At 35.7% G+C, this 61,656-nt stretch overlaps 1 protein-coding gene across 1 annotated transcript; it reads left to right on the top strand.

Annotated features, from left to right (window-relative positions):
- Positions 1-14,226: 14,226 nt before the first annotated feature.
- On the top strand, positions 14,227-24,011 carry LOC104226633 (uncharacterized). Its single transcript, XM_070155737.1, has 10 exons — positions 14,227-14,375; positions 14,469-14,721; positions 14,819-14,890; positions 16,013-16,192; positions 17,075-17,451; positions 20,225-20,275; positions 20,420-20,681; positions 22,366-22,467; positions 22,609-22,797; positions 23,439-24,011. Exons 1-10 carry the CDS (start codon positions 14,344-14,346, stop codon positions 23,814-23,816), a joined length of 1,896 nt encoding a protein of 631 aa, XP_070011838.1. The 5' UTR covers positions 14,227-14,343; the 3' UTR covers positions 23,817-24,011.
- Positions 24,012-61,656: the final 37,645 nt, after the last annotated feature.

Genomic DNA, 61,656 nt, shown 5'->3' with positions numbered 1-61,656 from the left:
ATCTTGTACGCTAGTTCCTTGAAGGTTGATGTCCAGTAGAGATTTGGTGAACAAATCAACCATATTATCACTTGAACGAATCTGTTGCACATTTATATCACCATTCTTTTGAAGATTATGTGTGAAAAATAACTTTGGTGAAATGTGCTTTGTCTTATCTCCTTTTTTGAATCATCCCTTCAATTAGGCTATGTTTGCTGCATTGTCTTCATACAAAATTATGGGTAGTTTGTCACACTTCAAACCATATTTGTCTCGGATAAGATATATTATAGACCTAAACCAAATACATTCTCGACTTGCTTCATGAATAACAATTATCTTAGCATGGTTAGAAGAAGTAGCCACGATTGATTGCTTAGTCGATCGCCAAGATATGACAGTGCCTCCACATATAAACACATTGAGATCAAGCCTTGTGTGTCTCAGATAAATACTCTATATCGGCATAACCAACAAGATCGGGATTGCATTCATTGCCATAAAATAAGCCCACATTGGTAGTCCCTTTTAGATAACACAGTTTGTATTTGATTTCACTCCAATGTCTCCTTGTAGGAGCAGAGTTATATCTTGCTTACAGTTAATGTTATGTCACACCTTGTAGTGTTAGCAAGATGCATTAGTGCATCAATTGCACTAAGATATGGTACTTCAGGACCAACAAGTTCTTCATTATTTTTATGAGGTCGGAATGAATCTTTATTTATATCGAGTGATCTCACAACTATCGGGGTACTAAATGGATGTGCTTTATCCATATAAAATCGCTTTAAAATCTTTTCAGTGTATGCTAATTGATTGATAAAAATTTCATCTTTCATATACTCAATTTGTAGACCAAGACAAAATTTTGTCTTTCCAAGATCTTTCATTTCAAATTCTTTCTTTAAATAGTCTACTGCTTTAGAAAGCTGCCTGAGAGTTGTAATGATATTTGAATCATCAACATACACAGAGATTATAACAAATTCAAATCCAGATCTTTTTATAAAGATACAAGGACAAATTGAATCATTCTTGTACCTTTCTTTCAATAGATACTCACACAGGCGATTATACCACATGCGCCCTGATTGTTTCAATTCGTATAATGATTTTTGAAGCTTTATTTAATAAATTTCTTGGAAACATTAATATTCTTCAAAACAATTTTAATTCTTCAACGATTTCTATTATACACGTATCAAGTTTTCATGTATTTCCAGATTAAAACCTGAAATGATTATATCCACCATAAGAGAACATGTCTCCATATAATCAATATGAGGATATTTGCTAATTTCTTGTGTCACAAGTCGTCTTTATGTCTATCGACTTGTACTTTTTTTTTCACAAGAACACATTTATACCTCCATTGGCTTTATACTTTCAGGTGTTGGGACTATCCGCCCAACTTCACATTTTTCAAGTGAAGTCAATTTTCATTGCTTATTTTTTATTTGGCCAATCATTTATTTGTCCAAATTTCATAACAGATTTGAGCTCAAGATCCTCGTCAATATTAATAATATTGAGCGCTACACTATGTTAACAATATCGTCGACGATCATTTTATATCGGTTCAATTATTACACAATAAATACATAACTTATTGAGATCTCTTCATCTCATTATTTTCAGGTATCTGAGCCTCTCACATGAGATCTTACGAAGTGTTATGTCGTGGTGCTCTTCTAGAACAATTGCCTCATTATGACCATCTTGAACATTTGCCCCTCTCCTTCTTCAAGGAGTTTTATCTTTGGAACCGATTGGTCTGTTACGCTTTATGTGTGCCATAGACTCTGTCCCTCATGGACTTTATTCTATTTGGAGCATTAACAGCTGAAATATGATATTTAGCTTTGGGTCAGCAAATGCGTCTAGCAATAATTTATAAATTAATTATCACTTGAACTTCAAGTTCATATTTTCTTGTACGAGGATCTATATGTATTCATAATAATTTATTTCACGTATCACTTTCTCATCTATCCATTTTCTCCCCCTAATGTTGGGATCACCACCACATTTCCCAACCTTCTTTGAGAACCCATCTTTGTGCATTGTGGTGACATAATTAAATCATATAGCACATTAATATTTCTATATAGAAATTATTTGGTTCCTGACCCTGAACCGATTGTGATAGGGAGAAATTTTCATAACTTGGCTAGATGCGTACAAGTGCTGGTGTATATTAAATAATACATCCCATACCAAATTTTATTTTTGGGAGTTTTGTTATCATAACCAATGATTTGGCTATAATTGGAGGCATACAATTTCCGCTAAACCAACTTGGATTTAAACAAGTATTATCAAGATAAATCATCATAATTTATATTCTGGAACTATGCTCTAATAACTTGAGCAAGCAATCTTGCAAAAGCCAAACTGCAAGTTGATAACAAATGCAAATGTGACCATATAATAGATGCATCTATTAAAATCATATTGTAACGACCCGACCGGTCGTTTTAAGCTCTAGCGCGTCGTTCAGTAGTTGGAAGTCATGAACAACTTCATTTTAGGTATATTGACTTGTACGTATGGTCAGAATTGAATTTCAAGAAATTCGGAGTCAAATTGGAAAGAAACTTTTCATTGCGGCAACCTTAAGTTGAAGAATATGGCTAAGATTGGAATTTTGAGTAAACAACCTCGGAATTGGGATCTGGAAGTTCCAGCATGTTCGAATGATGATTTCGGACTTGGACGTATGTCCGGATTTGGTTTTGGATAACCGGTGAGCATTTCGGCGTATATTGTGGAAGTTAGTATTTTAGAAGAATTTCATAAACTTGGGTTGGAAGGCATTTCAGAGTTATAGATGTCCGTTTGGGATTTCGAGTCTGGGAATAGCTCTGTATGGTGATTCTGGAGTTGGGAGCGCAATCGGAAGTGAATTCGGATGTCCGGAGGTCATTTTGAAGTCATTTGGCTAAATATAGGAATTTGAAGGTTTTTGAGAAATTCGACCGGAAGTGAAAATTTTGATATCGGGGTCGGAATACGATTCTGAAAGTTGGTGCAAGTCCGTAATATCGAATGTGACTTGTGTGCAAAATTTGAAGTCATTCGGACTAGTTTTGGTAAGGTTTGAGACACTTAGTCTCTCTTAAGGAAGCATAAGTTGGAAAAGTCAACCGGATATTGACTTATGTGTTAGAGGGCTCGAAATGCAAATTTTATGGTTCGGATAGCTTCGTTAGGTGATTTGGGACTTAGGAGTGTGTCCGGAATATTTTTGTGATGACCGGGGTAGAATTAAGCTTGAATTGGCAAAGTTAGTATTTTGGCGAATTCGGGTTGATAGGTGAGATTTTTATCCGGGTGTCGGAATGGAATTTTGAGAGTTACTGTAGCTTTGTTATGTCATTTGTGATGTGTGTACAAAATTTCAGGTTATTCGGACATCGTTTGGTCGGGTTTTTGATTGAAAGTGTATGTTCGGAAATTTTTGGAAACTTAGGCTTGAATTCGGTGAGTTTTGGATAATTTGATAGTGTTTGAGGTGTTTTGATGATTGGATCAGGTCTTAATGATGTTATGAATTATGTGGGAATGATTGGTTGAGGTCCCACTGGCCTCGGGTGTGTTTCGGATGCCCAACGGGTCATTTTTGGAAGATTTTTGCCGTTTTGAGCATAAATGTAATGATCTAAAGGTTCATTTTTAGTTCTAGAGATCCAAATTTGATTTCGAGACTTCCAGAATTTAAATCATGAATTATAGGACTGATCTGGAAATTTTGGTTTAATTTCATCAAGTCGCGATTGGGTTTTTGACGTGAAATGTGAGTTAATTGTTTAACGAGCGAAATGGGTATTGAACTGGGCAAACGAGCTCCGAATTGAGTTTCGATTGAAGGGTTGTGTTCGTATTATTATTTGTGACTCATAGGAACAAGAATCGTCTAATTACGAGTTCGTATGATGGAGTTAGAGCCATTTTAGTAAAAAATGGTTGTGCTGCAAATTTCATAAAAAGCTGCTGTATTTTCTGCAGCAGTGAATAGTAACCGCGCGGGTGAACAGTAACCAGTGAACAGTGTCGTGCAAAGTGACCCGTGAACAGTGACCCGTGAACAGTATCGTGAATAGTGACCCGTGAACAGTACTTCCGAAATATTAACATTTCATCCGCGAACCCAACCCATTTTTCCACCATTTTTGAGCAACCTTGAGATCTTTTGGACGGGAATTGAAGGGGTTTTGACGGAAAGTGATTGGAGGTAAGTCCTATGAAATAAATACAAGATTATATTGTGCAATCATCCTTGAAATTCATGAAAATATAGCCAAATTGTAAGAAAATAGGGCTTGAAATTGAAATTCTAAATTTGGGATTTGAGGGGCCAAATGGACTCCGATTCTTGTGAATTTTGTATGTATAGACTCGTGGCGATATAAGGAACATTTTGATGTAAAAATTTCTGGATTTTGAGAAGTGGGCCCGGGGCTCGGGTTTTGCAAATTTCGTGAATTTCGATATTTTTTGATTGCTTTCGATTGGGTATTGTCCCTTTAGCATAATGCGACATATTCGTTGCGATTTTGGGAAGATTGACGCACGTTGAGGCCAATTCGAGGGGCAAAGGCGTCGCGAGCTAAAGAAGTAGCCGGTTCGAGGTGAGTAATTGATGCAACTGTTGTTCTGAGGGTTTGAAACCCCGGACTTTCACATCGTAACGCTATATTGAGGCGTGACATACATCCCATGGAAGGTGCGGGGTCGTATATGATTGGGGATTATGACTTGGTCCATCCCGAGTGATAATTATAGTATATTGGCGACTGATTCGCACATTGTATTGATACTTATATTATGTTGGCAACTGATACGCACATGTATTGATGATATTTGGGCTTAATGCCACGTTTGGGGGCCTTGTGCCGACTTGTAGAATCCTTCGGGGATTAATATCATTTAATTTCAGTCCAAGGTTTTAATTACTGTTTTGCAAACTTAGCCGTAATTCTAAGTGTTGAAAACTCAAATGACATTTTAAATGTATTTCGGGCTGGAAACTTCTATTTTGTAAATGCCCAAGGGGCTTATTATATTATTTTCTGGACTGATTATAAAGTGACTTGAAACAGTGGTAACAATGACACTGTATGATATACTTGAAACAGTGGTAACAATGACACTGTATGATATACTTGAAACAGTGGTAACAATAACACTAGATGATATACTTGAACAGTGGTAACAATGGCACTGTATGATATAAATTGGTCAGGTAACAATGGCTGACCAGTCAGGTAACAATGTGCTTGGGCTGTAGGAGCCCCTCTGGAGTCTGTACACACCCCCAGTGAGCGCCGTCGACGATAAATAAATATGGATGGCTCGGGCTGCACGCCGCAGTGGGTACTGGAATGTACCATCATATGCATTGCATTGCATTCACGTATTTGTATTTATACTGTTGTTTAGCTGCTCAGTTCCATATGTTGCTGTATATTTGGATTTTAACTTACTTTGTGTATTTAATGGATTTTCTTATCTTCGAACTGTAGTTACTTTTATTACTCACTGGGTCGGAGTACTCACTTTACTCCCTGCACCTCGCGTGCAGCTGCAAGTATTGATCACCCGGTAGCGGGATATTAGGTCATTGAAGGTATTACTATTGTAGCTGAGCAAGGTTACCGCCAGCGTTCGCGGCACCAGACATTGTCTTTAGAATTTTAGAATTTAATTTTGTATATTATTGGCCCTGTAGTTGTGTTCAGGATTTCTTTAGATGCTCGTGACTTGTGACACCCCGGTCGGATTATGTTGGGCTTTAAACACTGGTTATTATTGTTGTTAAGCTGTATTTATTTATTCATTTATGTTTAATAATTGTTAAAGATACGATTTGGGTTAGTTGGCTGACCTTTTCTTCACGAGAGGCGCCATCACGACCGGGTTAGAAAATTGGGTCGTGACACATATAATAGCAAACGGTCCACATGGCATGTGACTGAGCCCATATATTTATCACCTTTTATTTGTTCCAGAAATCAAGGGATTTAATCCTAACCTTGACTGATATATCATGAGAATAAGCAGCACAAGATAATTCTTGAAGAATCTTCTATTCTTCAATATATGCCAATGTAATTCTTAATTAATTTTTCGCATTATAATTGAACCAGGATGGTCAACTGGTTATGCCAACTAATATTTGTTTTAGTAAACATCTAGTTTACTTGTGGCATATGATTTCATCATCATTCTTATATTTGTGTAGTACAAATAGAAAGAAAATCGAGTAACCTTTCATATTTACCCGGTATAATTATAGAAATATGAAGATATTCAATCTTTCTTTCATTTATAGTCTCAATATGCCAACTACTTTGATTTATACATTTGAAACTCAAAAAGTTTCTTTTGAGACTTTACAATATCAATATCATGAATAATTTTATTCATCCGCCTAGTAACAAATTAGTTTTCCGGAGCTCTTAACAACTTTTGTACTACAAGATCTTTTATCATACCATTCATATGGTAAATGTCTCATTCACAGAGAAACTTATATCATAATAAATTGTCATGGCCAGAATCATCATAAGCAAAATCATTTCTTGCTTTAATTTTGCCTTTAATAACTTATATAAGGCATGACAAAATAATATTTGGCGTATCACATGTACGCGACCAATGACATATTTATGTAACCACACAATAATATTTATTCTCTTTATTTCGCTTAGACCTCCCTTAGAGGTGAGTTGTGTGGTATTCATATAATCATGAATTGCATGTCTTTAGTTATTGTTTTTATCACATATTGTCACATTCAACTTTAGGAATGAGTTTGCATTTATAATGCTTATCACAAGTCACATTCTCTTCAAGGAATGGATCATAATCAGTGACGTGCTTTATTATTTTCATACCAATTTAATGGTAAACATTGTCTTCATATATTGAAGGACTATTTTGAGAACCCTTATTGTTCTCCTTTTATAATCATAGTGATCATTATTATTATTTTGGTCTTTGGAACGCCCACGTTCGTTGTTCAACCACTTGTCTTCATTTAAACTTATTATGTACTGCTACCACATTCACTTCAAGAATTGAGCAAATCAAGTGGGACAATCTTCATGCCTTTAATGAAAAATATATTATTTTTCTTTAGTCATCATTATATCATCAATATGGTATAGTGAGACTCAAACCCAATGTCTTACCAATATAAAGACATGTTAGGCCATACTAAATTGAGACTCAAACCCAACTCTTATGATTATGGAGCAACCTGATGTCTTACACTCAATCAATGACATAATAGGCTAAACAATATTGAGATTCATTCTCAAGCCTTAATTTCAATCACATGCCAAGAAAGTTATACACAACTAATTTGCAACTTAGCAAATCAAATTTGTTTTCTTAAATAAGTGTACAAATCTCAAATCAGCGTAAAGCTTTATTAATTATTTGTAGCATCTATATGAAATACAACTGTTTGTAGTCAGAATATTTCTTCTAAATTTTATTAGAGTTTAAATGGATTATAAAACCATAGTCATAATATTTATTGAGTCTCTCTCAAAAATATTGTTATTTTCGGGGTATACCCTACCTATAGGATTTGATTTAACTCCATGACTTTCCTTCACTCAATTCAACCAAGTAATTAGTGAATAAATTTATCAAAAGTACAACATGTAAGTAACAACATATATATAGTACTAATACATAAATTCAACATTTATATTACCTGAAAAGTGACATTATAGGTAACGACTTACCAGTTGTAGTTTATGCATCATTCATATAAAATACTTGAAAATGGTAAGTCAGTAGCAAGCATCAAGTAGATCATGGATACTCGAAAATACTTCTTATAGTAGTCATACAAATCACTGTTTGCTTTCAAATGATATGACCATAAATTATGAAGTATACTTTCTCCGTAGCTGATTTGTTTTCCAAACTTCAAAGAAGTAATTAATCAACCTAGATAAAGATTTGAAGTATTTCTTGTTTTCTTCAAGATGATTTATGCTTCTAATCAGTATGACATTTTTTTTATTCTCCTTTTTTTTACTATATGCAAGTGCAAAAGTCCAAAAGGAAAAAATATTCATCCAAGTAAAGAAAATGTTAAAAGCGGTAGGACAGATTTAAGATAGTTAACACACAAATACGCATAAGACAACTTATATAACATATCTTTGGTTACCATGACATGCCTCATATCAACAATTAACTGCTACTATGATTTTCACATATAGAACTTCGAAAATTTATTCCATTCATGTGATACGAAAAATGTCATATTAATATATGCTTATGCAGTACAGTTATGGTATGAAGTTGTGTGCATACGAGACATTAGAGGAGTGACAATTATAAGATAATCATACCTTCTTATGTTTCATTACTTACCATATGTAGTTTCTCTTTATTTTCAACCATGAAATGATATGTATGACTTCTGATTGCAATCTTTCCGGATGTAGAACAATTTTGTAGATATATATAGAATTGGTTAGAGACTCGTGCTGATAACGTGTTATGAAATAAAAGCAATTTAGTAAAGCATGAACAAGAAATAAAAGCAATTTAGTAAAGCATGAACAAGAAATAAAAGCAACTTAGTAAAACATGAACAAGAAATAGAGATAGAGAGAAGGAAACGATTTTCTTCTTCAATTGTGTGTAATTTCCTATCTATTATAAGACTTTTATATAGGCATGAAAAATGAAGAAAATATGTCATTGAACATAGAAAATATGTCATTGAATATGTCATTAAGCATTTGACATGAAGATCATGGAGGAAGAGTAGACATCCACCATAATATGATATTTATCGTAACACTTCATTTGTTATAACTATTTTATATCAATTTTTTGCCTACCATCTTCGCCGATTAAGGTAATAGTAAAAAGTAAGGTGAAGGAGATGAAAGAACCTATTGTTTGAACAAGAAGGGATGAAGGGCGGGTTGGGTAGGTGAGTTTGAACTGGGTAGATGAATTGCGCATGGATCTTTTAATAAGGAGCTGACACGTGGCCTTCTATTAAAAATAAGGTCAAATTTGTTTCATAGTATAACGTTAGGGTTTGAAATGACCAAATAATATACTCAAGGATATGTTTAAATAATTTTCGATAGTAGATGAATATATTTGACCCTTTTTCATTTAAGATTTGTTCCAATTGACCACTTACACTACTCAAAATTTATACCCATTAAACATTTTTTTGTTGATATGGCATAGTGTGTGATACACCTACCTTAAGAGCTTGAGATGTTCTCCCTCCGTTCACTTTTACTTGTCAACTTTGAATTTTTCACGCCCTTAAGAAATAATAATTGTAGTATGTATTTTTCTTTATAATCCCTAATAATAATAGCATTTCAAAAAATCTTAGAGCATAATTTTGGAAATGAGTAATTAATGATAAAGGTAAAATAAAAAAAAATTATATTTGTCTTGATTAAATTGAACAAGTAAATGTGAAAATGTATCTTTAATATAACTAGTCTTAAAGTACGCGCGTTGCGCGTGTATTTGATATCACTGAGTATAAATTTAGTAAAAATTACATAGAGGCTATTCACAAAATTGTCTAACTTATTAAATAAAAAAAAATTCCTAAAAAAATGATGAATGTAATCACATTTATCTACCTCAATAAAAGAAGATCTTTGCTCTACAAACAATTTATTATTATGAAAGAGAGTATGCATGCTAATAAATGTTATTACTTTTTTTTAGCTCAATAATGATGGGTAATATGAGTTAGTCACATATCCCTAATAAATTTATCAACACTATGAGAAACTATGAAACACTATGGCAACAATTTTGGAAAGTGTTTTTTGACATTGTCTTAAATAAGAATAGCTTGAAATAACTAACATTACACCTTAAATCTTTAAAGTTTTGGATGATCTGAAAAATAATTATGAGCTCCTGAGTACAATTTTTGTATAACTTACTTTAAGTTTTCTTCTCTTGGTATCTTGAAGGGGAAGACTTCTAATGTTACCTGGATTATTGTTGTTCCATGTGAAATAACAATTCCTAAAATTATAAATTCTTGTGAAATTAACTTACTCTGCTTATAGTTTTATTGGGTTATATTCTTAAATATTAGGAGTTTTTATTTAGTTCAAATAAGAAAAGATTTAATAGTCAAAATTTTAGTTAATTTTGACGTCTTAAGTAATAATAAAAATACTAATTAAACAGTAATTTGATCCAATATGAATTTATTTTTAAATGATAAAAATATCAATTAATTTTTCGTTGAAGTTTCGTGCTTTTATAATAGTCTAAATAGATTGACTGACGAGGACAAAATTAATAGAAAAGTAAAACATTATGTTTCTACATATTTAGTAGTTTTTAATTTTAGTCTCATATTATTTACGATATAATAAGAATAAGTTAATATAATTTGTTAAAATTTTTAAGTGAAGTAAACCCATTGATGTTAAATAATTATTTTATTGTTATGTCACTTTCCATAAAGAAACTACTTGTACTAATATTGTTCTATTGTAACATCATCAAATAGTCAAAAGAACGTCTACAAAATATTTATTTAAGGTACAAAATCTAATTGATTTTAAAGTCTTATAATTTAGCTATCTATTTTAAATAAGGAAAGATTCCATACTCAAATTTCAACAATTTTAGGTCCTAAATTTTAGGGAAATAACTAAATGATTATTTTATTTAGTGTGAACTCTATTTTTAAAGGGTAAAAAAGGCGTACGACATTTCGCTAATGACCTTTTCGTGCTTTTAATATAAACTAGTCTTAGGATACGCGCGTTGCGCGTGTACACTATCTCAATGATTAAAAGAATTCTAAAAAGTCGTATAGATATTATATTGAAATATTGTGTTTAAGCTATAAAATAAAAGTTTATATTCCAGAAAATGATAAATGTTGATCTTGTGTACTTAACTCAATAAAAAAAGAAACTGCTCCATAGAAGTTCTCAATAATTCGTCAATGTATTCAATTAAAAAGTTGTTCTAATTTTATAATTTCATCACTTAAATTTAAAATTTATCATTCTTCCTTCGTAACTTCAGCAAATAACTCTTTTAAAATCCTAATTTAAGAAGTTATTTTCTATAAAGATATTTTCTAAATATATTACGTTTAAGTTCTCTTCTTGGTCTCTTATTCTTTTTCTCGTTTTGAACCTACGATAATTTTGACTTTCCTTAATAGGAATATTAACTAATTTCTTTTCCCTTTTTAAACCAATGACAATCGCTCATACTTTCGGATTATGTAAGTCCTTTTAGATTTTGTATGACTTTGTTGGACTTTAATTTTTGCTCTAAAATATCGTATGTCAAGATATTATTTTGTTAAGGAATATAATTGTACTCCTAATATTGAAAAATATAAATATACAATAGATAAAGCTTCTTTTGAATAAATATCTTAATTGACTTCAAAGTCTTAATATGAGGATTCGTAAATATAGTTTGTGACAACATACTTTAAATAAGAAAAGAATATTTATAAATTAAAATTTTAATTGATTTTAAAGTCCTAAATTATAAGAAAGGATTTAGAAAAAAATATTAAATGACTTTTATCCGGTGTAAACTCTATATTTAAAGGGAAAAAATGGCGAAACAAATTTAGCTAAGGGTTTCTGTGCTTTTAATATAGTATAGATAGAATAAAAAACTTATAGTTACCTTAAATTTCTTATAAGAAATACGACAATTTATTACGATACATAAATTTTAGTATCTTGTCCATGTTTCACCTATTAAATTGGGTTTGTTGTTTAATATGTATATGTTTACAAGAAAAATTTAAAAAATATTATAATATATATTATAACTGTAAATTATAGTTTAAAATATAGTCCTGTCAGTTGTAAACCTATCTACAGATATTTGTTTTACTCATAAATATTTATAAATATTTGTAAAAAAAAACTTTTGTAAACATAGTGGCAGATATATACTAACTTCAGTATTTTAGATTTAAAATTATAACATATTTTAATTAGTAAATTTCAAATGTACGTGTACACTTTAAGTTGTATGGATATTTTAAGCCTTTAATTTTTTAGGGTTATTTGTTAGAAGGTGAATGGTAAATACCCTTTGAAATATTCACATTAGAAGAGTACTAATGGATCACATTAGAATAAAAACTTAGAAGGAATTCTTATGTTCACGAGACTTTATATGTAGTTTTCTATTTATTCTATGTCGATTAAATTATTTTTACTAAAATAATAAAATTATAAAAAATAATTGGTTATACATCACTACATAGAATAACCTAAAAAGAGTTCTAAGTAGGCGGAACTTTAATTCTTTCGGCGGTTACTTTCCTTCTACAAATATGTTGTCTTGCCTATTTTAAGTGAGGAAGGATTCAATACATAAAGTTTAGTTGATTTCTAAGTATTAAATATTAGTGAAATAATTAAATAATTGTTCCTAAATAATAGAAAATAGTTAAATTACTATTTTGTCTAGTGTAAAATATATTTTTAAAGGGCAAAAAAAATGAATAATATTTTGTTAATGACTTTCGTGCTTTTAATATAGTATAAACATAGATAAATAGATGCACAAGTAAAAATGAATGGTGGAGTACTAATTTTTTGCTTTTTTTTTTTCTCTTTCTTCTTCATTCTTTTTTGCCATAACTTCTCCACCATTAACCACCATTGGCGTCGTCACCATTGCCACCGCCACCATAATACACCTTTCTCTTCTTTCTTCAGCCACCTCACTTCCTCCACCATTACCATCGTTTTATTTCCAGATCTACCATTACCGCCGCCACCATGCCACTTCTTCCTCCTCTTTCGAACCAGCTCCACCACCTTCTGCCATCACTGCCTGCCGACGCTACCACCACTCCAATCATCTTTTTCAAATCTGAAAACCACCACCACTATCTCCTCTTTTTTCGTTAATTCTGACAACCACTACTATCTTGCTCGCCAGAAAAAATGGAGACCCGTCACTGCCATCACTCTCTTTTCTATCCCCCTTACCCTTTTTTTCCAGAAAATATTAAATAAAAAACGAAAAATATCAGACCTAAAATTACAAATAAATTAAACCTATAAACCAAAAGATATATAACGAAAAAAAAGAACATTATTGTTCGAACCGCCACCTTATGGGCTTGGCCATCTCCAACCCACCTCCATTTTTACCTCTAAACTCCTTTCTGGAGTCAAAAATGGAGGAACTTTGCTCTAACCCGGCTGCAAATTTGCCTCCATTTTGGAGGGTGAACAGTATCACTCCAAATTTACAGTGATACTATTCATCCTCTCTATCACTATTGTCTATTGCTTTATTATAATTTAACCTTTTTAATTTATCATATTATATATATCTAATTATATTTATGTAATATCTTTATAATATTAATTTTATATTTTAATTTTGACATATAATTTTGATAAATAAATTTTTGTACATATATTATTTTTATGTAAAATTATAAGTTAATTTTATTATAAGTTATAATTGTATAAATAATATATAACCATCACAAAAATAAAGGTGCAAATATAAAATATAAGATGTTGCTAAAATTGAAAATACATTTAAATAAAACTACATTAAAATTAGAAATACATTAGAATTGAAAATACATTAAATTAAAAATACAGAAAAATTGAAACTACATTAAATAACATATAGTTTAGTAGGGAGGTAAGTCGTTTCTAGATATACCAAAATCATTAAAGAATTGAGTGAATGAGGCAGATGATTGTATTATTTAAGAATTTATGGTATAAAATAATTTTATTTTAAATGGTTATATAAGAAAGAAATATGAATTATATGAGATGAATATGTAAAAATGAAAAAAAGATAGGATTTGCTTAATGAAAATAAAAAAATAAATTAAATAAAAAAAAATAATATAATATAAAAGAGAGAAAAGAATATAAAAAAGAATTTTTTTTAGAGTAATGGTTGGAGTTAGTTTGCTCTATTCTGGAGTAAAGATTCGGAATAAAGGATTGGAGATTAGCAGAAGAATAGGGAAGGGAGGGTCTGGCGGTGTGGGTGGGGTTATTATTTTTCCTTTTGTTTCTTTTAAAATCAATTTTTGTTTTTTTCCTCATAATCTATTTTGTTAATTATTATTTTGGACCCAAATACCAAATGTCATCACGTAATTCCTCAATTTACCACATTATTGGCGAGTGTATTAAGTTTTTTGCTGGTTATCAAAAAAGTGTCTAATTGATTCAAATTTTGAGTAGATAAGGTATCTAAAAGGAAAATCCGTACAAGTTTAGGGGAGAGGGGGTTCGTATGATTTTAATTGGTCTGGCTTTCTTCAAACCACAACTAACGATATTCTAAATGGCAGAAGAAATCAGAGGCGCAGCCACAAAGTACTGAATTTCTTCTTCTAATATTGCAACACTGCAAGTACTTTATATCTTATTATGCTCATACGCTGTATCTATAATTAATTGTTGGTGCAGGTATGCAGTAGTTACGGGGGCAAACAAAGGGATCGGATTTGAAATATGCAGGCAGCTCGCTTCTCAGGGAGTAGTTGTGGTTTTGACTGCTAGAAATGAGACGAGAGGGGTTGAAGCTGTGGAGAAGCTCAAAGGGTTAATCGGTTTGGCTAAAGAGAATGTGGTGTTTCAGCAGCTTGATGTTATGGATCCTTCCACTATTGCTTCTTTGACTGAATTCATTAAGACCCAATTTGGCAGGCTTGATATCTTGGTAAGAAGCATCACAAAAGCAATGTTACGTTGTTGATTGATTTTCTTGTTTATGATCAGAGCAATTTGGGAAATGATAGAGCTGTGGGTATTTTCAGGTGAACAATGCAGGAATTGGTGGAGTCACTGCAGATGCTGATGCCCTAAGAGCTATACAAGAGTCCAGTGGGGTAAGTCCTTTTAACTAGGCTTAAACTATCGATTAATTGTATTAATTGTATCTTAATACAAGACAGTTGGTTACTACTATCCGGTCCATAATAAGTGACTTTTTGGCCTTTGGCACACCACTTAAGAAAAGATATATTGACTAAATTACCCTTAATTATAATTTGCATAATGTTACCTTGACATTTTGGGTTATGAAAATAAGGGCAAATTTTGGAAAAAGAAAATTAATTCCTTCTTGATTACGTAAAAGTACATTTATTTTGGACCAAAATAAAAAGGCCAAAAGGTCACTTATTAGTTATTATGGACCGGAGGGAGTATATGACAAGTATCAGGTTATATATACTGGCACACTGACAATCAATGTATATAGGTTTGTTACCATTTTTACTAGGTCATCAATTAATGTTCATCATAGAGATTAGCTGTTAATTACTATAACTGTGGCCTGATTGTGTAAGTTTCGGATTGATGCTTCAAAAAGATTTACCTATAATTACCTTATAGCATAACTTACATGTATTTATAATTGCCGTTAGTGCATAGAAACGTAAACTCATATCGTTATGTATGTTTTGTAACATGTCTGAGAATTTACAACCCCACAACCCCAGAGGATTTATCATAATTAGACAGCCCTCAAATTAACTACTAGAGCTTTCTTTTATGCTAGATGTTTGATTAGATATTATATGTGCAACTTGATTTGGATATAGAGTTAACCATGAAATAGCTTTATGCTGTAGTCAAGAAACCAGAACAAGTCATGCTTTATCTTGAAATCTTTAGTTAGACTATCAAGCAACACCAGTGGCAAAGTCAGGAATTTCCCCAAAGGTGTTCAAACTTGAAAGAAGTAAAAAAATATCCCAATAAAGGGTGTTCATCATATGTTATATACCTCTAAAACCTAACTTTTTACCTATATATGCAGTGTATTTTTCCGACGAAGGGTGGTCAATTGACCACTCTTACCAGAGTGTAGCTTCGCCCCTGAGCAACACAATCAGTAGCCATAACTCTAACTTCCTGGAAAATTCATCTTTTGACATGTAATCATGAAACCCTTGGCTTTAGACTTCATCTTTTGCATCTTTAATTTGTCATTCTCTCTGCTATAGACAGGAGGGTCTCAAATCAATTGGAATAACATATTGACTCAAACATATGAGTTAGCAGAGGAATGTCTTGAAACAAACTACTATGGTGTGAAGAGAATGACTGAAGCATTTATTCCACTGCTCCAATTATCTAACTCGCCGAGGATTGTGAATGTTTCTTCCTCTATGGGAAGGCTAAAGGTATTAACCTGGCAACTCTTCTCCTCTTGGAATGGAAGGTCTAATCTACTGAAGTATCTCTATAGCCCTACTCTTATCTTTCGGATTTTTTTTTTAAATTTTAATACATCTACATAGCTGCATTTTTCCGTTTAGCAGGATTTAACTTTTTAGGTTTTAGGCTTATACATGCTTGGCCTGTAGGAATGATGAATTCTGAAGTAAAACTATGCTTAAAACGTTTAGAACTACTCAATTCTGCCTTTAATTGTCTTTTTGAGAGAATCTAATGTATATGCCATCTATTCTTTTTAGATTGGAAAAATCATATATTACTAAAATCTTGCCGTTAACCACACCTTTGTTCTCATCAATTTATTGATTTTCTATATAATGTTCTTTGCCTTTAGCTTAAAGACTTATTCTTTTACTCTACTAGAAACAAAAATGAAGAAAATAGACGGAGGAAATCCTAATAGAGGCTGATTTTATTGTATATAAATCATGATCTGACCTTAGTCTTGTTAATTTCCCTTTTCTCTTTAAATGGTAAAGGGGGATCTTTGTCTGCATAATATGTTAACAAACATAGGAAACTTAATGTAATGTAATTAATTAAGCTAGGATATTTATCAGCAGCTTGATAGTTTAAAAGGAGAGTGCGGTGCACTAAGCTCCCGCTATGCGCGGGGACCAGGGAAGGGCCGAACCACATGGGTCTATTGTACGCAGCCTTATCCTGCATTTCTGCAAGAGGCTGTTTCCAAAGCAGCTTGATAGTTTCAATCTTATTTTTCATGTGGTGACAAGTTTGACATGCTTTCCTAAGTCTCAGTAAATCCATGTTGGTAATTGGATAATCCCTATGAGTAGCTGACTGAAATTCTCTAATTGCATTTCCAGAACTTGAAACATGAATGGGCTAAAGGAGTATTAAGTGACAGTGAAAACCTCACAGAGGAGAAAATACAAGAGGTGATAAATCAATATCTGAAGGACTATAAAGAAGATACCCTTCAAGCCAAGGGTTGGCCTTCTTTCATGTCAGCCTATATACTCTCTAAAGCAGCCGTGAACGCTTACACGAGTGTCATGGCAAAGAAGCATCCATCTATCCAGATCAATTGCGTTTGCCCTGGTTTTGTGAAAACAGATATCAATTACAATCGTGGGTTATTGTCAATGGAAGAAGGCGCAGAGAGTCCTGTAAGGCTAGCCATGCAACCGGCTGATGGCCCTTCTGGTTTGTTCTTTGATCGGAAAGAAGTTTCATCGTTCGAATGAAAGTATGTTGTTCATTGTGTCCGTGTTGCTAATGATATACATGTTAGACTAGCATGTAATAATCTTCAGTGACATGCATTAACGTAAGTAATGTATGTTGTATGAAATGCCATTTCATATATATAGCATCTAAAATATAGGGTGAATAGAAGACTCAAAGAATGATTTGCCCTTAAAGTTTGTGAGTTTGCCATTAGCTTATATCTCTTGTAGTTTCCTCCATTGTTTAATACAAGCTTGAGTTGTCTTCTCCAAATCTTGGAACTTCATAAGGCACTAGCAAACTATTCATTTTATTCAAAGAACAGAAGAGCAAATTAATATTTTAACATTATCTTTCAGTCGTTTGATGAGCTAGGTTTTTCTGAAGAACCCCAAAAGAAAGCAAATTATATTTCAAATATTGTACACTAATCTGTTAAACAAATCACAATCAAGAAATTTGAGTCTTCTTTGTTTTATTATTATTTCTTCTCTTTTCATTGATGAAAATATGAACAAGAACTAAGTTTTTTCAAAGGTGGAAAACCCCAAATGCATTTAATGTCGAGATAAAGATAATGACATGGTATTGCGCCCTATATATATATATATATACTAGTCTTACGATACGCGCGTTGCGCGTGTACTCCATCTCAATGAGTATAAAAAATTTAAAAATTACATAAAAATATATTATAAAATAAAACATTAAAGAACTCTGAATTTTTGAAAATGATGATTGTTGACTGTTGATTTTATTTAGCTAACTTAATATAATTAAGAAAAAAACTCTGCCGTAGAACTTCTCAATCTTCACAATACAACATGAAAAGGACAAGAATATGAGAACATAAATTTTTCTACCATCAATGATGCCTTTAACCAAACACCCTAAAGTTGAATACTGGCTATTCCTAAATATATTTGTTACATGAAGGTGTAAGACGCAATAAAAAGTAGATCATATTTTCTCTACACAAAAATGTGGAGAAAGAACAAAGACAGAAGAGGACACATTTGGCTTATTTTATTCTCCATTAAAATAAACACACAGACCCATCTTTTAAAGGTAAAAAAAAAAAAAGATATTTCGCTAAGGCCACTCTATTCAATGGATGTAAAATTTAAAAAATTTATAAATATTACTATCTCCTCAATTTAGATAATATAGTTTGACTTGACATAAAATTCAAAGAAGAAAAAAAGAAGAAGACTTTAGAAACATATGGTTCTAAAAGCTTAAGGGGGAAAACTTTGTGGAGCCATGATATTTGTGTGGTTATAAAAGTTTCTCAATAAGAGTAAAATAGGTAAAATAAAAAGTTCAAAATTGAATTATTTCTAAATATAGAAATGTGTCATTCTTTTTGGTATAGACTAATAAGAAAAATGTGTCATTTGAATTGAAACGAAGGGAGTATTAAATAATTTATTTGACTTATATGATAAAAGTTTAATAATTTTTTTAAATTGTCAAATATTAAAAATAGACAGCAAAGTAGAGAATGATGTTGCTAAGCATGAAAACAATCTAGATAATTTTGAAAGCTCAGAACGTAGTACAAAATGACGTTGAGTATTCTAAACAGGTTAACTATATATAAAAAAAATAGCGACAAACCAAATTTGTAGCTAAATAATACAAATAAGCCGCTAATTATATATTATCAAAAAAATTCTATTTGTTTTGAGATGAGTTTATTTTTAACACAATGAATTAACAACGAGATTCTTTCTACAATAAATAGAACTTCGATTGTGTAGGGTTAAGTTCTTGGAAACGTAAAGTGAAAATTCACAATTAACTTCAAAATTTTAAATATTAGTCTATGTAAGATTTGTGAAAACTTTAGTGTTTAAATATCACGTCACCTTTTGTGATGCTCGAAAGAATACAGTTTATATAAGGAAAGAAAAGGAAATAGTCCTAAATATTAGGTCTTCTAAGTTCTAAGAAAAAAATTTAGGTATCGTGAAAATAAATAAATAAGACTTAAAATAATTCTAAGTAATAGCTAAAACTCAATTTAGCAATCCAATAACTTTGCTATAACTGTCCAAATTAATAAGTGAAATTTCCAAATAATCCCAAGTAGTAATTAGCCTGATGTCTTTTTAGAGTCTTAAATTGTATTCAAATAAGGAAAGAATATAAGCAAAATCTTAAGTCCTAAATACAGGAAATAATTAATGCCCAAAATTTTAGGAAAATAATTTAAATTATAATTTTGTCCAATATAAAATTTATTTTTAAAGGGTAAAAAATACGAATGACACTTAACTTAAGTGAGGGCAGTAGAGGATGATTGCATTATAATTCAGTGACATCCTAAATTGTCGTACTAGTTGAATTATATACCAGAGAAATAAATATTTAATATTTATAAAACACTAAAAACAAAAAACAAGTGGAGACGCAGACTAACATTTTGAAATTCGTAGCTAAGCAAGTTGAATTAATGGCCAAGAAAAGCATAGTACTCGTTTAGCAATTTGCTTCTTCCAACCAAAAGAGAAAAACGTGCTTTCTTCAGTTCTTATCCACACAACCTGCACCAAAAACAGGGGATAAGACTAAAATATAGGAGTAATAAAAAACTAAATAAATTATAGCCTCCTTTAAATAATTTTCTCCATTACAATATTATATAATTCCGTCTTCCTAGATTTCAATAACCACCTTAGACTATTTTAAGCAAACGCAATACACTGATAAGTAACCCTTCTCAGACCCAAAAAACTGAATATAGCAAGAGTCCTTGAATCTAGAGAGGCTACTTATCATTGAAACTCAATTTCAACAATGGCAGAAAAAATCACCAGCCACGAGAACACAAGGTATTTACAAACCTTGTTATGTCTATTAAGTTTTATGTACTGATAGTAAAAAATTATTTACGGAATCAGTACGGTTATTAGGTAATTATAGGTAAATCTCTACTATAAGCATAGTAGTAATATTTAAGTTGTATGATCGATCAGGTATGCAGTGGTGACAGGGGGAAATAAAGGAATAGGATATGAAACATGCAGGCAACTAGCAAAGGAAGGAATAGTGGTAGTGTTGACAGCAAGGGATGAAAGGAGAGGAATTGAAGCTCTCGAAAAGCTCAAGGAAGAGTACTCAAGCAATAAAACTGATGATGATCAGATTTTATTTCATCAACTTGATGTTATGGATCCAGCTAGTATTTCTTCTCTTGTGGACTTCATCAAAACTAAATTTGGAAAGCTCGATATTCTGGTACTATTCACTACTATTATATTTATCACCCCATCACTTAAATCTAGGGCTAAGTTGGTTGGGTTAGTGATTTCCCACGTGAGAGACCTTAGATCCATTTTTTTCCCAGCAGCCTTCTCCTCGCGCTGGGATGTCTAGTGCAATTTATATTTTCTATGTGATTTGCGAACTATTGCACAGTAAATAGGGGCACACATCCGAAGGGTAGCGGCTGCTGAACCTGAGAATTTTCCCCCAAAATATCGTTTAGAAAAAAACAAGAAGTCATCTATTATTACTTTTTTCCAGATCCATTCTTCCTGTTTCAATGGATGAAGTATTAACTAATTAAATGAGCCATTTAAGGAAAGATAAAGGGTGATTAAATAATTACTAGTATTAAATGACTCTCTTAAGGGGTGTGTAAAACCCATAAAAACAATAACATGTGCTGGAGGGAACAGTAATTTTATTGTCAGTATGGTAAAGCTTCGTATATTTTTCTATTTACTTGTACTGAATTCTTGATGTTTTCATGTTGGAGATATATGAAGTTTAACCCTGCAAAATGTTATGCATGTGGTAAATATTATTACAGAACTAGGATATTTTGGCTGATTGGCTTATCCCTCGTTAGAAATGAATACTGCAAAGCTCCATATCTATGTAGTTAATCAAGTCGCAATGCATCTATACCGTAGAGTGCAATTTATCTTACTCCTATATACTCTACTCGCTTCTTCGTGTACGTAATAAGTAATTTTTTAGCTTTTTAGCATATCTCACTCTTAGAAAAAAGTATTTTGATTAAATTACCTTAATTAAACTTGCATATTGTTAACTTGACATCTTGAAATAAGAAAATAAGGAATTTTTTATTTAAAAATAACATTAATACTTGTTGATAATATGAAAACCAAAATAAAAAGATTTGTAGCTCTATTCAGTGATCAGTAGCCAAAGAAAGAAAGGTCGAGGAGGTGAAAAAGGTATAGGGTCCTTGAGATCTACAAAAGTTGGTGAACAGTGACATGCAATCTAATTTATTTAGGATTAACATTTCTTTTCCAAGTGAGGAAGCCCATCAGTTGTTAGATGGCCCCTTGAGATCTACAAAATAGATTCTTTTTGTGCAAAAGATAATATTCATTAATTAAATGTATGCGTACCGAGAGAGTGGTGCGTAGCTTGCACCATATTACAAAGTACTAAACTATTACTTGTATCTTCTACAGAATAGGTAACTTATGGTTATCATAGGAATTACTTGTACTTTTTTTATGATAGTGTAAATATTTCTTTATTATCGATGTATAATTATAAACTCGCTCACAAATTAGTGAAATAAGATATAACTTATGGGTACAGAGTCGTACTTAACATTGAAATTGTAAGATATACGATTAATATTTTATTAAATTTCCTACATCTTTTTTCAGTGCTATAGGTTGTCTTAGCAAGGTAGTCATGAGGGACAAAATATTTTAGTGCTAATTAGTTTTGGTTTTAATCTCTTGGGGTCGTTTGGTAGAGAACAAGTTATCCCGAGATTATAATGATGAAAATTATAATACAGAAATTAAATAATGATAGATTATTTAGTGAATATATTTTTATTGGACTAAAAATGGGGTACATGGGTACATATTTCATATATGCTTTACTTAGAAATAAGAAATTATGAATGCTTCAATTTAATTTGCAGGTTAACAACGCAGGGATTGGTGGATTAATGGTAGAAGGAGATGTTGTTATAATAAAAGATTTAATAGAAGGAGACTTCGTAACCATTTCTGCTGAAAATGGGGTAAGATATATAGCCAATGCTAATATGTTATCCTAAATTAATTAGAAACAGTCAATGGTGATCTCTTTGATAATTTTCAGTTATTTTATGTCACAAATACATTCAAAGAAATAGTAACAAATTGAAGTAATTATTATGCAGGAAGAGGATGGTATTAAGAAATCAATTGAAGGTATTGAGCGTATTGTTACAGATTATGAGTTGACAAAACAATGCCTGGAGACAAACTTCTATGGTGCAAAAAGAATGATTGAAGCATTTATTCCCCTCCTTCAGCTCTCTAACTCCCCAAGAATTGTTAATGTCGCTTCTTTCTTGGGGAAGTTAAAGGTAATGAAATCATAACTGAATACTATTTCATAATATATGGACCCTCTGAATTATGTTGAGTTTAATTTCTACATACTTATAATAGTGGTAGCAAATGGCCTGTTTGGGCTGATCAAGATAGATTGACTCATTGCCCAATTCTGCCTAAATGGTTAAGATAGGCTAAACACAACCCATCCAAATTGACCCAAATCTTTGCAATATTTTCAACTTTTAAACAAGCATTATAAAATATTCTTACATATATAATAATATTTTTCGTAAATATCATTTTGGAATGGTTTACGATGATGATTTTTTTTTTTCTTTTTTTCCTGTTACTTGTCTTATGTTTTGAAAAAATGTTAATTTATGCCTAATGATTTATTTCCTCAATTTCGATTTAAAACTTTATTTGATAGTTCCTTATCGTATAATACTAACAAAAATCAGAATAATAAAAAAAGTAGTAAATCATGGGTTGATCTGGGCTACTGAAAATAAATGGGCTTAGTTGGGTTGTGCCCAAATTTAGCCCATCACTAAAGTAGCTTATGTCCAACCCACTAAAACCTAACGGATTGGGCGGGTCAAATGGGTTTGTGCAACTTTTGCCACCCTAAGTGATAATGTACTCCTAACCGTTTTCCGCTATTCTACAGCTATTGTGCAACCAATGGGCTATAGGAATGCTAAGTGATGCTAAAAGCCTGAGAGAAGAAAGGGTGGATGAAGTGTTGAATGAATTTATAAAAGATTTTAAAGAGAAATCAATAGAAGCCAAAGGATGGCCAACTTATTTCTCAGCTTACAAAGTCTCGAAAGCATCCCTGATTGCTTACACAAGGGTTTTAGCTACGAAATATCCAAATTTTCGGATAAATTCTGTGTGTCCTGGATTTTGCAAAACAGACGTGAACTGCAATACTGGGAGCTTAACTGCTGAAGAAGGTGCTGAAAGCTTGGTGAAGCTTGCTTTGGTGCCAAATGATGGACCCTCTGGTCTCTTCTTTTATAGAAAGGAGGTCACCTCTTTTTGAGCATTGCCATATCCAACTATTGGTTTGGTGTCTGAGTCTTATACATGTAGTGAAAACATGTATAGATAAAGTTAGACATACATTTTTAAAATTCACGATCAAGTTAGAAGTTGCAATGTTTGAATTAAAAATAATGTCTATATTTTGGTATGTGCCAGTACTTTTTAAATTAAAGGATGCATTCCTCCTTCCTTATCTATGGGTTTATTATTTTGTCGTTTTTTCGAGGTGAAAATCAAAAATAGTCAGATTTACAAGTGGTAATTAAAAAATAGCCACAATTTTAAAAGTAAATGAAATTTAGTCACTTTTCATGTAAAGATAAATCTGAACGAAAATACTGCTCAATTCCGAAAAATATTACAACGTAATGTACTGGAGTTCCAATATAATATACTGGACCTCCAGCATAATAGACTGGAGTTCCAGCATAATATGCTAGAAGTTTATACACACGTGCTCCAATCTCCAGTATATTATGCTGGAACTTTACGTGTGTTGGAGTTCCTAGAAGCTCATACACAGGTGCACCAATCTCCAGTATATTATGCTGGAACTTTCCGTGTTGCAGCAAAATAGTGACTATTTTTCAATGACTTTGCAAACACTGGCTATTTTTCAATTACCAGTCGAAAATTGACTAACACGTGCTATTTTCATAATTTTATTAAAATTCACCCGAATTTAATAAATGTAGATTTGAACTCAAAATTTTAATGTGCCCGTCATGTTTTGAACTCTAATCTATGCCATCAGTTTTGAGTTTGTAATTTTTGAATTTTGGGATTTCCATCGAATGAATTTTGGGATCCCAGTGTTCCCATTCTCACAACGTGGGCTATATATAGATTCAACTAGAGATAATGCATACTTTGTTCTTTCCATAAAAATTAAGAGGATAAAAAAACACAATTCCAAGGAAGAGAATTATCATTGAAGGATGATGTTTTTAGTTTTGACCCCAACTATAATGCTTGCAACCAAGTGATGATCAAAATATGAATATACTTATTTCATGCAGTTTAATCATATAAAAGTTACTTCTAGCTTTCTTACCTTTGATATTTTTCGTAAAATAGAATTTAGGAAAGAAAAAGTACTTTTGTTAGGAAAATTTTCAGAAGTAGTCCAATTAGGAAGAGGCAAATGGATGGAATCAATTAAAATCTAATTCTACTCTCGTAATTAAGAAAGTGCTAAATACAACAACTAGATGTGTCATTTATTATAAAATAATAAAAATGTAGAGGATTGAAGCAAAGCTTGCGAGCTTACGCCTCAACAGAGTAGTCCTCATTATTAAAACCTATAAACTGAAATCTTTTCAAACTAGAACATATTATTAGAAGAAGAAAAAGAAAATGCTAAAAAAATAAAAATCAGGAATAATTGATCTAAAGCAAAAACGAAAAGCCGCGGTTTAATTAAGAAAGAAAGAAGTTCAGTTTAGCTGCTAATTAGATTGTGAAACAGCTTATGCCAAACCAACAAATCTTTGTAGCAGATCCAGGAAATAGTATATTCCGTGAAAGACCACGAACCTTTTTAGGATATAAAAGAATTACTTTGAAGGAATTTTCATCCATCACATTGGTGGATCGATGTTAGTGTAGTTTTTATTGCTCCAGATGACTCTAAAGTGTTCCGATCCAATCCGCTGATAGAGATTTTAAGAGTAACGACGGTGGTCCCAAAGTTCACGACCTGGGGAAAATATCTCAACGTATGAGTAATGAACCTATTAAAGCTGGAGAACAGTGTGTAAATGCAAAATGCTGTGCAGGAATTGGTGGATCGGAGTCACTGCAGATGCTGATGACCTTAGAGCTGCACAAGACTCCACTGGGGTAACTCCTTTTAACTAGGCTTAATCTATCGATTAATTGTGTCTTAATACAAGACGAGTTGGTTACTACATGATAATTATCAGGGAAAATGCATAAGTACCCCCTGACCTGTACCCGAATTTCCAACTATATACTTTTTCTTTGGGGAATCCTATTACCCCCTAAACTTATTTTAAAAGGAATTATTTGCAACCTTAACGCTGACGTGGCAAAGTGTGTGTATTTCAAGAAAAAACGATTTTCAGATTATTTTTTATTTTTTTTACCATTTTTTCTTACTTTTTTTCCTTTTCCTTTTCCTTTTCCTTTTTCTTTTATTTTTTTTTGTTTCTCCTCTAATTCCAGCGAATATTCATTCACCGACGACTTTGTCTAACAGTTTTTCTTCCATTTTTTCTTTTCACACATAAATTAAACTCTCAAAAAATCTATTCATAAGCAAAGCAAAATACACTCAGATTTGGGGGAAAAATTCATCATCGGAAAACCTTCCCACGACGGAAAAAAAAATGATGTATTGAAATTTTAACTGGAAAAATTTTTCTCAGCTTATATTCATTTTTATTTCTTTTGTTCTTCCTCCCACTCATAAATTACACTTTCAAGAAATATATATATATATAAAACAAAACACACTTATATCGGGATAAAAATCTGCCGCCAGAAAAAAAATTTCGCCGGAAAAAATGGTGTTTGTGAAATTCCGACAACCACCATTTTATGTCGCCGGTGACCAAAACAAAAAGAAAGAGAATGAAATAACCAAAAAAAAATGAGAATAATAAGAAATAAGAAAAAAGGATAAGAAAAAGAAGAAAGAATAAAAAAAGTACTAAAAATACATGTGGGGACGCATGTAGTTAACACTTGACAAGAGTTTGGTTGTCTAGTTTTAGGGTTCAAATATTTCCATTTAAAATAAGTTTAGGGGGTAATAGGATTCCTGCAAAAAAAGTGTGTAATTGGAAATCCGAGTATAGGTCAGGGGTTACTTATGCATTTTCCCTAATTATCAGGCTATATATATATACTGGCACACTGTCAATCAGTGTAGTATAGGCTTACCCTTTTTACTAGGTCATCAATTAATGTTCATCATAGCATGTCCGAGAGAATTTACAACCCCACAACGCCAGAGGATTTATTATAATTAGACAGCCCTCAAATGAACTACTACACCTTTCTTTTACGCTAGATGTTTGATTAGAAATTATATGTGCAACTTGATTTCCACATAGAGTTAAGCATGAAAATGGCTTGAGGTTTCTGCTGTAGTCAAGAAGCCAGAACAAGTCCTGCTTTATCTTGAAATCTTTAGATTCGACTTTCAGACAACACAATCAGTAGCCATAAGTCCATAACTCTCCCTTTCTGGAAAATTCACCTTTCGACATGTAATCAAGAAACCCTTGGCTTTAGACTTCATCTTTTGCACTCTTTAATTTGTTATTCTCTCTGCTGTAGACAGGAGGATCTCAAATCAATTGGAATAACATATTGACTCAAACATACGAGTTAGCAGAGGTATAGAAGTTTGCAAGGACAATGTATGTTATTTCCATTGATTTCAACAACAATTTATACAAAGGAATGGATAAACAAATCAAGGAAAGGATCAAAACAGATCAAGTAGAAGATTGTACAAATCAGTTTGTGATAGCAGATCAATCTACTCTAATAATAGAAGAGCTAATAAGGAAACTAAATATTTGATCAATCAGAGTGTATCACTGAGATATGATTAATCAGGTTTGACCAATGCCCAATGTGCTGTTGTGGGTGAACTCGTAAATTGGGAGAGCTTATTGACAATGAATGCAACATCTGGCCATGTTAACAGAAGATATTGAAGGTTGCCAACAATGTTTTGATATTCTTTGGGATCATTAAGTGGGTGTCCATCATCCAACCGCGGACATGAACCACTGGCAGTAGGCGTGCGCATTGGTTTGGCATCAATCATATTAGTCCGCTCAAGAATCTCATAAATATATTTCTTCTGATTCAAGAACAACCCAGTGGGTGTACGAACAACCTCAACACCCAGGAAGAAATTTAAACCACCAAGATCTTTAATGGAAAAGCGTCGACCAAGTCTAGTGACATTGTCCTCCACATGGTGAGAATTGTGGCCGGTAATAATAATATCATCAACATACACAATGAGATAAATGATAATACCGAACTTGGCAAAGGTGAACAAGCAATGATCACATTGGGAGTGATAAAAGCGAACAGAAAGAAGATAAGATTTAAGTTGTTCATACCATGCTCTTGGAGCTTGTTTTAAGCCATATATTGCCTTATGAAGACGACAAACATGGTTAGGCAACATTTCATTAACAAAGCCAGGCGGTTGAGACATGTAAACTTCTTCAGTTAATTTCCCATGCAAAAATGCATTGTTAACGTCTAATTGATGTAGAGGCCAATCATTTGAGACAGCAAGAGAAAGAACAACCCGGACAGTATTGTGTTTTGCAACGGAGAATAAGTCGCAACACAGTCCACCCGAAGTCGTTGAAGAAAGCCTTTAGCTACTAGCCGGGCCTTGTACCATCCAACACTGCCATCCGAGTTATATTTAACCCAAAAAACCCATTTAGAGCCAACTGGCATAGTATGAGGAACTGGGGGAACAAGAGTCCAAGCACCTTGCGATTGAAGATCACAGAGCTCTTCATTCATAACTTCTCTCCACCTAGGATCTTTGAGAGCTTGATGAACTGTGCGAGGTTCAATAGGTTTAGGGTTGAGATATGGGACAGGAGGGTTCTTCTTTGATTTGAGTGACTTGACTGGGTATAGGATTAGTTTTTCGGGTTTGATGGAGGGGTCAGTCTTAGAAGATGATATAGATTCAACCTTAGAACTCAGACACAATTTCTGGATAGGCTTATGTATGTTATTTTTGGAGCGCATGATCATAGGGTGGGATGGTTAGGAGTGTTGAATTTGGCAAATCCCACATCGGTGGTTTAGCCATTTGGTAGGGAATTTTTTCCTTTAAAAGGAGGCCTAATGTTTAGGATTTAAACACACCTCTCATTTGCCTTCTTATCTTCTTAAGACATTTGTATCTTCTCTCTTTAGTATTATTTGACTTGTATTTTTGGAGTGAAATAAAATATTGGTTGTGTCCGAGGAAGTAGGCAAAACTGGCCGAACCTCGTAAATTCTGGTGTTCCTTTTATTGTTGCTTTATTGTCTTATTTATTATTTGGTGGCTGTCATAATTTTTGGTATAGTAGTTGTGACTTATTCACACTATATACATTTGGCTTCCGCAACAATTGGTATCAGAGCCAAGGTACTGTCTAAGTATGCTCTGTGGTTGCAGCATAGTCTGATCTTCCACATCAGAAAAGATTTATCTTGGTAACTGAGTCAAGGTTCTGTCTGAGTATGCTCTGTGGTTGCAGCTTAGTCTGATCTTCCACACCAGAAAGGAAATAATCTTGATTTGTGTCGTCAGCTATTAAATAATATTTGTGTCAAAGATGGGAGACAATAAACAAGAAGAATCTACATCAAGTGTCAACAATACGTCATCATTGGCATCTTCGCTTATGACAAGAATTGTGTCAAATGCGAAATTTGCGGTAGAAATTTTTGACGGGTCCGGACATTTTGGGATGTGGCAAGGCGAGGTTCTAGATGTCCTTTTTCAACAAGGGCTAGATCTGGCCATTGAAGAAAAGAAACCAGATGTTATTGGAGAAGAAGATTGGAGAATTATCAACCGTGTTGCTTGCGGTACCATTCGATCCTACCTTGCTAGAGAGCAGAAATATCCATACACAAAGGAAACTTCTGCAAGTAAATTATGGAAAGCACTGGAGGATAAATTTTTGAAGAAAAACAGTCAAAATAAATTGTACATGAAGAAGAGACTGTTTCACTTCACCTATGTTCCTGGTACCACGATGAATGAACATATCACCAGTTTCAATAAGTTGGTCACAGATTTGCAAAATATGGATACAACTTATGATGATGGTGACTTGGCCTTAATGTTGTTGGCGTCACTTCCTGATGAGTACGAGCACCTTGAAACTACTCTACTCCATGGAAATGACGAAATTTCTCTCAGAGAAGTTTGTTCGGCTTTGTACAGCTATGAACAAAGAAAGCGAGAAAAACAGAAGGGCGGAGAAGGAGAAGCACTGTTTGTGAGGGGTCGTCCTCAAAATCAAACGAGGACAAAGAAGGGAAGATCCAAGTCAAGATCCAGACCCAGCAAAGATGAATGTGCCTTTTGTCGAGAAAAAGGGCACTGGAAGAAAGACTGTCCGAAGTTGAAGAATAAGGCCAAACATAACAATGGAAAGGCTATTATGGATTCAAATGTAGCTGATTGTGATGATTCAGACTTCTCATTAGTTACAACAGAGTCATCAACATCATCAGACATATGGTTGATGGACTCGGCTTGTAGCTATCATATGTGTCCCAACAGGGACTGGTTCATGGAATTTCAAGAAGGAGAATATGGAGTCATCCACACAGCGGATAACAGCCCTCTTACCTCATATGGGGACGCATGTAGTTAACACTTGACAAGAGTTTGGTTGTCTAGTTTTAGGGTTCAAATATTTCCATTTAAAATAAGTTTAGGGGGTAATAGGATTCCTGCAAAAAAAGTGTGTAATTGGAAATCTGAGTATAGGTCAGGGGTTACTTATGCATTTTCCTTAATTATCAGGCTATATATATACTGGCACACTGTCAATCAGTGTAGTATAGGCTTGTTACCCTTTTTACTAGGACAGTGAAGAAAATTCATACTACGGAGAATCCTGCTGATATGCTAACTAAGGTGGTGACTGCGATCAAGTTTCAACATTGTTTGGATTTGATCAACATTGTTGAACACTGAAGATTGAAGATGAAGACACAACCAAAATTTGTTATTGAGAGAGAATTGAAAATGTGGAATTTTGCCAAGGTGGAGATTTGTTGAAGTTTGGCAAAATGCCAAAGTCCCACATTGGTTGGGAGTTAAGTTTGGGGGGGATTTTTCCCCTATAAAAGAAGGCCTAATGTTTAGGATTGAAACACACCTCTCATTTGCCTTCTCATCTGTTTAAGGCATTTGTATCTTCTCTCTTTAGTATTATTTCACTTGTATTTTTGGAGTGAAATAAAATATTGGTTGTGTCCGAGGAGTAGGCAAAATTAGCCGAACCTCGTAAATTCTGGTGTTCCCTTTATTGTTGCTTTATTGTCTTATTTATTATTTGGTGGCTGTCATAATTTTTGGTATAGTAGTTGTGACTTATTCACACTATATACATTTGGCTTCCGCAACAATTGGTATCAGAGCCAAGGTACTGTCTAAGTATGCTCTGTGGTTGCAGCATAGTCTGATCTTCCACATCAGAAAAGATTTATCTTGGTAACTGAGTCAAGGTTCTGTCTGAGTATGCTCTGTGGTTGCAGCTTAGTCTGATCTTCTACATCAGAAAGGAATAATCTTGATTTGTGTCGTCAGCTATTAAATAATATTTGTGTCAAATATGGGAGACAATAAACAAGAAGAATCTACATCAAGTGTCAACAATACGTCATCATTGGCATCTTCGCTTATGACAAGAATTGTGTCAAATGCGAAATTTGCGGTAGAAATTTTTGACGGGTCCGGGCATTTTGGGATGTGGCAAGGCGAGGTTCTAGATGTCCTTTTTCAACAAGGGCTAGATCTGGCCATTGAAGAAAAGAAACCAGATGTTATTGGAGAAGAAGATTGGAGAATTACCAACCGTGTTACTTGCGGTACCATTCGATCTTACCTTGCTAGAGAGAAGAAATATCCATACACAAAGGAAACTTCTGCAAGTAAATTATGGAAAGCACTGGAGGATAAATTTTTGAAGAAAAACAGTCAAAATAAATTGTACATGAAGAAGAGACTATTTCACTTCACCTATGTTCCTGGTACCACGATGAATGAACATATCACCAGTATCAATAAGTTGGTCACATATTTGCAAAATATGGATACAACTTATGATGATAGTGACTTGGCCTTAATGTTGTTGGCGTCACTTCCTGATGAGTACGAGCACCTTGAAACTACTCTACTCCATGGAAATGATGAAATTTCTCTCAGAGAAGTTTGTTCGGCTTTGTACAGCTATGAACAAAGAAAGCGAGAAAAACAGAAGGGCGGAGAAGGAGAAACACTGTTTGTGAGGGGTCGTCCTCAAAATCAAACGAGGACAAAGAAGGGAAGATCCAAGTCAAGATCCAGACCCAGCAAAGATGAATGTGCCTTTTGTCGAGAAAAAGGGCACTGGAAGAAAGACTGTCCGAAGTTGAAGAATAAGGCCAAACATAACAATGGAAAGGCTATTATGGATTCAAATGTAGCTGATTGTGATGATTCAGACTTCTCATTAGTTACAACAGAGTCATCAACATCATCAGACATATGGTTGATGGACTCGGCTTGTAGCTATCATATGTGTCCCAACAGGGACTGGTTCGTGGAATTTCAAGAAGGAGAATATGGAGTCGTCCACACAGCGGATAACAGCCCTCTTACCTCATATGGCATTGGTTCAATACGATTAAGGAACCATGATGGAATGATCAGAACATTGATAGATGTTCGATATGTACCGGATTTGAAGAAGAATCTCATCTCTGTGGGAGCCCTAGAATCAAAAGGGTTCAAAATCATTGCAGAAAATGGAGTGATGAGAGTATGCTCCGGTGCACTAGTGGTAATGAAGGCTAATCGGAAGAATAATAATATGTACCGCTATCGTGGCAGTACAGTTATTGGGACAGCGACAGTGACATCCAGTGATGACAAAGAAGCAGAAGCAACCAAGCTATGGCACATGCGCTTGGGACATGCTGGAGGAAAATCCTTGAAAACTCTATCAGATCAAGGATTGTTAAAAGGAGTAAAGGCTTGCAACTTGGAGTTTTGTGAGCATTGTGTTAAAGGGAAACAGACAAGGGTTAAATTTGGTACAGCGATCCATAATACTAAAGGCATTTTGGATTATGTACACTCAGATGTTTGGGGTCCTTCCAAAACACCTTCATTGGGTGGGAAGCACTATTTTGTAACCTTTGTTGATGATTTTTCCCGAAGAGTATGGGTGTATACAATGAAGAGCAAAGATGAAGTGTTGGGAATTTTTCTCAAATGGAAGACGATGGTGGAGAATCAAACAGGCAAGAGGATCAAGTGTATTCGCACAGACAATGGAGGTGAATACAAAAATGATCATTTCAATAAGGTCTGTGAAAATGATGGCATCGTCCGACACTTCACTGTTAGACATACACCACAACAAAATGGAGTGGCAGAACGTATGAACCGGACCTTGCTGGAGAAGGTACGGTGTATGTTGTCCAATGCTGGCTTGGGCAAAGAATTTTGGGCTGAGGCAATTACATATGCATGCCACCTCATTAATCGTCTACCATCTGCTGCTATTGATGGCAAGACACCATTTGAAAAATGGTATGGAAAACCTGCTGTAGATTATAACTCTTTGCACGTGTTTGGCTCAACTGCATATTATCATGTGACAGAGTCAAAATTGGATCCAAGGGCAAAGAAGGCTATTTTTATGGGAATTACTTCTGGAGTCAAAGGATATCGCTTATGGTGTCCTATGACAAAGAAAGTAATATTCAGCAGGGATGTTACCTTTGATGAATCTGCTATGGTAAATAAGGTAACAGAAGATACCAAACAAAATAAAGGTGCTTCTAAGCAGGTGGAGTTTGAGGGAAAATTTATTTTTCCTACACAAGAAGCAGAGGAGGAAACAAATGAAGATTACCCTCTGGAAGGAGAGCCAGTAGAGGAGATTCCAACTCAGGAACCTCAACAACAACTTGAATCAATAGCAACCAGCAGGCCAAAAAGAACAATAACGAAACCTGTTCGTCTCATAGAGACAGTTGCTTGTGCAACCTCAATTGTAGCTGATGATGTTCCTACCACTTATAAAGATGCTGTCCAAAGTTCAGAAGAAGATAAGTGGAGGATTGCCATGAATGATGAAATACAGTCCCTTCATCAGAATCATACATGGAGATTGGCCAATCTCCCGAAGGGAAAGAAAGCAATTGGGTGCAAATGGGTATTTGCAAAGAAAGAAGGATTTCCTAACCAAGTAAATGTTCGCTACAAAGCAAGATTGGTGGCCAAAGGATATGCTCAAAAGGAGGGAATTGATTACAATGAAGTGTTTTCTCCAGTTGTAAAACATTCCTCCATTAGAATTATGTTGGCTTTGGTAGCACAATTGGATTTGGAACTAGTTCAGATGGATGTAAAAACTGCGTTTTTACATGGAAACTTGGAGGAGGAAATCTACATGACTCAGCCAGAAGGATTCAAAGTTGCTGGAAAAGAAAATATGGTGTGCAAACTTGAAAAATCATTGTACGGATTGAAACAATCTTCTAGACAATGGTACAAGCGATTTGATGAGTTTATGTTGCGGCAAGGGTACAAGAGAAGCAAATACGATCATTGTGTGTATTTGCACAAGCTTAAAGATGGTTCCTTTGTATATCTTCTCCTATATGTTGATGATATGTTGATAGCTTCCAAGAATTCGGAAGAAATTGATAAGTTGAAGATTCAACTGAAGAAGGAGTTCGAGATGAAGGATTTGGGTGAGGCAAAGAAAATTCTTGGCATGGAGATAATTAGAGATAGACGTTCAAAGAAACTCTGTTTATCTCAAAAGGAATATTTGAAGAGAGTACTTCAACGTTTTGGCATAGATGACAAGACTAAGCCAGTTAGTACTCCACTTGCTTCCCATTTTAAGCTAAGTACTACTATGTCGCCAATGGATGAAGCTGAACGAGAGTATATGTCAAAGGTACCATACGCAAATGTTGTTGGTAGCTTGATGTATGCAATGGTTTGCACAAGGCCTGACATTTCACAAGCTGTTGGAGTTATTAGCAGATATATGCACAATCCAGGGAAGGAGCATTGGCAAGCTGTGAAGTGGATTCTACGGTATATTCATAATACTGTAGATGTCGGGTTAGTTTTTGAGCAGGAAGACAATCAGTCTGTAGTTGGATATTGTGACTCAGATTTTGCGGGTGATATGGACAAACGAAGATCAACTACTGGTTATGTGTTTACTTTTGCAAAGGCACCAGTTAGTTGGAAGTCTACTTTGCAGTCAACAGTTGCTTTGTCTACAACAGAGGCAGAGTACATGGCTATTACAGATGCTGTGAAAGAGGCAATTTGGCTTCAAGGATTGCTAAAGGAGCTTGGTGTTGAACAAAAAGGTATCACAATTTTTTGTGATAGTCAAAGTGCTATTCAATTAGCGAAGAACCAAGTTTATCATGCAAGGACGAAGCACATTGATTGACACAAATATTATTTAATAGCTGACGACACAAATCAAGATTATTTCCTTTCTGATGTAGAAGATCAGACTAAGCTGCAACTACAGAGCATACTCAGACAGAACCTTGACTCAGTTACCAAGATAAATCTTTTCTGATGTGGAAGATCAGACTATGCTGCAACCACAGAGCATACTTAGACAGTACCTTGGCTCTGATACCAATTGTTGCGGAAGCCAAATGTATATAGTGTGAATAAGTCACAACTACTATACCAAAAATTATGACAGCCACCAAATAATAAATAAGACAATAAAGCAACAATAAAGGGAACACCAGAATTTACGAGGTTCGGCTAATTTTGCCTACTCCTCGGACACAACCAATATTTTATTTCACTCCAAAAATACAAGTGAAATAATACTAAAGAGAGAAATACAAATGCCTTAAACATATGAGAAGGCAAATGAGAGGTGTGTTTAAATCTTAAACATTAAGCCTTCTTTTATAGGGGAAAAATCCCCCAACCCTTCTTTTCCCACCGATGTGGGAGAAAAGATTTGCCAAATTCAACAAATCTCCACCTTGGCAAAATTCCACATCTTCAATTTTCTCTCAATAACAAATTTTGATTGTGTCTTCATCTTCAATCTTCAGTTTTCAACAATGTTGATCAAATCCAAACAATGTTGAAACTTGACCGCAGTCACCACCTTTGTCAGCATATCAGCAGGATTCTCCGTAGTATGAATTTTCTTCACTGTGACTCCACCTTCTTCTATGATTTCTCGTACGAAATGATACCGAACATCAATGTGCTTCGTCCTTGCATGATAAACTTGGTTCTTCGCTAATTGAATAGCACTTTGACTATCACAAAAAATTGTGATACCTTTTTGTTCAACACCAAGCTCCTTTAGCAATCCTTGAAGCCAAATTGCCTCCTTCACAGCCTCTGTAATAGCCATGTACTCTGCCTCTGTTGTAGACAAAGCAACTGTTGACTGCAAAGTAGACTTCCAACTAACTGGTGCCTTTGCAAAAGTAAACACATAACCAGTAGTTGATCTTCGTTTGTCCAGATCACCCGCAAAATCTGAGTCACAATATCCAACTACAGACTGATTGTCTTCCTGCTCAAAAACTAACCCGACATCTACAGTATTATGAATATACCGTAGAATCCACTTCACAGCTTGCCAATGCTCCTTCCCTGGATTGTGCATATATCTGCTAATAACTCCAACAGCTTGTGAAATGTCAGGCCTTGTGCAAACCATTGCATACATCAAGCTACCAACAACATTTGCGTATGGTACCTTTGACATATACTTTCGTTCAGCTTCATCCATTGGCGACATAGTAGTACTTAGCTTAAAATGGGAAGCAAGTGGAGTACTAACTGGCTTAGTCTTGTCATCTATGCCAAAACGTTGAAGTACTCTCTTCAAATATTCCTTTTGAGATAAACAGAGTTTCTTTGAACGTCTATCTCTAATTATCTCCATGCCAAGAATTTTCTTTGCCTCACCCAAATCCTTCATCTCGAACTCCTTCTTCAGTTGAATCTTCAACTTATCAATTTCTTCCGAATTCTTGGAAGCTATCAACATATCATCAACATATAGGAGAAGATATACAAAGGAACCATCTTTAAGCTTGTGCAAATACACACAATGATCGTATTTGCTTCTCTTGTACCCTTGCCGCAACATAAACTCGTCAAATCGCTTGTACCATTGTCTAGAAGATTGTTTCAATCCGTACAACGATTTTTCAAGTTTGCACACCATATTTTCTTTTCCAGCAACTTTGAATCCTTCTGGCTGAGTCATGTAGATTTCCTCCTCCAAGTTTCCATGTAAAAACGCAGTTTTTACATCCATCTGAACTAGTTCCAAATCCAATTGTGCTACCAAAGCCAACATAATTCTAATGGAGGAATGTTTTACAACTGGAGAAAACACTTCATTGTAATCAATTCCCTCCTTTTGAGCATATCCTTTGGCCACCAATCTTGCTTTGTAGCGAACATTTACTTGGTTAGGAAATCCTTCTTTCTTTGCAAATACCCATTTGCACCCAATTGCTTTCTTTCCCTTCGGGAGATTGGCCAATCTCCATGTATGATTCTGATGAAGGGACTGTATTTCATCATTCATGGCAATCCTCCACTTATCTTCTTCTGAACTTTGGACAGCATCTTTATAAGTGGTAGGAACATCATCAGCTACAATTGAGGTTGCACAAGCAACTGTCTCTATGAGACGAACAAGGTTTCGTTATTGTTCTTTTTGGCCTGCTGGTTGCTATTGATTCAAGTTGTTGTTGAGGTTCCTGAGTTGGAATCTCCTCTACTGGCTCTCCTTCCAGAGGGTAATCTTCATTTGTTTCCTCCTCTGCTTCTTGTGTAGGAAAAATAAATTTTCCCTCAAACTCCACCTGCTTAGAAGCACCTTTATTTTGTTTGGTATCTTCTGTTACCTTATTTACCATAGCAGATTCATCAAAGGTAACATCCCTGCTGAATATTACTTTCTTTGTCATAGGACACCATAAGCGATATCCTTTGACTCCAGAAGTAATTCCCATAAAAATAGCCTTCTTTGCCCTTGGATCCAATTTTGACTCCGTCACATGATAATATGCAGTTGAGCCAAACACGTGCAAAGAGTTATAATCTACAGCAGGTTTTCCATACCATTTTTCAAATGGTGTCTTGCCATCAATAGCAGCAGATGGTAGACGATTAATGAGGTGACATGCATATGTAATTGCCTCAGCCCAAAATTCTTTGCCCAAGCCAGCATTGGACAACATACACCGTACCTTCTCCAGCAAGGTCCGGTTCATACGTTCTGCCACTCCATTCTGTTGTGGTGTATGTCTAACAGTGAAGTGTCGGACGATGCCATCATTTTCACAGACCTTATTGAAATGATCATTTTTGTATTCACCTCCATTGTCTGTGCGAATACACTTGATCCTCTTGCCTGTTTGATTCTCCACCATCGTCTTCCATTTGAGAAAAATTCCCAACACTTCATCTTTGCTCTTCATTGTATACACCCATACTCTTCGGGAAAAATCATCAACAAAGGTTACAAAATAGTGCTTCCCACCCAATGAAGGTGTTTTGGAAGGACCCCAAACATCTGAGTGTACATAATCCAAAATGCCTTTAGTATTATGGATCGCTGTACCAAATTTAACCCTTGTCTGTTTCCCTTTAACACAATGCTCACAAAACTCCAAGTTGCAAGCCTTTACTCCTTTTAACAATCCTTGATCTGATAGAGTTTTCAAGGATTTTCCTCCAGCATGTCCCAAGCGCATGTGCCATAGCTTGGTTGCTTCTGCTTCTTTGTCATCACTGGATGTCACTGTCGCTGTCCCAATAACTGTACTGCCACGATAGCGGTACATATTATTATTCTTCCGATTAGCCTTCATTACCACTAGTGCACCGGAGCATACTCTCATCACTCCATTTTCTGCAATGATTTTGAACCCTTTTGATTCTAGGGCTCCCACAGAGATGAGATTCTTCTTCAAATCCGGTACATATCGAACATCTATCAATGTTCTGATCATTCCATCATGGTTCCTTAATCGTATTGAACCAATGCCATATGAGGTAAGAGGGCTGTTATCCGCTGTGTGGACGACTCCATATTCTCCTTCTTGAAATTCCACGAACCAGTCCCTGTTGGGACACATATGATAGCTACAAGCCGAGTCCATCAACCATATGTCTGATGATGTTGATGACTCTGTTGTAACTAATGAGAAGTCTGAATCATCACAATCAGCTACATTTGAATCCATAATAGCCTTTCCATTGTTATGTTTGGCCTTATTCTTCAACTTCGGACAGTCTTTCTTCCAGTGCCCTTTTTCTCGACAAAAGGCACATTCATCTTTGCTGGGTCTGGATCTTGACTTGGATCTTCCCTTCTTTGTCCTCGTTTGATTTTGAGGACGACCCCTCACAAACAGTGCTTCTCCTTCTCCGCCCTTCTGTTTTTCTCGCTTTCTTTGTTCATAGCTGTACAAAGCCGAACAAACTTCTCTGAGAGAAATTTCGTCATTTCCATGGAGTAGAGTAGTTTCAAGGTGCTCGTACTCATCAGGAAGTGACGCCAACAACATTAAGGCCAAGTCACCATCATCATAAGTTGTATCCATATTTTGCAAATCTGTGACCAACTTATTGAAACTGGTGATATGTTCATTCATCGTGGTACCAGGAACATAGGTGAAGTGAAACAGTCTCTTCTTCATGTACAATTTATTTTGACTGTTTTTCTTCAAAAATTTATCCTCCAGTGCTTTCCATAATTTACTTGCAGAAGTTTCCTTTGTGTATGGATATTTCTGCTCTCTAGCAAGGTAGGATCGAATGGTACCGCAAGCAACACGGTTGATAATTCTCCAATCTTCTTCTCCAATAACATCTGGTTTCTTTTCTTCAATGGCCAGATCTAGCCCTTGTTGAAAAAGGACATCTAGAACCTCGCCTTGCCACATCCCAAAATGCCCGGACCCGTCAAAAATTTCTACCGCAAATTTCGCATTTGACACAATTCTTGTCATAAGCGAAGATGCCAATGATGACGTATTGTTGACACTTGATGTAGATTCTTCTTGTTTATTGTCTCCCATATTTGACACAAATATTATTTAATAGCTGACGACACAAATCAAGATTATTCCTTTCTGATGTAGAAGATCAGACTAAGCTGCAACCACAGAGCATACTCAGACAGAACCTTGACTCAGTTACCAAGATAAATCTTTTCTGATGTGGAAGATCAGACTATGCTGCAACCACAGAGCATACTTAGACAGTACCTTGGCTCTGATACCAATTGTTGCGGAAGCCAAATGTATATAGTGTGAATAAGTCACAACTACTATACCAAAAATTATGACAGCCACCAAATAATAAATAAGACAATAAAGCAACAATAAAGGGAACACCAGAATTTACGAGGTTCGGCTAATTTTGCCTACTCCTCGGACACAACCAATATTTTATTTCACTCCAAAAATACAAGTGAAATAATACTAAAGAGAGAAATACAAATGCCTTAAACATATGAGAAGGCAAATGAGAGGTGTGTTTAAATCCTAAACATTAAGCCTTCTTTTATAGGGGGAAAATCCCCCCAACCTTTCTTTTCCCACCGATGCGGGACAAAAGATTTGCCAAATTCAACAGTCTGAAAGTCGAATCTAAAGATTTCAAGATAAAGCAGGACTTGTTCTGGCTTCTTGACTACAGCAGAAACCTCAAGCCATTTTCATGCTTAACTCCAAGTTGCAAGCCTTTACTCCTTTTAACAATCCTTGATCTGATAGAGTTTTCAAGGATTTTCCTCCAGCATGTCCCAAGCGCATGTGCCATAGCTTGGTTGCTTCTGCCTCTTTGTCGTCACTGGATGTCACTGTCGCTGTCCCAATAACTGTACTGCCACGATAGCGGTACATATTATTATTCTTCCGATTAGCCTTCATTACCACTAGTGCACCGGAGCATACTCTCATCACTCCATTTTCTGCAATGATTTTGAACCCTTTTGATTCTAGGGCTCCCACAGAGATGAGATTCTTCTTCAAATCCGGTACATATCGAACATCTATCAATGTTCTGATCATTCCATCATGGTTCCTTAATCGTATTGAACCAATGCCATATGAGGTAAGAGGGCTGTTATCCGCTGTGTGGATGACTCCATATTCTCCTTCTTGAAATTCCATGAACCAGTCCCTGTTGGGACACATATGATAGCTACAAGCCGAGTCCATCAACCATATGTCTGATGATGTTGATGACTCTGTTGTAACTAATGAGAAGTCTGAATCATCACAATCAGCTACATTTGAATCCATAATAGCCTTTCCATTGTTATGTTTGGCCTTATTCTTCAACTTCGGACAGTCTTTCTTCCAGTGCCCTTTTTCTCGACAAAAGGCACATTCATCTTTGCTGGGTCTGGATCTTGACTTGGATCTTCCCTTCTTTGTCCTCGTTTGATTTTGAGGACGACCCCTCACAAACAGTGCTTCTCCTTCTCCGCCCTTCTGTTTTTCTCGCTTTCTTTGTTCATAGCTGTACAAAGCCGAACAAACTTCTCTGAGAGAAATTTCGTCATTTCCATGGAGTAGAGTAGTTTCAAGGTGCTCGTACTCATCAGGAAGTGACGCCAACAACATTAAGGCCAAGTCACCATCATCATAAGTTGTATCCATATTTTGCAAATCTGTGACCAACTTATTGAAACTGGTGATATGTTCATTCATCGTGGTACCAGGAACATAGGTGAAGTGAAACAGTCTCTTCTTCATGTACAATTTATTTTGACTGTTTTTCTTCAAAAATTTATCCTCCAGTGCTTTCCATAATTTACTTGCAGAAGTTTCCTTTGTGTATGGATATTTCTGCTCTCTAGCAAGGTAGGATCGAATGGTACCGCAAGCAACACGGTTGATAATTCTCCAATCTTCTTCTCCAATAACATCTGGTTTCTTTTCTTCAATGGCCAGATCTAGCCCTTGTTGAAAAAGGACATCTAGAACCTCGCCTTGCCACATCCCAAAATGTCCGGACCCGTCAAAAATTTCTACCGCAAATTTCGCATTTGACACAATTCTTGTCATAAGCGAAGATGCCAATGATGACGTATTGTTGACACTTGATGTAGATTCTTCTTGTTTATTGTCTCCCATCTTTGACACAAATATTATTTAATAGCTGACGACACAAATCAAGATTATTTCCTTTCTGGTGTGGAAGATCAGACTAAGCTGCAACCACAGAGCATACTCAGACAGAACCTTGACTCAGTTACCAAGATAAATCTTTTCTGATGTGGAAGATCAGACTATGCTGCAACCACAGAGCATACTTAGACAGTACCTTGGCTCTGATACCAATTGTTGCGGAAGCCAAATGTATATAGTGTGAATAAGTCACAACTACTATACCAAAAATTATGACAGCCACCAAATAATAAATAAGACAATAAAGCAACAATAAAAGGAACACCAGAATTTACGAGGTTCGGCTAATTTTGCCTACTCCTCGGACACAACCAATATTTTATTTCACTCCAAAAATACAAGTGAAATAATACTAAAGAGAGAAGATACAAATGCCTTAAGAAGATAAGAAGGCAAATGAGAGGTGTGTTTAAATCCTAAACATTAGGCCTTCTTTTAAAGGGAAAAATTCCCTACCAAATGGCTAAACCACCGATGTGGGATTTGCCAAATTCAACACTCCTAACCATCCCACCCTATGATCATGCGCTCCAAAAATAACATACATAAGCCTATCCAGAAATTGTGTCTGAGTTCTAAGGTTGAATCTATATCATCTTCTAAGACTGACCCCTCCATCAAACCCGAAAAACTAATCCCATACCCAGTCAAGTCACTCAAATCAAAGAAGAACCCTCCTGTCCCATATCTCAACCCTAAACCTATTGAACCTCGCACAGTTCATCAAGATCTCAAAGATCATAGGTTGAGAGAAGTTATGAATGAAGAGCTCTGTGATCTTCAATCGCAAGGTACTTGGACTCTTGTTCCCGCAGTTCCTCATACTATGCCAGTTGGCTCTAAATGGGTTTTTCGGGTTAAATATAACTCGGATGGCAGTGTTGGATGGTACAAGGCCCGGCTAGTAGCTAAAGGCTTTCTTCAACGACATGGGGTGGACTGTGTTGCGACTTATTCTCCGTTGCAAAACACAATACTATCCGGGTTGTTCTTTCTCTTGCTGTCTCAAATGATTGGCCTCTACATCAATTAGACGTTAACAATGCATTTTTGCATGGGAAATTAACTGAAGAAGTTTACATGTCTCAACCGCCTGGCTTTGTTAATGAAATGTTGCCTAACCATGTTTGTCGTCTTCATAAGGCAATATATGGCTTAAAACAAGCTCCAAGAGCATGGTATGAACAACTTAAATCTTATCTTCTTTCTGTTCGCTTTTATCACTCCCAATGTGATCATTGCTTGTTCACCTTTTCCAAGTTCGGTATTATCATTTATCTCATTGTGTATGTTGATGATATTATTATTACCGGCAACAATTCTCACCATGTGGAGGACAATGTCACTAGACTTGGTCGACGCTTTTCCATTAAAGATCTTGGTGGTTTAAATTTCTTCCTGGGTGTTGAGGTTGTTCGTACACCCACTGGGTTGTTCTTGAATCAGAAGAAATATATTTATGAGATTCTTGAGCGGACTAATATGATTGATGCCAAACCAATGCGCACGCCTACTGCCAGTGGTTCATGTCCGCGGTTGGATGATGGACACCCACTTAATGATCCCAAAGAATATCAAAACATTGTTGGCAGCCTTCAATATCTTCTGTTAACACGGCCAGATGTTTCTTCAATGGCCAGATCTAGCCCTTGTTGAAAAAGGACATCTAGAACCTCGCCTTGCCACATCCCAAAATGTCCGGACCCGTCAAATATTTCGACCGCAAATTTCGCATTTGACACAATTCTTGTCATAAGCGAAGATGCCAATGATGACGTATTGTTGACACTTGATGTAGATTCTTCTTGTTTATTGTCTCCCATCTTTGACACAAATATTATTTAATAGCTGACGACACAAATCAAGATTATTTCCTTTCTGGTGTGGAAGATCAGACTAAGCTGCAACCACAGAGCATACTCAGACAGAACCTTGACTCAGTTACCAAGATAAATCTTTTCTGATGTGGAAGATCAGACTATGCTGCAACCACAGAGCATACTTAGACAGTACCTTGGCTCTGATACCAATTGTTGCGGAAGCCAAATGTATATAGTGTGAATAAGTCACAACTACTATACCAAAAATTATGACAGCCACCAAATAATAAATAAGACAATAAAGCAACAATAAAGGGAACACCAGAATTTACGAGGTTCGGCTAATTTTGCCTACTCCTCGGACACAACCAATATTTTATTTCACTCCAAAAATACAAGTGAAATAATACTAAAGAGAGAAATACAAATGCCTTAAACAGATGAGAAGGCAAATGAGAGGTGTGTTTAAATCCTAAACATTAAGCCTTCTTTTATAGGGGGAAAATCCCCCCAACCCTTCTTTTCCCACCGATGTGGGACAAAAGATTTGCCAAATTCAACAAATCTCCACCTTGGCAAAATTCCACATCTTCAATTTTCTCTCAATAACAAATTTTGATTGTGTCTTCATCTTCAATCTTCAGTTTTCAACAATGTTGATCAAATCCAAACAATGTTGAAACTTGACCGCAGTCACCACCTTTGTCAGCATATCAGCAGGATTCTCCGTAGTATGAATTTTCTTCACTGTGACTCCACCTTCTTCTATGATTTCTCGTACGAAATGATACCGAACATCAATGTGCTTCGTCCTTGCATGATAAACTTGGTTCTTCGCTAATTGAATAGCACTTTGACTATCACAAAAAATTGTGATACCTTTTTGTTCAACACCAAGCTCCTTTAGCAATCCTTGAAGCCAAATTGCCTCCTTCACAGCCTCTGTAATAGCCATGTACTCTGCCTCTGTTGTAGACAAAGCAACTGTTGACTGCAAAGTAGACTTCCAACTAACTGGTGCCTTTGCAAAAGTAAACACATAACCAGTAGTTGATCTTCGTTTGTCCAGATCACCCGCAAAATCTGAGTCACAATATCCAACTACAGACTGATTGTCTTCCTGCTCAAAAACTAACCCGACATCTACAGTATTATGAATATACCGTAGAATCCACTTCACAGCTTGCCAATGCTCCTTCCCTGGATTGTGCATATATCTGCTAATAACTCCAACAGCTTGTGAAATGTCAGGCCTTGTGCAAACCATTGCATACATCAAGCTACCAACAACATTTGCGTATGGTACCTTTGACATATACTTTCGTTCAGCTTCATCCATTGGCGACATAGTAGTACTTAGCTTAAAATGGGAAGCAAGTGGAGTACTAACTGGCTTAGTCTTGTCATCTATGCCAAAACGTTGAAGTACTCTCTTCAAATATTCCTTTTGAGATAAACAGAGTTTCTTTGAACGTCTATCTCTAATTATCTCCATGCCAAGAATTTTCTTTGCCTCACCCAAATCCTTCATCTCGAACTCCTTCTTCAGTTGAATCTTCAACTTATCAATTTCTTCCAAATTCTTGGAAGCTATCAACATATCATCAACATATAGGAGAAGATATACAAAGGAACCATCTTTAAGCTTGTGCAAATACACACAATGATCGTATTTGCTTCTCTTGTACCCTTGCCGCAACATAAACTCGTCAAATCGCTTGTACCATTGTCTAGAAGATTGTTTCAATCCGTACAATGATTTTTCAAGTTTGCACACCATATTTTCTTTTCCAGCAACTTTGAATCCTTCTGGCTGAGTCATGTAGATTTCCTCCTCCAAGTTTCCATGTAAACTTGGAGGAGGAAATCTACATGACTCAGCCAGAAGGATTCAAAGTTGCTGGAAAAGAAAATATGGTGTGCAAACTTGAAAAATCATTGTACGGATTGAAACAATCTTCTAGACAATGGTACAAGCGATTTGACGAGTTTATGTTGCGGCAAGGGTACAAGAGAAGCAAATACGATCATTGTGTGTATTTGCACAAGCTTAAAGATGGTTCCTTTGTATATCTTCTCCTATATGTTGATGATATGTTGATAGCTTCCAAGAATTCGGAAGAAATTGATAAGTTGAAGATTCAACTGAAGAAGGAGTTCGAGATGAAGGATTTGGGTGAGGCAAAGAAAATTCTTGGCATGGAGATAATTAGAGATAGACGTTCAAAGAAACTCTGTTTATCTCAAAAGGAATATTTGAAGAGAGTACTTCAACGTTTTGGCATAGATGACAAGACTAAGCCAGTTAGTACTCCACTTGCTTCCCATTTTAAGCTAAGTACTACTATGTCGCCAATGGATGAAGCTGAACGAGAGTATATGTCAAAGGTACCATACGCAAATGTTGTTGGTAGCTTGATGTATGCAATGGTTTGCACAAGGCCTGACATTTCACAAGCTGTTGGAGTTATTAGCAGATATATGCACAATCCAGGGAAGGAGCATTGGCAAGCTGTGAAGTGGATTCTACGGTATATTCATAATACTGTAGATGTCGGGTTAGTTTTTGAGCAGGAAGACAATCAGTCTGTAGTTGGATATTGTGACTCAGATTTTGCGGGTGATCTGGACAAACGAAGATCAACTACTGGTTATGTGTTTACTTTTGCAAAGGCACCAGTTAGTTGGAAGTCTACTTTGCAGTCAACAGTTGCTTTGTCTACAACAGAGGCAGAGTACATGGCTATTACAGAGGCTGTGAAAGAGGCAATTTGGCTTCAAGGATTGCTAAAGGAGCTTGGTGTTGAACAAAAAGGTATCACAATTTTTTGTGATAGTCAAAGTGCTATTCAATTAGCGAAGAACCAAGTTTATCATGCAAGGACGAAGCACATTGATGTTCGGTATCATTTCGTACGAGAAATCATAGAAGAAGGTGGAGTCACGGTGAAGAAAATTCATACTACAGAGAATCCTGCTGATATGCTGACAAAGGTGGTGACTGCGGTCAAGTTTCAACATTGTTTGGATTTGATCAACATTGTTGAACACTGAAGATTGAAGATGAAGACACAACCAAAATTTGTTATTGAGAGAGAATTGAAAATGTGGAATTTTGCCAAGGTGGAGATTTGTTGAAGTTTGGCAAAATGCCAAAGTCCCACATTGGTTGGGAGTTAAGTTTGGGGGGGATTTTTCCCCTATAAAAGAAGGCCTAATGTTTAGGATTGAAACACACCTCTCATTTGCCTTCTCATCTGTTTAAGGCATTTGTATCTTCTCTCTTTAGTATTATTTCACTTGTATTTTTGGAGTGAAATAAAATATTGGTTGTGTCCGAGGAGTAGGCAAAATTAGCCGAACCTCGTAAATTCTGGTGTTCCCTTTATTGTTGCTTTATTGTCTTATTTATTATTTGGTGGCTGTCATAATTTTTGGTATAGTAGTTGTGACTTATTCACACTATATACATTTGGCTTCCGCAACAATTGGTATCAGAGCCAAGGTACTGTCTAAGTATGCTCTGTGGTTGCAGCATAGTCTGATCTTCCACATCAGAAAAGATTTATCTTGGTAACTGAGTCAAGGTTCTGTCTGAGTATGCTCTGTGGTTGCAGCTTAGTCTGATCTTCCACAGATAATGTATTAGAGTGGGATGGCAAAGCTGCTGATGATGGTGAGGATGACGAATGGATGTAAGGAATAACAAAGTGATTTGGTGCCCAATGATCAACAGTCGTAGTTTCCATGCGACTAGCTTGTGGCTCAAGGGATGTGTAAGGAAAGTGATGTTCCATAAAATCAACATGACGAGATAAGTAGAACCTAGATTTGACCGGATCCCAACATTTGAAGGCACTTTGGTTTTGGGAGTATCCAAGAAATATACAAGGGCTAGAGCGAGGTTGTAATTTGTGTCGGTTAAATGGGCGAAGCCACGAGTAGCATAAGCAGCCAAAGACCTTTAGTTTTTCATAATTCGGAAGTTTCCCTTGAAGGCGAAGATAAGGAGAGTCACTAAACAAGATTTTTGTGGGCAACCTGTTTATCAAGTAAGCAGCAGTGGAAAAGGCATAGGACCAAAATTTAAGAGGTAAAGCAGCATTGTGTAAAAGGGTGAGACCTGTCTCCACAATATGGCGATGACGACGCTCGGCAGTGGAATTATGTTCTGGTGTATGAGGTGGAGTAAGAAAGTGTTACCATTGTTTTCAAAAAATGATTTAAGATGGATGAACTCACCACCATTATTGGAGTAAAATGAGATGACAGGTTTTTGAAACAATTTTTCTACAACCTTTTTAAATTTGGAGAAAATAATAGATACTTCAGATTTTCGTTTTAATGGAAAGAACCAGATATATTTCGTATAATGATCAACAAATATCAAATAATATTGAAAACCATCAATTGAAATTTCTGGAGAGGGACCCTAAATATCTGAATAAATATATTCCAAAGGTGCATTACTAGTTATAGAAGAATGATAGAAAGGAGACTTGTGCATTTTACTGCACTTACAAGAGTTGCAAAAGAACTTATTATCTAAGGAAGTAGAAAGATTTAAAAGTTTTAGAACATGACGAAGGATTGGTGATGACGGATGCCCGAGACATCGATGCCAATTTGGAGCGGAAACTGTAGAGGTGGTCAAGGCTTGTGGTGGAAAGTCTTTGCTAGAGGTGGAATTTGGCCAGGGGTATACACCATCCTTAGGTTTGCCCGCTACCAGGGTTTCTCTCGTGCAGAGATCCTTCACAACAAAGGCAGAAGGTCAGAATTCAACAGTGACATTATTATCAGTGCACAATTGATAAACTGAAACAAGATTCTTTTGCATTTTAGGAACACAAAGAACATTAGTTAACTGAAAAGGACGAGTGGAAGAGGGTAGATCCTGTGTGTGTGATTTTATGATAATTACCATCACCAAGCATTACTTCATCACTTCCATCATAATCTGAATGGAGGGACTGTATTGGGAAAAAACTGAATTTACATTGTAGGTGACGTGGCATGACACGTGGACTGGTCAAACGGTCAAAACACAATAAATAGCCAAGAGGCACGAGTGACAACAGATAAGGGAAAAAGAAAGCAACATTGGTGCGGACCGTTACTAAAATAGGTACGAGTCTCGTACCTATCCAAGTCATCTAAAGACCGAAGATCGGAAGAAGTTGAAGATACGAATCTGATGACGTAAAAGAGTTTAAATATAGCATTAAATATCAAATACGTTAGAATATTTGATATTTAAAAAGAAATGATTGTGTAACGTTTCTTTTAATGTCATTTATTGCTCATAATTGCCTCATTAAGACAAAGGCATTACCTCTTCTCCTAGGATTAGCTATAAAAGGAGAAGAACTCACCATCTGTAAGGATACGAAATATTATTGGGATCTTACTGAAATACAAAACTATTTACTGCTTTACCATCATTCTCAAAAGTATTTTGTTTTCGTCTCCTAATTATCAGTAACCCGAATTTATTTTTAGCTTTGACCAAAGACTCAGATTTTTAGTTAAACAAATTGGTTCCGTTACCGGGAATCTGATAATCTTTTCTTTTAAGCTATATCTTGTCCATTGTCGTCACCATGTCAAACAACAACACCGACAATAACAGTAATAACACATTGGGAAACCATGAAAATCAAATCCATCAAAATCAAGGTGACGTGGTTCCCTCCCCTCCAGATTCACCACGTCAATCTCGTGAAGGCACTCCTGTTACTGAATCCCGTGCTGATCAACAAGAACAATCTGAACACTTTGAAGGAGTTACAACTGAAGCTTTACAAAAGCTAATTGATGCACAGGTCGGCAAAGCTCTTCAGGCACTTGTTAGTCGATTGCCTGCTGCACCACCCACACCAACTCCTAATAATAATACATTGGAGAATCCCCGTTCTGGTCTTGATAATTCTGGAAACGGAGCAACCCCCAGTGAACCACAGGAAGGGGGACCAGGTAATTCAAATAATTCATATTTGCAAAATTTAGTACTAACCTTGCAGAAACAGATTAAGGAACAAAATGAGCATATTGAGCAAATCCCTGGAGTTCTGCCGGTAATAAAAGGAGTAGACATGGACAAATACTCACAACAACCATGGAAGCCAAGTGCTGCTCCCCTTCCAATTCCGAAAAAGTTCAAAATGCCTGACATCCCGAAATATGATGGTACTACAGACCCACGTGACCACGTGACTGCATTTACAACAGGCGTGAAAGGCAACGACTTGACCAAACAAGAAATTGAATCAGTACTGGTCAAGAAATTTGGAGAAACACTCACCAAGGGTGCATTAACCTGGTATTCTCTTTTATCTGAAAATTCTATTAATTCTTTTGCTGAGCTTGCAGATTCTTTTATTAAAGCACATTCGGGAGCACAAAAGGTTGAGAAAAGGATGGAAGATATTTTCAAAATCAAACAAGGGGATTCAGAGTTGCTTAGAAACTTCGTTGATAGATTCCAGCGTGAAAGAATGACTCTACCTCGTGTGTCTGACAACTGGGCTGCAATAGCCTTTGCAAGTAATTTAAATGTCAAAAGTTCTGAAGCCACGAGATGACTCAAAGAAAGCCTTCAAGAATTTTCTGCAACCACGTGGAATGATGTTTACAACAGGTATAGTACGAAGCTGCGAATTGAAGAAGATACCGTACCTAAGTTTCATCATGAAGAAAGGGGTGGTCCCCGAAGATCATAAACCGAAAAAAGATCAGGTAAAAACAGGTACGATCCATATATGGGACCTGCAGGAAAAGACCTACGGTCGAAACAAGATAGCCAGCAATATGATAAAAAATCGAGGAACATGGACTCTGGTTCTTCTTCAAAGTTCAGGAATGATCAGAACAGACAAGAATCACGAGATGATGACAGAAGTTTAAAGGCACGATTCGGCGGATATAATTTTAATGTCTTTACCTCCGAGCTCGTAGCTGTTTTAAGAAGCATGGGAGATAAGGTACGGTGACCAAAAGAGATGCGGTCAAATCCAAATAGACGCAATCCAGATCATTGGTGCGAATTCCACAATGATCACGGGCACAAAACTTCAGAATGTAGATTCTTGCAAAGTGGATTTCACATCGTTGTGCTACTTGGAGGTGACGCACACGCTAGATGACGAGCGTGTGGTCGTGCACCGTTGGGGATTGTGACTTAATCCATCCCGTATGGTTGTTTAACCGCATATTTGATTGAAAACTGTTTGCTATCATCATGTTTTGGGCTGAATGCCTTATTTAGGCCTCATGACAACTGTTTTGGACCCTTAGGGGATTTTTACTACTATTCCTCACTATTTTGACTTCGTATTTGTACTCATTCATGCTATATTCTACTGCTTTTACAACTCAGCCATATTTACTTTGTTTTGACATCTTAAATGGTATTTTAGGTTCAACATCATATTTTACTCATCCCGAGTGGCTTTGAGAGATTTCTAACCGAGTGAGGCCGATGGCCTATGTTATGAGGTTGTTATGGGATCGGGCTACGCGCCGCAGCGGTATTGTACTGATTCATGATTATGAGGCCAAGGGCCTGAGTTATTACGCCACAAGGTGGCTTAATATGAGCCGAGAGCCTATTTGATTATGCCACGAGATGACTTGATATTGCACTTGGGCCGTAAGGGTCCCCTCCCGGAGTCTGTACACCCCTAGTGAGCGCGGGTACCCAGTATGATATGTGATATAGCTTGAGGGGCTGATGTTGTTCCATGTTATTGCCCGAGTGGCTGATACGAGTGATTATGAGATAGCCCGAGTGGCTTCTGTTGGTATTTTGCCCGAGAGGCTGATTGATGTTTCTATATTTTCTCTCTGTTTTCATTCACTCGTTGAACTGCTAAAAGATGTTTTAAAAAAGGTTTTTACTAAATTAAGGTGTTTCTACGAGCTTTTACTGTCTTATTGTATTACTCTGATCTTATACTGCCTTGTTGTAACATTTTGCTATGTTTTACGTATTTTCTTATCACTCAGTTGCCTTTACTTTTATTTCTTACTGAGTTGGCATACTCATATTACTCCCTGCACCCTATGTGCAGATTCAGGAGCCTCGGGTCACGCTAGCAAGGGCTGATTGCTTCCAACAGGCTGTTCGGAGTTCACTAGGTAGCTACTCGGCATTCGCAGCCCAGTGCTTCACCCTTCTATCTTTATTTTTTCCTTTGTACTAGCTCTGTAATAGACTGTGTTGTCCTTTTTCATACTCTTAGTCAGATGTTTAGATGCTCATGACTGGTGACATCCCGATGTCGGGCTGTGTTTGTTTCCGCATTTGTTCTATTTCACTCTATTTTGGGATTTATCACTCATTAGTGACTTAATTATGTATTATTATAACTGTTAATTGGTTTGGGGGTTTGTGTTGGCTGGTCTTGTTTCACGAGAAACGCCATCATGATCGGGTCCTGTTTTGGGTCATAACAGCAAGGTCTCAAAGTTGCATTGGAGATGTTGTTTCCAACTCTGGAAATTGAAACGGACTCCCCAGGTATGATAAAAATATTCAACAAGCACAATGCCCTTACTAACAATACATTACTCAGCTGCAGGTTATTAATGCACCAATTGAAGATACCAACAGTCAAGCATAACTTTAGGGAAGGAAATGCGGTAGCACATCGTCTAGCAAAGGAAGCTATGAACCACTTCAAACTAAAAAGATGTGTTTACCATGCTCGTCCACCTTTTTTTGTTGAAGTTGTTTTGAAAAGGAACAAGGATGGTCTTTGTTTTGGAACAAAACTTTTAAGTACCAATGTTTGTAATAGCCTAATAGATATAAACGACAGTAATGTCCGTAGGGACTATGTAGTAATAATGTAAGACTTTCTTGCTTTATTAGTATTAATAGATGCTTTCTTAACGTTAAAAAAGGATTTTTGTTTGGATCCTTATTCTTCACCTAATTTATTTATTTTATATTTTAGCTCTTCATTTTTAGTTTTTTTTGTGTGGTAATAAACGGTAAATGATTACCATAACACACAAATCCATTACTCATAAAGAGCATCTCTATCTCATAACCATCTTTTCTAGAAGGGTATTATGACCATAGAGGCCTCAAACAATCAAAACCTAGTTACACAATCTGTTAATCAACAAAGAACATTTATGAGCCCTTTTTGAATATCTCAGCATATCTACCCTCATTTTAATTTTCTATTGTATTTGTATTTAAACGTAACTAGCCTATACAGTAGTCCCTCTGAATACCTTCCAATTCCTAACCCTCCATGTATGAATTTTTAGTTCTTTGATAAAGAATGCCTTTAAAAAAAAAGGGAAGAAGAGATGTTTCTCTTATACATAGTGATAAGTTCTTCTTCTATGTAACAAATCACATATTTTCTAAAGGCCTAAAAAAATAACAAATAAAGCAATACTGATTACACATATGCATTGCAATTTTTTTGGATGGTTGTTACGTGCCGTTTCATAATGTATCGTATCGTATTGTATTGTACTGTATCGTTTAATGAATACAATGCTTGAATAAATTTTATCGTTTGTCATTGTTTCATGATATCACTCACCAACAATATAAAGGAATAAAGTTTCAATATTTATAAAGAAAAATTATGATACGGGGTAAAATTATTATATAAAAAGGTTGTCTAAATGATAAAATAAAATTATTTAATAATAATGAAGGGTGAGATAAGAGAAAAAGACAAGGTAACGACGCAATCACACCAAATCGGTCGTCACATAAAGTAGCGCATTTCGTCGTTACGTAACGACATATTTAACGAAACGATACAATAATATTTAAGTAGCCATCAAAACAAACATCGTATTTAACGTAACAATACAATACAATAGGTAACAACCATCCAAACAAGCTTAGTGGATTCATACCTTTATCAAAGAAATTGACGCATATTAATCATACGGGAGTTACCTATTACCATCAGAAATCTATATCTATACTATATTAAAATCACGAATGCATTTCGCGAAATGTCGTTCGCATTTTTACCTTTTAAAAATAGAGTTCACATTGGATAAGATTGTAATTTAATTATTTTTCTAATTTAATAATCAATTAATTTTTTCTTATTAAAGTTTTCCTTATTTGATCTATGTAGAACTCCTAATATTTAGGAATTTAAGATTGAGTAGAGCTTCATTTCATAAAAAAGAAAAGAGGCAAGCGAAAACTAATAAAGTAGATGTAACGACTCGACCGGTCGTTTTAAGCTTTTGCACTTCGCTCACCAATTCTCAGGCATGACTAGCCCCATGTGACGTATTATGACTTATGTAAATCATCGGCTTTGGTTTTCAGGATAATCAGAATGAATTTGGAAGAACAATTCTCAGTTTGAAGCTTAAAATTTGAAAGATTTGACCAAGTTTTGACTTGTTGGTATATGATCTCGGATTTGAATTTTTATGATTTGGTTAGCTCTGTTAGGTGATTTGGGACTTAGTAGCACGATCGGAATGTGTTTTGGAGGTCCGGAGTAGAGTTAGGCTTGAATTGGCGAATTTGGAATTTTGGTGATTTCCGGTTGATAGGTGAGATTTTGATATAGGGGTCAGAATGAAATTCCTGGAGTTGCAGTAGATCCGTTGTGTTACTTGGTATGTGTGCGCAAAATTTCAGATCATTCGGACGTGGTTTGATAGACTTTTTGATCAAAAGCGGAATTTGGAAGATTTTTGGAACCTTAGGCTTGAATCCGATGTTATTTGGTTGATTCGATGTTGTTTGAGGTGTTTTGAAGATTGGTATAAGTTTGGATGTTGGTATATGACTTGTTCGTACTTTTGGTTGAGGTCCCGAGGGCCTCGAGGTGGTTTCGGATGGTTGACGGGAGGTTTTGGAGTTGAGTTTAGCAGCTGAAATTTTATGGTTGCTGTCATAACCGCATCTGGGGTTGGGAAGCCGCAGGTGTGACTTCCGCAGATGCGGAAGCAAGACACAGAAGCAGCCAAGGGGTGAGTCAGGTGGAGCCGCAGAAGCGGACATCTGGACGCATCTGCGATGGAGCAGGTTCGAGAGAGTGATCGCAAGTGCGGTCCCAGACCTTTAAGTGAAAACCGCAGGTGCGGTGGGTTAGACCGCAGAAGCGGGAAATGACCGCAGGTGCGGAATCCCTGGGTTAGAAGGTATATATCCCTTCGCGATATTTGATCATTCTTTTCAATATTTCACTCGGGGTGAAGCTTTTGGGAGCCATTTCAAGGGTGATTTTCGGAGGGATTCATTGAGGTAAGGTCCTTGGTCCCTAAGCTCGTTATTATGGTGATTTTTATCGTTGTTAGCATGAAATTTAAGGAAAAATCAGTGGTAAATTTGGGGATTAGGGCTTGGTTAATTGGAGAGCTTTGAGTGGTGATTTGAGGGACCATTTGAGGTCCGATTTTGGAACTTTTGATATGCATGAGCTCGTGGCCGATTAAGGAGTGTATTGATGTAATTTTTATTGGATTCTGAGCCGTAGGCCCGAGTGTCGGGTTTGGCCAATTTCGGGATTTTTGATGTAAATTGGATATTTTTGAGTGGGCTTTGTTCCCTTTGTTGCGCCCCCGTTTTTCCTTTTTGATAGGGAAGTTCGGGTTTCGACATTCATGGGGTGTAGTGACTCATTTCCTTTTGGGAATTGGGTATTTGAAGAGTCGCCACCTAACGAATTACGGTGCATTAAGGCACCTAGAGCGATTAACTCTTGTGTTGGTTTGCAGCACCAGAGATTAGGGTAAGAGCTCATAATAACCTTGAGGGGAAGGTGTTAGGCACCCCTCTTAGTCCACAACTGTGGGTCCCGACCGAACTTATATTCACAAATTAGTCCATTACAAGTAAACAATTGAATCAAATAGGTTGCAAGTAAAGCACGTTGGATAACTCAAGTAATAAGATAAAGATTTGGACAAGTTGTAAAACAAAGGTTTTAAAGGGAGTTTTGGTAAAAGAGGGGTCCTAGGTTGGTTATCCTATAGGATCACCCCACACAATGTTTGGTAAACACTCCTCAATGAGGGGCTACACGTGACATTAGCACGTAGTCATCATATCCCATATCTACCATTCACATTGGTTCCTGAGTTGGAATCTCCCTCTTTACTGGATCTTCTTCCAGAGAATAATCTTCATATGTTTCCTCCTCTGCTTCTTGTGTAGGAAAAAAAAATTTTCCCTCAAACTCCACCTGCTTAGAAGCACCCTCATTTTGTTTGGTATCTTCTGTTACCTTATTTATCATAGCAGATTCATCAAAGGTAACATCTCTGCTGAATATTACTTTCTTTGTCATAGGACACCATAAGCGATATCATTTGACTCCAGAAGTAATCCCCATAAAAATAGTCTTCTTTGCCCTTGGATCCAATTTTGAAATGCATTGTTAACGTCTAATTGATGTAGAGGCCAATCATTTGAGATAGCAAGAGAAAGAACAACCCGGACAGTATTGTGTTTTGCAATGGAGAATAAGTCGCAACACAGTCCACCCCAAGTCGTTGAAGAAAGCCTTTAGCTACTAGCCGGGCCTTGTACCATCCAACACTGCCATCCGAGTTATATTTAACCCGAAAAACCCATTTAGAGCCAACTGGCATAGTATGAGGAACTGGGGGAACAAGAGTCCAAGTACCTTGCGATTGAAGATCACAGAGCTCTTCATTCATAACTTCTCTCCCCCTAGGATCTTTGAGAGCTTGATGAACTGTGCGAGGTTCAATAGGTTTAGGGTTGAGATATGGGCCATGAGGGTTCTTCTTTGATTTGAGTGACTTGACTGGGTATGGGATTAGTTTTTCGGGTTTGATGGAGAGGTCAGTCTTAGAAGATTATATAGATTCAACCTTAGAACTCAGACACAATTTCTGGATAGGCTTATGTATGTTATTTTTGGAGCGCATGATTATAGGGTGGGATGGTTAGGAGTGTTGAATTTGGCAAATCCCACATCGGTGGTTTAGCCATTTGGTAGGGAATTTTTCCCTTTAAAAGGAGGTCTAATGTTTAGGATTTAAACACACCTCTCATTTGCCTTCTTATCTTCTTAAAGCATTTGTATCTTATCTCTTTAGTATTATTTCACTTGTATTTTTGGAGTGAAATAAAATATTGGTTGTGTCCAAGGAAGTAGGCAAAACTGGCCGAACCTCGTAAATTCTGGCGTTCATTTTATTGTTGCTTTATTGTCTTATTTATTATTTGGTGGCTGTCATAATTTTTGGTATAGTAGTTGTGACTCATACACACTATATACATTTGACTTCCACAACAATTGGTATCAGAACCAAGGTACTGTCTAAGTATGTTCTGTGGTTGCAACATAGTCTGATCTTTCACATCACAAAAGATTTATCTTGGTAACTGAATCAAGGTTCTGAGTATGCTCTGTGGTTGCAGCTTAGTCTGATCTTCCACACCAGAAAGAAAATAATCTTGATTTGTGTCGTCCGCTATTAAATAATATTTGTGTCAAAGATCAGAGACAATAAACAAGAAGAATCTACATCAAGTGTCAACAATACGTCATCATTGACATCTTCGCTTATGATAAGAATTGTGTCAAATGCGAAATTTGCGGTAGAAATTTTTGACGGGTCAGGACATTTTGGGATGTGGCAAGGCGAGGTTCTAGATTTCCTTTTTCAACAAGGGCTAGATCTTGCCATTGAAGAAAAAAGACCAGATGTTATTGGAGAAGAAAATTGGAGAATTGTCAACTGTGTTGCTTACGGTACCATTCGATCATACCTTGCTAGAGAGCAGAAATATCCATACACAAAGAAAACTTCTGCAAGTAAATTATGGAAAGCACTGGAGGATAAACTTTTGAAGAAAAACAGTCAAAATAAATTGTACATGAAGAAGAGACTGTTTCGCTTCACCTATGTTCCTGTTACCACAATGAACGAACATATCACCAGTTTCAATAAGTTGGTCACAGATTTGCAAAATATGGATGCAACTTTTGATGATGGTGACTTGGCCTTGATGTTGTTGGGGTCCCTTCTTGATGAGTACGAGCACCTTGAAACTACTTTACTCCATGGGAATGACGAAATTTCTCTCAGAGAAATTTGTTCGGCTTTGTACAGCTATGAACAAAGAAAGGGAGAAAAATAAAAGGGTAGAGAAGGAGAAGCACTGGTTGTGAGGGGTCGTCCTCAAAATCAAATGAGGACAAAGAAGGAAAGATCCAAGTCAAGATCTAGACCCAGCAAAGATGAATGTACCTTTTGTCGAGAAAAGGGACATTGGAAGAAAGACTGTCCGAAGTTGAAGAATAAGGCCAAACATAACAATGGAAAGACCATTATGGATTCAAATGTAGCTGATTGTGATGATTCAGACTTCTCATTAGTTACAATAGAGCCATCAACATCATCAGACATATGGTTGATGGACTCGACTTGTAGCTATCATATGTGTCCCAACAGGGACTGGTTTTTGGATTTTCAAGAAGGACAATATGGAGTCATCCATACAGTGGATAACAGTCCTCTTACCTCATATGGCATTGGTTCAATACGATTAAGGAACCATGACAGAATGATTAGAACATTAATAGATGTTCTATATGTACCGGATTTGAAGAAGAATCTCATCTCTGTGGGAGCCCTAGAATCAAAAGGGTTCAAAATCATTGCTGAAAATGGAGTGATGAGAGTATGCTCTGGTGCACTAGTGGTAATGAAGTCCAATCGGAAGAACAATAACATGTACCGTTATCGCGGTAGTACAGTTATTGGGATAGCGACAGTAACATCCAGTAACGAAAAAGAGGCAGAAGCAACCAGGCTATGGCACATGCGCTTGGGACATGCTGGAGGTAAATCCTTGAAAACTTTATCAGATCAAGGATTGTTAAAAGGAGTAAAGGCTTGTAACTTGGAGTTTTGCGAGCATTGTGTCAAAGGGAAACAGACAAGGGTTAAATTTGGTACATCAATACATAATACTAAAGGTATTTTGGATTATGTACACTCTGATGTTTGGGGTCCTTCCAAAACACCTTCATTGGGTGGGAAGCACTATTTTGTAACCTTTGTTGATGATTTTTCCCGAAGAGTGTGGGTGTATACAATGAAAAGCAAAGATGAAGTGCTGGGAATTTTTCTCAAATGGAAGACGATGGTGGAGAATCAAACAGGCAGGAGGATCAAGTGTATTCGCACAGACAATGGAGGTGAATACAAAAATGATCATTTCAATAAGGTCTGTGAAAATGATGGCATCGTCCGACACTTCACTGTTAGACATACACCACAACAGAATGGAGTGGCAGAACGTATGAACCGGACCTTGCTGGAGAAGGTACGGTGTATGTTGTCCAATGCTGGCTTGGGCAAAGAATTTTGGGCTGAGGCAATTACATATGCATGCCACCTCATTAATCGTCTACCATCTGCTGCTATTGATGGCAAAACACCATTTGAAAAATGGTACGGAAAACCTGCTGTAGATTATAACTCTTTGCACGTGTTGTGGCACAAGGGTTTTCACAAAGGCCTGACAATGATTATATGGAGACATATTCTCCTAAGGTAGATGCAATTACCTTCATGTATTTAATAAATCTAGCAATCCATGAAATTCTTGATATGCGGTTGATGGATGTTGTCACAGCCTACTTATATGGCTCATTGGACAATGAATTTTTTTACGAAAATCCCTAAAGGATCCCAAGCTTGCCGAGGAAGGAACAAAATAGAGAAAGACACCGTCCAACCGCTTTTTTATTTAAAGTTCCTGAAGCACATAAAAGTTCAAGAGAAACTTGTTCAATAAAGCTTCAGAAATCCTTATACGGATTGAAGCAATCAGGGGGATGTGGTACAATCACATTAGCAAGTATTTGCTAAAGGAAGGGTACAAAAATGACCCTATTTGCCCTTGTGTCTTTATTAAGAGGTCTGGATCTGAATTTGTCATCGTAGCAGTGTATGTTGATGACTTGAATATCATTGGCACTTCTAAAGAGCTTTCAAAAGCTGTAGAATGTTTGAAGAAAGAATTTGAAATGAAAGATCTTGGTAAGACAATATTTTGTCTTGGCCTACAAATTGAGCATGTACCAAATGAAATTTTTGTCCATCAATCAACATATATTGAAAAGATTTTAAAGTGATTTTATATGGATAATGAACATCCATTGAGTACCCCAATGGTTGTAAGATCGCTTGATATAAATAAAGATCCATTTCGGCCTCAAGAAAATGATAAAGAACTCGTTGGTGATGAAACTCCATATCTTAGTGCAATTGGGGCACTGATGTATCTTGCCAACAATACTCGACCAGATATTGCTTTTGCAGTAAGCTTATTAGCAAGATTCAGCTCCTTCCCAACAAGAAGACATTGGAATGGTGTTAAGCATATATTTAGATATCTTCGGGGAATCATAGACATGGGATTGTTTTATTCTAATAAATTCAAGTCAGAAATAATTGGTTATGTTGATGCATGTTATTTGTCCGATCCACATAAAGTCTGATCTCAAACAGGCTATTTGTTTACATATGGAGGTACAACTATATCATGGCATTCAATGAAACAAACAATAGCTGGTCACATCTTCAAATCATGCTGAGATAATAGTCATTCATGAAGCTAGTCGGGAATATGTTTGGTTGAGATCAATGACTCAGCATATTCAGGAAATGTGTGGTTTTCTTATGAAAAAGGATAATCCAACAACACTATATGAAGACAATGTTGCTTGTATTGCTCAACTGAAAGGAAAATACATCAAAGGAGGCAGAACAAAGCATATTTCACCAAAGTTCTTTTTCACGCATGATCTTCAACAAAATGGTGAAATTAATGTTCAACAAATTTGTTCATGTGAAAATTTGGCTGATCTGTTCATTAAGGCTTTACCAACCTCAACATTTGAGAAGTTGAGACAGAAGATTGGAATGCGGCGTCTTCGAGAAATAAAGTGATATTTTCATGAGGGGGAGTAAGATACGCGCTGTACTCTTTTTTTCTTAACCTAGGTTTTGTCCCACTGGATTTTCCAGGTAAGGTTTTTAAAGAGGCAGCAAATAAAGCGTATTACAGATATGTGTACTCTTTTTCCTTCATTAAGATTTTTTCCCACAAGGTTTTTTCTTAGTAAGGTTTTAACGAGGCATATTATCTAATTTTTGGACATTCAAGGGGGAGTTTATAAAATCTTTGGTAAATGTGGATGTCCACTACTCCCACTATTTTTACCCATAATGTAAATAACATCCTACTACTCATCACCATTATGATTGTAACTCCTACACCTCCATAACCCTTCCCATGATCTCAATTGTTAATGTCATGTTTAAGACAATTATTTTGTAACCTTCATATGTAATAGTATAAATAAAGGCATGAAATATGAGATGGAATACACTTAAACACTTGATGAAATAAGAAAATTATCTCTTCTTCTCTTATTCTACTTATCGTCTTGTTTTATATTGTTACTTTGAGTTACATTTTCTAACAATTTCAACACATTTCTCAATTATTGTACTGGGAAGTATAAACGAAAAAACGACGAAAGTGCATGTTTAACCACAACTCCACAAGGATTACTGAATATTTTGGACACGTGTAAAAATAAGTTTTTACTTACTGTCTTTGGGGTTAATTCGACATATGTGGTCAGTAAAATTAATTTATTATGATAGTAAAGTTATAAAATTATTATTTTATATTAAAATAATTTAAACTTAGTCATTATAATATAATAGTAAACTCGGAGAAATATTTTTATCACATTAAATTAATTAAACTTTACCTCTATAACAATAAAATAAAATAAAAAATATCCCATCATAACAGTTAAATTAACTGTAATGGGCGGATTTGATTGTAATAGCATATGATATTTACTTATTTTATTGTTATAATAAAATTCAATTATTTTAGTGTGGCGGAAAATCTTTGTGATTTTTTTATTATAGTAGATAATGTTTAATGACAATTTCTAAAAATAACAACTCTCTTGTCTTTTGTTAATTTGATATTTTCGCTTTTTTCAAATTACTTTGATC

The sequence above is a fragment of the Nicotiana sylvestris genome, chromosome 1 (genome assembly GCF_000393655.2).
Source record: "Nicotiana sylvestris chromosome 1, ASM39365v2, whole genome shotgun sequence".
NCBI classification, from domain to species: domain Eukaryota; kingdom Viridiplantae; phylum Streptophyta; class Magnoliopsida; order Solanales; family Solanaceae; genus Nicotiana; species Nicotiana sylvestris.
Note: the sequence above shows the minus strand (reverse complement) of the source record. Positions and strands in the feature narration are given on the sequence as shown.

Excerpts from the sequence above, each read along its gene's own strand:
- LOC104226633 (XM_070155737.1), top strand. The coding sequence starts at position 14,344 with ATGGCAGAAGAAATCAGAGGCGCAGCCACAAA. Across the intron at positions 20,276-20,419 it reads ACCAGCCACGAGAACACAAG|GTATGCAGTGGTGACAGGGG; the intron begins GTATTTACAAAC and ends ATGATCGATCAG. Across the intron at positions 22,468-22,608 it reads CCATTTCTGCTGAAAATGGG|GAAGAGGATGGTATTAAGAA; the intron begins GTAAGATATATA and ends ATTATTATGCAG.